This window comes from Hydra viridissima, unplaced genomic scaffold (assembly GCF_058129835.1).
Source record: "Hydra viridissima isolate aposymbiotic clone 2 unplaced genomic scaffold, HvirCarnegie_v1 scaffold_4, whole genome shotgun sequence".
Taxonomy (NCBI): Eukaryota; Metazoa; Cnidaria; class Hydrozoa; order Anthoathecata; family Hydridae; genus Hydra; species Hydra viridissima.
Window position 1 is genome coordinate 12,144,134 of NW_028324303.1, and position 68,426 is coordinate 12,212,559.

Sequence of the window (68,426 nt, forward strand, 5' to 3'; positions counted from 1 at the left end):
TAGGTTTTCATCAAAAATGGTGTGTCTTTTATATCGAGGGCTTTTGGATAATTTTAGAGCTTCTTTTCTCGTGGTAATGAGTTTAACATCGACGCGTTTTAGAATATTCTCCATTGTTTTTCCAAAGACGGAGTTGTTCATAAGCTTGAAAAATTCCTTATCAGATTCGTTTGTAGCTTTTGCTCTCTCTTTAGTATTGAGGTCAATATAACCTTCCATAAAAGGTTCTTCTTCAAAGGTGATACCACGATGAATTTTTGTGATGATCAATCCCATTCGTTCATACAGTTTTAAGTTTTCATGATGAACGACATATTTTTCTTTGTTGTTTAAATTGGGTACAAGCTTTTCCACTTTTACAATGGTCAGTCTTTCAGGAGCTAAAGGGTAATCGTTATGTGTATCGTGTAGTCTTTCAGGATAATCAAAGTCTACTTCGAGAATGCAAGGCATGGATTTCCAATTTAAAAGTTCCTCTTCAGTCATCCATCTAAATCCTCTAACAGGAAGAGGTTCGCACATAGCCCATCCATAAAGATTATTGGCGTCTAAATACTGAAGAAATTTTGAAGGCTCTGAAGGTTTATAATCTTTAGCCATGTATTTGTTATTAGCAGTTCCATATCTATTGGAGATCATGCTGATTCCACCACGTACACCTTTTTTTATCATATTGAGCATATCAATATCGGTTAACAATTCCAATTTAATTTTAGTTATCTTTAGCATAGCATCCCAAGCCAAACCAGGAGAGGTGTAATACCAAGCAGGATGAAGGCCGTAATGACTGAGACATGTGTCTCTAAAATTTTCAAAGACATCTGCAAGTATCAAGACGTCAGACACGTTGTATAGCTCGTGATATTCTTTAAACCTTATACATCCAAATTCGTTCCAAACGTTTTGCGCATGTGCATAGTCTTCAACTTTTGCTAGTTCATCTTTCAGTTTAGAGTAAAAGGCTTCAATAGGAGGCAATTGTGTTTCAGAGAATTTTTCAATGGAGTCGACCCAATCGTAGGGGTAAATGCCTTTTTTTCTTAATAAGTTAAACTGCTTTTCTTTGTAATATTCGACCACGTTTCTGCATTGATCATCGTTTAGATTTTTAGATAGTTTTTCTAAACTATCACTCATGAATCTGATACTGTCAATAAACCTTATCTCTTTCTTTACTTCTCGAAGTATACCCTTTTTATCAGTGAATTCTCTCACTTTGATTTGTTTAGAGAAGCTGATGTATCTTTCTTCATTGTTGGGTATACAATTGAGCTCCCCACCTAATATTTTGATGAACAAATGAGCGTCGTAACCAGACAAGTTATGAAAGACAACGGGAATAAATTTTGGAAGTTTATAATCCAAGTTGCATTTGTTATGCGCGGCTCCACGGTACTTTCCGGTCAAATGGCAATGGTCTAAGACTTTATCACCGTTAAGATCTTTTTCGAAAATATGACATTGAGTAGCCTCTTCAAAATTCTTTTCATCCTCATCAGTCATGACTTTCTTTTTTATTAAATCAATCTTGTAGAAAATCTTTATAAGGTCTGCTTCAAGCATATTTATGAACTTTTGAGCTACATCGTCATCATCACTTTCAGCTGTGTACATGACTGGTTTTTCTTTGTATAGTTTGTCGTCAAAGCATTTGATATAATAGCAGAAGGAGCTTGGAACGTGCTTTTGATATTGTTTGGTGTATGACTCTTTATTATTATATTCAGTGTTGTCCTCGATAGGTTTGATGAAACTTTCAAAGTCTGCATATACAAAATAGGGAACCCTCATGGACCTGTTATAGTTTTTAAATTCAGCAGTTGCTCATTCTTTAGGAAGCTCGATTCTCATTGGCGCATTATCATAGCAGTTTTCTCGATGTTTTTGGAGCTTTTCTTCTTGGTCATAATCTTGAAGACACCTTCTGCAAAAATATCTTTTGTGTTGATGATTAGATGTTGTGGAGCCAGCAAACCGACTGAAATTTTTAATGAGGCAATAATGTTCTGTGTCTTCGTTTTTAATATACAGCAAATCAACACAGTGATTTCGATCAACAAATTTAGATATTCGCAAAGGGTAAGGTTTTTTATTTTCATATCCAAAGACGTTAATGCTCATAGTTGGATTATCCACTTCAAACTCGTTAATTTTATGATAATCCACAGGAAATGTTACACCTTCCCAATTCAGCTCTTCTGATTTTAGAATCAAGTCTTCATCAATTCTTTCGTTGTCTCTATTTTTAAGATTCAACGCTCGAGTGACCGACCATTTAAAGCATTGGTTGTCCTCGTTTTCCATGTTGATGATGGCCTTTTTGTCTTTCAGCTCTTTAGGCAGCTCAATATAGGATCCACCGCTGAGAGGCACGTAATCAATAAAGTTGATATCCATTCTTAAAATCTTAGATATGGTGCTATTGGAGCCTAAAGCATTGTATTTAACACTATTCTCTAAGACTTTCTCTTCCATTTCGCTCATTAACTCTCTTACATCTTTAGCCTCTAGAATAATCTCTGATCTTGGTGAAAAGGTTGCTTCCCGAGTCACTTCTTCACCAGTCATGATACTTACGGATTTCATTTCACACGTTAAAACAATCCTTACCTTTGTATTCCTTTCTCCTTTCATGGTTTGAATGGCAGACTCTCTCACCAAATTAAAAAACGATGCAATGTCTTGGTATTGAGAAGAAGGTGTGTAAGAAAATAGTCTAGCAGTACGCTCTGCAGAATGTTCAGTCAACTTGAATTCTATTTTATAAGGTTTTTGCACTGGCTGTTTATACACTGTTTTTAATACAAGTGATTTGATAGACTTTACCTTTTCATTGATTTGATCCACTGATTCGTTTACCTTATTCTTAACTACTTCAGGAACGTAAGGATCTATCCATTCTTTAATATCATTAAACTTATTTGCAACATAGGACGTCACACTTTTTGCAACTGCCGTCAGTCTTGAAAATAAAGGTCTTGGTGCAGGAACCGGTCTAGGTGTAATGACGTTTGTTGAATCGATAACTGGTGTGTTAAGAATAGAGGGTTCATCACCTGTCATCTTATTTTGCAAGAGAGCAGAAGGTTCGAATGAAATCAAGTCGTTAGTCCTTGGTCTTGGAGCAGGTACAGGTCTATCAACAACGGGACGAGGAGCAGGTACAGGTCTTTCAGAACCAACAACAAGCCTTACTTTTGTCGGCTTTACAGAAACTTTTACAGCTGGTCGAACAAACCTAACCACGGTAGGTCTTTCATTAACAGACAACGGTCTTGCCTCAGTCGTTCGTCTACGAAGAGAAGCAGGAGCAGAGACAACTCTAGGGGAAACAGAAGGCTGCAAAGCCATTATAAGTTCCCCCTTTCTCATTTTAGAATACCCTTTTATTTTTTGCCCTTTAGCAATTTCTTTTAATTCTTTCACCGTTTTGTTTTCCATTTTAATAACGCAAGATTTTTTATTTATATCATTTTCAAATTTTTAAATTCAATATATAAGAATTTAAAAACTTCTCACGCTAAAAAAAAAAGTTCAAGCAGCAGAAGCACACACTCTATATTTATCCTTATGAAAACCTTTACTCAATGCTTCAATCTTTAATCTATTTCTTTTCTCCTCCTCCTCATCAATGTATTCTACGCTTTCATCATCTTCGCTTTCATCATCTTCGCTTTCATCATCTTCGCTTTCATCATCTTCGCTTTCATCATCTTCGCTTTCATCATCTTCGCTTTCATCATCTTCGCTTTCATCATCTTCGCTTTCATCATCTTCGCTTTCATCATCTTCGCTTTCATCATCTTCGCTTTCATCATCTTCGCTTTCATAACGATTAAGCCTAAAAGTATATCTATAATCATCTCTTAAATCTTCAAACATTTCAACCATATCATCTCTTCCTTCTAATTTAAACAGATCTGATTCAAGACTATCCAGTTCTCTTTCAATACTATGCAGATCTTTCCACGGTATGTTTACTCCCATTGATTCCATTAGTTCTCCAATTGCATTCATTCGTTCTATTATTGCACTCTGTCTGTCATTCATTTTTATATCATAAGATTTTTTATTTATATCATTTTCAATTTTTTTAAATTCAGCAGTTAAAAGAATTTAAAAAATCTCATATTTGTATCCATCTACTACTTTTCCATTTCGTCTCGTAAAGTACTGCCAGCCATGCCCTGTCTTTTTCTTCGATTCATAAACAGACTTGTATTTCACCACCTCACCAGTATCAACATGAGTTATTCTTAAACCTAAAGGATTATTTCTAATTAAACAAAGTCTCGCATATTTAGGATCAAGAGGCTTCTTTTCTTTTTTCTCATTTTTTCTAGGTCTTCCAACAGGTCTCACCTCTTTCGAGTTTTCCAAAAATGCATCTTTACTAATCAAGTTGTTTTCAACCGCAAGCATCATGAGCGACATTTTATTGTCAGACGTTTTGGAAACACCATTTTCTTTCAGTAATTTTTTCAAAAGCTTTCTTGTGTAAGTCATCTTTTATTATGCTAAGATTTTATTTAAATCAAATTCGATTTTTTTTATTTCTAACATCTAAAGAATTTTCATGGATACAAAGTATTCTAAAGTTTTCATACACAATGTCTTTGGAAGCGAGTGAATGATTTAAAATTGCGCTTTTTAGATTTCCAGAAATCTTTTTTTTCTCCTCGAAATCGCAATCCAAAACAAGCACATACTTGTCAATCATTCTTAGCTTTTCTTCTTTAGACAAGCCTTTCCAAGTACTGAGATGCTCTTTGATTTTCTTTTCCATTCGTGAATATTCCGTCTCGCCACTCCATACAAGTCGGTAAAGCTTGTCTCTCTCTTCCTCACTGTACTCTTTTGGAATATTAAAATCTCCGTTTTCAGTGATGTAAACAGATTCGCAAAACACACCTGTTTTTCCAAAAGCAAGAAGCTCAAGATGTCTTTTTTTATTTGCGTCAGTCTCTTTTATACTGCATTCTAGAAAAAACGGAAAAAACTGTATCATTTTATTCTTCTTTTAACAGATTTAGATCCTTTTTGGATTAATGAAAATCTAAAGATTTTTAAGATCCTTTCTCGGTCTACCCACAGGTCGCTCTTCCTTCACGTCTTTAATCCATTCGTTTTTATCAATCAAGTTGTTTTCAACCGCAAGCATCATTAACGACATTTTATTGTTTGACGTTTTAGAAATTCCGTTTTCTTTCAGTAATTTTTTCAAATCCTTTTTCGTATATCTCATTTTTTTTATTAAAAAAATATTATTTTGAAGGACACCTAATAAACAATATTCATTCTGCTTCCATCTGATTTAAGCCTAAGCAATTTATCGGAAATGAGGACAGCAAAGGCTTGAGTGTTTGCAGGAACGTTTGCATTGAATGTAGCTTTTATTTGTACATCTATCACTGAAGTTTTTAACCTCTCAGCCTGCTTGCTTACATCAAAAACAAAAAGAGGACAAATGAATCTATAATTTAAGGCGGACAAATTGGGTTGAGCTATAATTTCGTTTGTTCCATAAAGTCTATTGTCAAACTTAGAGGCGTCTCTATAAGCTCTTGAGTATTTGTTGTTATTAAAGTCTAAATTGTAATCAACAGCGGGATACCTTTCACTGTTTAAGGTGACATATATGTTTTTCAAATCGCAGTGATCAAAGACTGAAGGATTTAATTCTTGACTTCCAGATTTATTGGTTTGGAATCCAACAATGACATACCTAGGTCTTTCACTAGCAGATCTTGCGCTTAACCTCCAACTAAAGTTGTTTGATACAGGAACAGCGATGGTATCGCATTGTCTAGATCTGAACGAAAATGGAACATCTACTTTTGATTCAATGATTTTGTAAAGGTTGTTACTACTCGCGACAGAGGGTGTGACATGAGGCATAAACAAAGACAATTTAGTTAGATCTACTTTTCCTGCAGCTGTTGCAGCTGTTCTAAAAATAGCATCACTGTCACCCTTTCTCACAAGAGCAAGTGTATGCTTAAATCCATAGAGCACTTTATCGTAATCATCGCAAAATCCAAAAATGTGCTTTAAAGGAATGCAGAACGAAAACGTTCCTTTTTCTTCACTTTTTGTAATGATGTAATCTTGTCTTTGCTTAAATCCAGTGTTGTTAACAAGATCTGCTAAAGCTGTTACGTCTCTTTGCCACAGCTGATTCATTCCTTCAGACACTTGGAACTCTACTGGATATTTGAGGTAACCAATCATGGTGGTAGCTTGTCCAGGTTCGTAAATGGTTTCTACCTCTTGATTCGACAACTGATAAGAAATCTGACTGAACAAATGCATGATACCGTTGTTAGCAAGAGCAACGACGTCTGTATCAGCGTAGGAAGTTCCATCTGCTTTTAAAAGTCTTCCTTCAACCAAAAGGTACGCCTCAGATGGAAGCGTGAACAAATCTTGCTGCTCAATATTGATTCTTATTTCTCCATCCACGTTTAGATTCTTATTCACTGGTTCGTATTCATGAAACTCAAATCTCTCAATTTCTTCATCAACAATAATCTCTTCTGTAAAATTTAAAACATCGGAATTTGCCATTTTTATACGTCAAAGAAAAAAAATTTTTAGATTTCATAAGTGAAATACTCATGCAATCAATAACCCATTTCCCTTTTTTACCAGGTCTTGTATTCTAATCGCTTTGTTCTTCGGCAATCCTGATCCAAACATAGAATATTCATCTATAACCGGTGCTGCTCTGTTAACAATGCTTGAAATAATTTCTTTGCTTTTAAGGTTGAGATCATTCTTTGCAGCTTCATGTGGTTTTGGAGTTCCAGTCTTGGAATACAATTTCTCAATGGTCTTTTTACCTTTGTCAATAGCCACATCTCTAGCAGTGGAAATGGCTGTTGAAGCTAGCTCTTTTCCTGCAGATTTAGTAGCCATGATTGCTTCTCTTCCCAGTTCGGTTTTTGCAATTTTATTAGCCAAAGTAGATGCTGCTCTTGAAGCGCTTGAAGATGCTGCTCTTCTCAAGAAATTCTTAAGCGTGTCAATTATCCCACTTCCACCCACAATATGCTTCTTAACATATCTATTTCTATAAACGATCATTTTTATTTCCATAGATTTTTTTTTATTTCATATCGATATACGCAATCATAGCCTTGTACTCGTCTTTATTAATCCTATTTTGTCTCAACAGCTCATCGCAAATGGAAACAGCCTCATTTCTTGACCCTTTATTTCCAGCATGCCCTGCAGCTACGCTCAATGTAAACCTTTGAACTAATGCGTTCGGATCGCTTGGAAGAATAATGACGCCATTACCTTTTTTAACTTTAGTTTCACTTTTAAATTTATCCCAAAGAGGCTTTATAATTTGTCGGTATTTTTCGCTTCTAGAGGCTTTTGGCTTGTTTGGATTTGATTCCGAGTAAATAGCACCAGTGTTGAAAATAATTTTTGAATAGTTTTCCAAATCTTCATCGTTAACGTCGCTCCATAATTTGCCTGGAGGATCAGATTCTGTCATAAGCTCCTAAAGACCCTTTGTTCCTTTATACCTTTCTCCTCCAACAACGATATCATTTCCATCCACCTCCACCTCCATTTTTCCAAAGAACAATTTATCACTAATTTTACTAATTTCGAAATTTCTTCTAACATCGTTTACGAAACGTGAATTATACCTATTTAAAAAGACGGATGAAATGTCTCCTAAATGATTTGTCTCATCAAAACTGGGAGGCACTTGTTCATTGCGTCTTTCTTCGATGCTCTTGAGCATCTTTTCATTGCTTTCAATCAGAGGCTTGTAAAGCTTGCTCAAATCAGTCTGAAGATTAGCATCATAAATATTTTCATTCAAACTATCTTGATATATTCTTTTTCTTCTTTCAACAAATTCTCTCACAATTTCATCCCTCTTGTTCGGGTCTAGTATTTTAAAAAAGGACATTTTTAAAACACAAGAAAAAAAACTTAAACACAGACTTATCTGTGTTTTTAAATTAGATTTTTTAGATTCTTTGAATCCGTGGAAAAATCTAATTTTTCTTAAACATATTATTAAACGCTTTTATCGCGTCTTCTCTTCCTTTTTGGATCAACGACTCTTTGGTTATCTCGTCAATGTTGATTTTTGTTTTAGTTCTTATTTCTTTCATCAAGCTCTTAAACTTTTGAAGCTCGTCTAAAATCAATTCATACTCTGAATCGCTCACAACGTTGTCTACTAAAGCCTTTGAAATGTGACTGTTGATGGTGTTCAATTTCGACTCTGCTAACACTTTGATCTTCTCATGCTTTTCCGCTTTTAATGCTAGTTTTTTGTTTACTTGTCCTCCTACAATGGATAAAAACCCCATTCCAATAGCCACACCTTCACACGCAATCGCAACAGGGGCAGCAGCGATGGTGCTCAAAGTTCCAATTCCAACAACTCCATGTGCAACACCACCTGCTTGCAACGTAGTGTCTACAAAAGAAATGATTCTGAAAGCGCGATGGTACTTTTTGCTCATATGTACTCTCTTTTTCCTCTCGTTGTCCATCTCTTTCTGAATCTCGCTTATTTTCTGAAGACGGTAATTGTGTCCTTCATCTGCAGGAGCTGTTGGAAGAACTGGATAAAGTTTAGATTTAGCATCGTAATTGTATTCCATTTTTTATTAAACGAAAAAAAATATTTTTTTTACTCATTGATGAAATTGACAAAGCATAAACTTTCCCCTTTTTTAATAATGACATCTGACTTGCTGTTATTGTGAATTTCCATGATCACATTATCCACCGACTCTGATAGTATAATGCTGTGGTTGAAATAATCCAGTTTTGATTTTATGCTTTCCCTCAAATTCACTAAAGCTAATCCGCTTTTAAGTTTTATTCCAAACATAAAAATTATTTTCTGATGGCTCAGTTTATTTAGTGTGATGTCTTTTTGAGCAAATATTTCATATCTAGCTCCTACTTTTGAGGGAGGATGCTTCAAATACTTGTCGAAAAAAAGAAATGATTTATTACACACCTTTCGATCATAATGAAAAAATTTTTTATATACATTAGTTTCCATTTTTATTATTACAAAAAAATTATTTTTTAATACATCATTTTATTCCGTACATGTATAGAATAAAATGACTATTGTCTACATCCATTAATTGTTACTGTTGGTCCTCTTTCAAGTATTTCATATCGTTTTTGTTTTTTAAGAGTTAATTTTTCTTCTAATGTAATTTCAACTACAGATGGTCTCCTTATAATAAGTTTAACTTTAATTTTTCCACCAGGTTCAGTGGGTTCTGTTATAATTATTTCAGACGGAGGTCTTTCAATTATTCGACGTCGTTCAATAATATCATGTTCTTGGTTTCTTTCTCTCTCATCGCGTATTCTGTTTGCTCTCGTTTCATAATTTTCTCGTCGGTTAAAACTTAAAAGCTCATATCGCCGTTCTATCATTTCATCGTAATAATAAAAATAACGTAAATCTTCAGGATCGATTTCTTCAATTTCAACATCTTCTGTAAAGTTTCTTCTAATTATTATTTCTTGTCGAGAATTCATTATTTTATAACAAGAAAAAATTTATTTAAGTCATTTTCAAAAATTTTTTTCATCTGTGCATTAGATCCTTTAGATCCATGGAACTTCACAAGTGAAATTTTTAAGCGTAGTAATAGGCTTGACCAAGAAGAAGGTAAAAGCTTCCAGATTGACCGACTTGTGCATCACCAGAGTTGAGCGTGACGACGAGTCTTCTACCAGCTGCAACAGTAGGCATGGAGTCAGCTTCTCCGAAATTTCTGTAAAAGGAGATGGTGGTTGTAGAACCGATGGATGAAGTGGATTGGTAAAGAAGTCCCGTCGATTTGTTGTTGAAGGAAGTCACATTTGACCCGTTCCACGACGACAAGTAAAAATCTTCCAGTCCAGAGGAGGAAAAGAAGCATGTGCTGTCACCGTCGTAACCGGGAAAGTAGGTGTAATTGTTGGTGTTGTACGGTGTCCAAGGAGTGAGTACAGTGCCGTTACCTGGAGGTAAATTTCCGTCGTACATTCGGACTCTAGACTCCCACCAGTTTCCAGAAGCGCCAATGATGTGCATCCTGATGTATTTCAACGACAAACCATTTCCTTTCCCGTTGGTGTTCAGCAAAGCGTATTCGCTACCGTAAGTGGTGTTCAAATATCGAAACGTTCTGCAGTACAGCTTGTAAAGAGGGATGGTTGCAGGAATAGAAGCAAGTGTGGAAATGAACGGTTGAATCCAATACGTGATGGCTGTGGTATTTCTGTTCACGAGTTGAATGGAGACGTCGTTTCTGAAAGGCATGTCCAACGTGAAATATCCTCCCAAGGAAGTGGTGCTAAACATGTTGCATCCTTGCAAAGAATTGACGTAAAAAGCTCCTCCCAAAGGAGAAAAAAGCAAATCAGTGGCGAGACCAGTTTGATCCACTCCGATTCCTTCAGTGGTTTCTGCATAATTCCCTACATTGATCTCTCCATCTGTGAAGATTCGAATGAAAACTTGGCCAGGAATATTCGTACCAGAGGTGCTGTATAAAGCCAGCCACAATCTTCTCAGCACACCAGATTTTCCAGAAAACGCAAACACAGGAGAAGTCGTTAACGCTGCTACCGTCTGAGACTTTAATCCCAAACTGGTAAAGCTAGAGCTTGGAACGACACTTGTCAAACTCGATTTTTGCAACAACAAGTCCACATAATTTTTTGTCGCTCCATCTTGATCGTTTGAAGGATTGAGCACGTTGATTAATTTGTGCGAATTCAAATCCAAATCTGTAGTTCCCACAGTCGTTCCACCTGACGCATGCGTGTCTACGTAATTTTTCGTAGCTGAATCTGAGGCTGATGTAGGTTCAGCTAAATTAGTTAGTTTATGAGCTGTCATGTTAATGTCTACGTAAGAAATAGTGTTGTAAGAGACTTTGGTGTCTACATACCCTTTTGTTGCAGCGTCTTTTAAATTGGTAGGATCGCTCACATTAATCAGTTTGTGAGAGTTCATGTCGATGATTCCCGTGATTGTGCTGGATCCGTCGGTTTTAACACACAGGCTCGAGCTGACGTCTACGTAATTTTTTGTGGCGGCGTCGTGAAGATTGATCGGTTCATTCAAGTTGATCGCCTTGTGAAAATTCAAATCCAAATCTGTAGTTCCCACTACAGCACCACCTGACGCATGCGTGTCTACGTAATTTTTCGTAGCAGCATCGTGTACGTTGGTGGGTTCACCCATATTGATGATTTTATGAGAGTTGTAATCTAAATCTGCAGTGATGGTGCTGTTTCCATCTGTTCTGACATAGAGATCACCTGTTACAGCTGATGATGAGTAAGGATCATAAAAATACCTCCCCAATTCAGTTCTTCCAAATTTGTCAATCATTTTATATAGACACGACTTTTTTTTTACCACAAGGTGTTGATAACTTCTTGAAAGTTATCCCCTTCCTGTAATTTTTTCAAGACGTAAAGACACAAGTGACCACAATAAGAAGTATTACCAAATTTCACTCTTTCACTGTTGTAAAAGACTGGACTTTTCAAGTAGTCAACCAGTTCAACAAGAGGAGGTTGAGCATAAGAGTCAAAACTATACTTTTTATCCCCGTCTTTATACCAACAGACCCAATGAAATCCATCTGTGCTAGAATCCCCCGTGTTAACAATTCCACATTCTTTTTTTCTTGTCTTTTCTGGTAATTCATCCCTCACAAAAACACCTCTAAAGTTTTTAATTTTGAGCTTTTTAACAGCGTCTATTAATTGAAAGTTGGTTAGAGGTTTGTTCGGTAGTTTAATTCCTTCAACGTTGATCATTTTTTAAAATTCAGAAAAATTTTAAAAAAAAATTCACAAGTGATTTACATTTCATCATCCTGTTCTATTTCATCTTCCAATTCTTTTACCTCTAAATTCAAGTCTTCACACATCATGATGCTATTAGAAAAAGTTGCATTTTTTACGATGACGGCTTCGACCAGTTTAACTTGAATAGACACAATCGAAGGGCCAATATACACCCCCTCAATTCTAAGTCCTCCAATAGCATAACATCTTTGATTGATAAAATCATGTCCAGAAGATCTAACCAAATTTTTATTACTACGTTCCCCTTTGACTCCATTTTGTATATCAAGATCTGTTTTCTTTCTATGAAATACAGAAGTAATAAGTATTTCGTCTTTCTCATTTTTAGTAAACGTCTTTGCATAAAAGACTGGTGCTGATTCAGGATGCTCAGCTTTATATTTTAAAATAGTCAATTCGTTAGAGTTAATTTGCTTTCTTCTTCCTCCTTTTTTAAGTTTGGCTGACAATTTATCTACTTCACCTCTAATAAACAAAGTAATCTTTTCCATTGTGCTAATGAACTTTTCTTCTTGTTCTGTCTTTCCCTTTTTAGCATCAAAGCAAACGAAGGACATGGAATATCCAGTTAATTTTTGTGTTGCTGGATCTTTATTCTCGCATACACCATACGAAAATAATATAGGTGATCGTAATACAAGAGGACCATCTCCAGTTGGATAAGAATATTTTACTGGCACTTTTTGATACACGACTGGTTTGGTTGCCGCGTAAATTTCTCCAACTGATAATTTGCTCTCATCAAAACTTTCAATTGTAATAAAATTCATTTCTTTTCTATATACAAGATTTTTATTTAACTCAAAATCAAAAATTTTTTTTTCACTGTATTATTTTTTAGATTTTTGGAAATTCTTTTTAACACCTAATCCGAATTTAGCTTTGGCTTTGATGATGGGTTCGATGATTTTTCGCTCGCTTATTTCTCTCTGAGTTGGATTTTGTATAGAATCCATTTCTTCAAGCATCATTTGATCTGCTAAATTTCTGTTTTTCTTGTCGTTAAAATACTTGTAAGCTAAATCGTGGTGATATGCAGCATTGTCCACTCTATCCACCGGTTTGCTCCACTCTTGATACATGTCTGTGGAAGTGAGTCTTTTGTCTTAATTGGTTCCAGGACCTGCAAAATTCATTCCTGGAACGTGCATTTCTCCTGGAAACTTTGCCCATGGAAGTTTTATTTTGTTAGAGAGCTTGTTGATCGATTCCACCAAGTCTCCTCCGCTAAGCGCATGCGTAGAAACAAATTTGTTCTTTGTGATTCCACAGATGACGCAAGTTCCTTTAAGCATATTTCTATTGCTTTTGCTTATAGCATGGTGCAAGTTGTCCGTTTCTGTTATTCTTTTGCATTTGACGCATACATTTTTTATATTCAACATAATAAAAAATGGAAGTGATTGATTTGTCATGGAATGTAAATAAAAGCAAAAGGAAAAACAACAAACTTTTACCTAGAAGTATACGTGGAATCATTATTGGAAAATCAGGTTGTGGTAAAACGACGCTGCTACTCAATTTACTTTTAAGACCTGGATGGCTAGACTATAATCATTTACAAGTTTTTGGAAAATCTCTTTTTCAGCCAGAATATAAAATATTAAAAAACTCGTTCGAGAAGAAATTACCGAAAGAGGTTATTCTTGATTTGTTTAACATTCAAAGCAAAATAGAGCAATTAAACGTGAGTCCTGAATGTGTTATTGATGAAATTTCAAAAAAATGGAATAACACAGAGGATATGGAATGTCAATTTTTTGAAACTGCAGACGATGTGCCAGAACCAGAAGATCTTGATTCATCCAAAAACAATTTAATGATCTTTGATGATTTGCAATTGACCAAACAAAACAAGTGTGAAAAATACTATATCCGAGGAAGACACTCTAACGTCGACTGCTTTTACCTCGCTCAAAACTATTTTATGCTGCCTAGACAAACCATCCGAGAAAACGCCAATTTTATCTGCCTGTTTCCACAAGACTCGAAAAACATTAACCACATTTACCAAGATCATGTTTCAGGCGATATGAAAATAGAAGAGTTTAAAAAGTTTTGTAAATATTGCTGGTCTCAACCTCACGGATTTACCGTCATTGACTTATCCTCAAAAAAGGATTGTGGAAAATATCGAAGCGGATTTGACAATTTTTATTTTCCCAGCTCTATATAAAAAGATGAGCGGATTTTATCTCCTTGCAAAAGCAAAAAAAGAAACTCCAACCGTAAGAAACAGCGTCATCCAAACCGAGTTTGACAACCCTATCGAAATTGAACCTAATAAAAAGTATGAAATGGCTCTTGTCGGCTTTGACACTGTTCACAGTTACACCAACATCAATTCGACAAATAATGTTTTCAGATACAGTCCCAACGCCGATTCAAACAGCTACACCATTAACATCGAAGAAGGAGCGTATGAAATTAGCGAGATTAATGTTTATCTTCAGAATGAAATGAAAAAACAAGTTGGAAACTTGTATAGAGCAGATGGTGTTGTTATCGGTGCAAACCTAACCACTTTAAGAGCTACTCTGAAATTTGGAAAACCTGGATCTACAACAAAATATTGGGTGGATTTCAACGTGAATAACAGTTTAGCTACTGTTCTTGGATTTAATAAAGCAGAATATACCTATGTAGAGAAAAAAGAAGATCCGACAGATCCAAATAAAGTCACAAGTTATATTGACTATTACAAGTCTGAATCACTTTCGAGAATAGACGATATGGCCATCATCAGAATCACAAACGATGTTATCGGATCATCTTATGATAACGGAAAAAGAACATCTGACATTTACTCTTTTCATCCTGACTCTCCTCCAGGCTACAAAATTAGCGAAAAACCTTTCCACTTGATATACTTGCCCATCATGGTGGGTAGAATTTCAAGAATGGAAACAAGAATTGTAGATCAAAACGGTAACTTGATCGACTTTAGAGGTGAAGACATTATCCTTAGATTTCACGTTAGAGAAAGAATAACCTCTGTGCTCCAAGACCTTTTTACGAGCAGCGCAGTTCAGCGATAATTTTTTTCTTTTATTTAAAAAATGAACAGTTACCAAAAAGTAAAAATAAACATTTCGCAAAGTCAATCTGACAAAATTAAAAAAGCTATCCAAGAAAAGACTGATGTCATTATAAGACTATCTCATTCAGATCTAGAAGGCGAACATGTTCTAGCAGTGACAAAATCTCAACTCAATAGAATCACAAAAGCATATGAAGCTGGTAAAGGAGTCACACTCAAACTGAGCAGAAAACAATTATCATACAACTCAACCATTGAAGGCGGATTCATCGGAGCTCTTTTACCGTTATTAGGTATGTTAGGCAGCACTCTTGCAACAAGAGTAGTTCCTGCTCTAGCCACTGGATTGTTAGCAGGTGTAGGTTCTTCTGCTGGCTCTGCTATGGTTGATAAAATTGCTGGAAGAGGCGTCGTTTACTTGAAAAAGAATGGAAATGGAATGAAAATGACTGCTGCAGGATCAGGAATCTTTTTAAGACCTTGGGTAAAACCTACTATTGGTGAAGGACTCTTTGTTAAAAATGGAAAAGGATATCAATCTGTTGGAGCTGGATTATTGCTCGGACCAAACTCACCCTTTAATAGCATACCCTTTTTAGGTGCTATTCTATGAAAAGCTACTGTAAAATTGTACAAAGAAAAAACTTTTTAAAATGATATAAATAAATTTTTTCTTGCTATATAAAAATGACATACTCCTTTAAAATTTTTGATAAAGAATCAAACAGGTACTATAAATACGTATTCATAGATTACGATCAATATATCAGTACACGTAATCTCCTAGATAAAGATTTCAAAGAAAACAGTAGAGAGATTGAAGCAAATCAACAATGTAAAAAATTGTTAGAAGAAATAGAAAAATTAAATGAACTAAAAAAAGGGAAAATAGAGTCATGGAAATATGATCAGATGCGCATAATGAGAATTGAAGAAAAAGAACAAAAAATAAATTATCAAAAACAAAGACTAGCAAGATATTATAAATATATAATTAAAAAACCTGTCCCATCTGAACTCTTAGATTCTAACCAAACTCCACATTAAAAACCTATTTTATATATTTTTCAGATATATAAAATTTGCCGATCCCATGATCATGACATATACACCGAAGAAATCAACAAAGTAGCACTCAGCGCTAACGACGACAAAAGACACATCTTGGAAGACGGTATTCACACACTTGCCATCGGTCACTACAAACTAAAACCTTGTTTTAAATTTATGGATTATGATCAAGTCTTTGGGCTAGAATAGCTTACGACTAAATATATCAATGTCCTGGAATTAGAGAAACGCGAAGAGAAAATTATTAACACCTTTTTTTTAATAATGACAACATATTATTAAAAAAGTAACAATTCACATTTTTAAAAAAACACACAACGCCATCTTGATTTCATTAAGTATAGAAAAGTATCAATGCGTCAGAATCCTTAAGTATAGGAAAAGTATCAATGCGTCAGAATCCTTAAGTATAGGAAAAGTATCAATGCGTCAGAACCGGCATATCATAGTAGTTACGTAAATAGTTAAGTTTCTGTATTGGGGAAAGATCTTCATTATGTTGAATGGCACATTCAAAATTTTCATAAAACGTCTGCCATTCCTCAGGCTTCCATCAAAGGTAATTAATTTTAAAGGTGGAAGTCTAATATTATTCTTTCCAAAAGTAGATGTAGAACCTTGTTTACTCCCAGATTATTACTCATTATTACTCTTACAATTATCATCATATAATTTTTCAATTATTTTAATATTTTTCTTAAAAAATAAAGAAAATTCATTTGCTAAGTTCTCTGGATTTTGCAACTCATCATTATTTTCAATTAAATTAATCAAAACATAATTAATAGCTTTAACTTTCTTATATTTTTCAAGCAAAACTTTCTTGAAACTAGATAGTTCTTCAAATGAGTTACTACCTTGGCTAAAATTAATCATGCAACCGCTAGCTCTTTCAAAGATATTTTTAATAGCAGTGAACGTAATGGTGCGAATACGTCCTTTCTCAGCAATACTTGATATTATATATAAGCCTAAGAATGGTAACAGTAACAAATGATGTTTACTCAAAAAACTATAGTCAATTCTGCACGGTTATCATGGATGATAATGCCAACCTAGTTGACCCAAGAATGCCACTTACATGGGGTGATATCCATCAAGGTACCCTGTGATGCAAACTTTGAAATCTATTTTGTCCGCGGAAAAAATTTAATTCGAACGTTCAAGTTGAGTGAAATTTGACTTCATTAAGCGCTAATAAAAAAACTTTATCTATTTAAAGCGTGGTTTGACCTGGCTTACGCATAGCGTGAAAATCTCAGCATTTCCTAAGTTATAAACCACTGCCAATATGCATAAAAATGCTAAAAAATGATTGAAAAGCTTTTCAGCAGATGACCATTCGCGTTAAATTCAAGCTTGAAGTCAGAGACTGGAGCATCGCGCGCGTTCACTACAGACATGGTATTTATAATCACTCTAACAAGATAGTCTAAATGGTTGACATTTTAGAAAGGTTGGACACTACTAATTGGAATGGTGAACCTGATAAAAGGTCATCTTCTTTGTGTCGGTGCGACGAACACAGGTAAAACAGAACTCTACATCCGCCTGCTTGATCGCCGGTCGGACGCCATAAAAATGTCCTACGCTGGACTGGAACAAGGCTTACCTCAAATCCAAGCTAAACCTCAAAACCAAAAATTTCATTGAGCACATTGGCGTCCAGAAAACTCTCAAAGTTCTTTCTGAAAGAATGGCTGGAGAAGTGTGCATCTTCATAAGTAACGACTGCATCACCAAAAAGGAAATAGACTTCCGAAAGTTCACGCTCTGCAAGATTGACATAAGCGGGCGCCACATCAAGCGCAGCCTTTAGATCATCGCGCAGAGATACACAACACTCCCTAGGCTCGTGAGAGGCCAGCTGAGTGGCGTGGCGATCCTCTCCTTGAAAGACAGAGGCTTCTTCATTCAGATAACCGATGAGAATGGGGGTGGTATAGACCCGTCTAAAGTTAATTAGATCGCACCTCTATTCGAGACGATATGCTGCTACACTAATAATGGTGATAGGGGTGTTGAGCTGCTATAAATTTGTGTTTCATCCCATGGGTTTTGCTGGTGATCTGCATATCAACTCTGACTTGCGTAATAGTTTAGAGGAAGACCCTGTACAGACATATCTTAAAGTCAATAAAAGGGGTAGATCCTTCGCCAATTAGATCAGTGGTGCCCAACATTATATCATTCAAACCATGAGAAACCATCAGGTACACACTATTTATCGGTATGGTACTGCACCATCTAACGTCACTTGCACATTAGCTGCACAAATAAAGCCGATTAGCTGGGCAGATTGCTCACGGATAAGGCTATCCAAAATTACATCAGCGCCTCCAGGGACTATGTATCTTGTGACGCTATTGACTCGAGTGGTTCGAGTTTCCAGGGTAGTTCTAGCACAGTTCTTGATGCTATTGCCCGCAATAGCTCAGCCCACTTCGCGTTGTAGGAATGGAACAATATTTCTTAGCGGAAAATGCGGCCAGAAAACTGCATAGACCAGATAAACTTCAAATTCTATGATGCAGATAACACTCCGATTGTCCTCACAAAAGCTAAACTCGTCTCAAAGACATGAGAGTTTTAGGTCCACTCTTGACGATGGACAAAAATATTTTTGCTTATTCAGTTCGCGACATACCAAGAAGCAAGACCTAGCAAGGCAGCTATCGAACTTCCCATGATTAAGGCGTTGAGTTCTGCATGATGTTCATCTAATGACTTACCTGTGGGTTTCTTAACGTCAGGCTTTTTAATGTCAGTATCGGTCTATTTATCTCCTATTATGGGCTTGATTGATTTTTGTCCTTAGTGTCGGGCTTAATCGGATTTATATCCCCTGTGTTGGGTGTTACCGGATCCATAGACTTGTTTATAGACCTTTTCTTCACCCCCGTTGATCCCCTTGCAAGACCAAAAGCAAACGGTGGTGCTCAGAGTAGCTCATTGTTGTACTCTCTTATTGGGTCGGTCTTTAATCTAAGGTCACTCGAAATCAGATAAAGACCAGGGATAAGAGCGAAACTTTGAGTACTTATGGTCTCATAGCGTGCGATGTCGACACCAGAGTCTTTTGGGCGTAATATACAAGCTTCTAAAGCGTTTACAAACTCAGTCTGAAGATCCAAGGGACTTGCTGAAGAGCCGACGATGCTCCCACGAGCCGCAAGCTGAGCTGATAAGATACACACGGTGTAACCTCTTATACTTTCTGAGGTAACTTTAAAACCTGCTTGGTTAGCCCTTCTTTGATTTCTGGGATTTGACCAGCGGCCATATTTATGGCGAAATACTCACCAGTTCTTCCGTCATGCACAAGTCTGAGCTTGTCATATCGCCAAGACCATGATTGTAGCCCCAACCCCACTGGGAAGCCTAGTCTTTCCCAGTTGAGCTCAACAATCATTTTTTTTGCTCTCCCACAGGCACAGTAATGTCGAATTCTTTTCGACATTACTATGGTTTGTCATTCGTTAGTTTCACGCTGTCTATTTACTACTATCACACTAGGTATTTACTACTATCACATTAGGAAATGGACTTGCCGGGGTGTAAGCGAATTTTTCATCCAAATTGCAGCTGGAGTAGTTGCATTTCATGCCAATATATGTACCGTCACTTCCGTTTGCTCGCATATCTGTCAACCCAGGTGTTCCTTATGCAGTCTTCTTTTGGAACGAACTTTGACGGGTCCTAGATCACGCCAGAATCTATACCGCTCAGGAATAGCCCACCAGGAAAACCTGTATCTCTAACGACTATAACTATCTCTTCCTTCTTTTTTCTTCATGCCTAACTTTTCTTCATAACAAACTCACTTGCTACCTCAGAAACTACCTCAGATACCTCAGAGGCTAGCCCCAGAGGATCCCCCCAGAGGCTGCCTCATAAGCCTCAGAGGTGTAACTCTGAGATACCTCAGAGGTACTCACTCTGAGGTACCTCTGAGAGTTGATAAGAAAGTTAACATGCTGGAGAGGGCTTACCCTCCTTAGGTCAACTTTATCAAACTGTGAGGTACCCATCAGAGGTACCTTAGAGGGTATCCCTAAGGATACCTCAGAGTCTATTCCCCTGAGCTCTCAGGTGAGTCAACGCATCTATCTTACATCTTCTCAGAGGGCTATCTCAGAGGGCTATCTCAGAGGGCTATCTCAGATGGTCTCCGGACCTACCGCAGAGGGTCTAAAAAGCCTGGCTGAGGGCTGAACTAGGACTACCTCAGAGTCTATTCCCTTAAGCTTTCAGGTGAGTCAACGCATCTATCTTGCTACTACTAATATAGGAAAGTGATATGCTCATGCTGCCTTCTGAATTTACAAAAGACTGTATCTATCTCCTCATGTCAGGAAGAACTAATTAACTAGTTTAATGATATTTTGCTGAAACTTGTCCGAATTGTACAAATGAATCTTACAATCTGAAAATAATATTCAGAAGTAAAACCAATATAAGAATCAAGTAAATTAGATTTTTTATTAATGTCAGGTGCTTAATACAAAGGGATAGGGGTGTTGAGACTGAAAGGGTGAGTTGGAATTTTCCTTCAGATCTAAAAAAGGAAGAAACGGAAGGAAAGAAGTTTTAAATACGCCTCATATAGTACGACGAGATAGCTCTGTTTAAAATTTGTAAGATGTGAATTAAATTGTGGATGTTTCTGCGTTAACTAAAATTTTTCCTAGTTCATCAATGAAAACATCTTTCCTAAAATCATCATTACCCTCCACATTTAATAAATTTTGGAAGAGCTAACGTTAGCTCTTCCAAAACTTTATTAGATAACTTTTATTGGAAAATTTTATTAGATGACAAGCTAAAAAAAAGAAAAAGATTATCTTAATAATATACGAGATTAAGATAATCTTTTCCGTTTTCAGCTTGATGCTCAACAGCACTTGCTTCCCCATATCCATTATCTTCCTCTTCTGACAGGTACTCATCATTATGCTAATTGTAGCTAACCTCAAAATCACAGTCACCCTCACAATCAAATAACTCAATAAGTCTTCCTCATTTAACGGGTCTGTTTCACTAGTAGAGAGCTTTCAAAATCCGTAACATAACATCATGCTAAAGATTTTGGAATACAACCTGAATGGAATTTCTTTAAGACATTACTTGAAAAGTCACCTTGTGATGGCATTGGTGAGACAGTTAAAAGACTTGCTTCCAATGCTAGTCTTTGGCGGTTTTAATCAAATAAAAAACTTTGTCTCTAAGGGTTAAAACAAAATGACAAGGCATTCAATGTATCTAAATTTTTCCTTTTTGATACATTTCAAGTTTCAAAAAGTTTATTACAATAAAATAATCACACAACTGCTTTAAATGTTCAAAAGCAATAATATTTTGAAGGTAATTTATACTTTTTTTTCCATCGTGTTTTGCAACATAACCTGTTATATCTTCAATTGTTATTTATTAACGGAAGGTAATAAGCTGAACATGTTCAGCATTCAAAATCTTTTCAAATTTGGATAAAAAGTCTTATTATTTTGGTTGGAAGTGTATGATTACTATAAGAGCCAGAATCAGCGTTCTTTATGTATCTGCGGGATTTTTTATTACCAGGCCACAAAGATATAGAAAACGCTAAGGAATTTGAGCAATTTTCAAAAAGGTACAATTTCGGCAATACCAAAAAAATAATCAAGAAAATTTAGATTAATTTCTTAAATAATTCTGTAAATTAAAATTGTATTTCTGAAAAAAATTAAGTTAATTAATTTTCTCGTGCCCCCTTCTCCCCCCCCCCCCCTCCAAGACATCCTTACGTTTTTGAACAGAACTATAACAAGCATTACAGTATTATACTTTTTTGTCTTTATTTTTATTTAAGTTATCAGTCACAAAATTGTACCGCATTTCGTAATCACCGTATTAATCCCTTGGTGGCGAGTGGTTAAGTTGCAATTGTTTTATTTTGTTTATCCCCCTGTTTCTATTGACCGTTTTTTATCCCAACCACTTACACATTAAAAAATTTATCTTGCTTTTACAATAATTGTCCCAAATTGAATAATTAAAAATGGAAAAAATCCAGTGCCAGATTATAAGAAATAATACAAATGTGAATAAAAAGTATACGGTATACAAATTCCTCTTTTTAAAAAGAATGTCATGAACTCCTATACAAAAAAGTAGTGCACACATGGGAGATTGATAAAATTAGGTCCAAGTTGTAACTTTTCACATTTACTATCCTTTACTTTGTTTAATAAAATATTTTCAAGTTTTTATTGTTACAAATATCGTTTTACAAAATTCTGTAAATCAAATATTTTTTTTAGAAACACAATTCCACCATTAACTTACATTTTTATTACCTGAAAACAACAGAAAAATGAAAAAGAAATTGAATTAAAGAAATCTTGCAAGGAATAATTTTTTGGCTATGCTAACAAAATCCTTCATTACAGAAGAGTTTAAAAACGAGGAAAAGTGCTTGCAAAACATTTGCTATATTGCTTTTAATTTATATCATTTTCGACAGTAATAGCTTAATTGGTTGATCTCGATAAGCACACAAACTTACAAAACAGAATCATTTAAACGAAAATCCTCCATACCTATCCTAGTTTTCGCAGTCTAAACATTCGCAAGATGAAATGATTTCTTTTTGTACGAAACGAGTTTTTGTCTTTTTTGCGCTTGAACAATCCAACGCAAACATTTTTGTTTTAACTGTTTTGGCTCGGCATTGTAAACAACTTCGAAACATGTTTTTACCTGGTATATGTAGAGAATTACATTGACCCCAGCAATAATTGGTTTCAACGATTCTGTCAACACATTTTGGATGACTCAAAGTAATATTGACTTTTTTTTCCACACACCATCCATCTGTAAACTCTCCTTTTGCCATTAAAGGTGTTCCAGGGTTTTTTTCAAGTTCTGTTTTTATAGCTATCTTAATAGTGTCAATAAGTGCTTTTGAGTCAGAGTCTTCCTTCGTCTGCTGCCGATTCATAAAAACGGCTCTCAAAAATATTAACAAAAGGATTGGAATAACCATTGCACCAATTGTTTTAGAAATAAATTGTCTATCTAATCTAAACAAAAACAGAAAAGTTATTTTTTATAAATATTTATCATTTACATTTACATATAAAATTTCATTTACAACATTTATGTTGTAAATGAAATTTTATATGTAAATAAAATAAATTACTTGCATGACATATTTCAACAGTAACTAAATTGTAACTTTAATGGATTGTTTTTAGATAACTAACGGTTTCTATTTTTCAAATGCAGTTTAGAAATCTTCTAACAAATTGAAGCACAGTTGTATTAATGATCAAGTAATTATTGGATTGCCATAATTAGTTGTAGTTCAATCTGGATAATTTTCCTTTTTTTTTTTATTGACCTTTTACGTCATATGAAAAATCCGACAAGCTCACTTAAAAAATTTATTATATTGGATGTCTATGAGAACTTTACTCATTGTTATGCAATTGCGTTTAAATAATTAGCGCCGGTGTAACTAGAAGGTTGCGTTGTGACGGATGAAATATTGCATTGAAGGTTAAAAGACGCAATAAAATTAATTACTTAATATAAAAATATCGAACAAAGAAGATCCGACTTGCGATATGGTGTACTCTAAAAGATTTCATTCATTATCGCCGAAGATTATCAAGAAGAATTTTAAATCTATTTTTTAAATATTTTTCAGTTTTTAGTTATTTACTAGTAAAAAAAATTTTTTTCAGCTCTTAATTGACATGGTTTTTAAAGTCACAATCTTATATTATACGATGATTCACAACATCTGTGGAAAGTTGTAATATATGTTAATATATGTTTAAAAAGAGACTTTTTTTTAAATTTTATTGCTCAACATAAATGGCAGCATATCAAAACTTATCATTTTACAACATTTAAAATCTTTTCAATGAATAGAATAAAAGTACACAAATCCAGAAAATGTCAGAAAAATCTAATAAAATATTTTTTCACTGCAAACCTAATGAATCGAAAAAAAAAAAAAAAAAACATGACAGTAGATGAAAAACAGCTAAAAGTATTTACAGCTAAAGTACAAAAGCAAATATTTAAATAATTTTTTTTTTTTAGAGAAAAAGCAAAAACTTTATAAATTCAAAATTATTAAATGGAAGATTTTTAAAACATATTTTCTCAATTTTACATTTAATCTTTCTAAACTTTAAAATGGCATCAGGAAAAGCGTTTTTAATTGTTGTCTTGTGAACACGCAAACTGACTGCTTTTCATGCTAGTTAAAGATTTTTCAAATCTATCAACAAATTTTGAGTTTTTTTCTATCATAGTTATGGTATCAGTTGAGATTTTTTAAGTTTTTTTATATTTTAAGTACAGCTTTTCCTAATTCCTCCTTTTATAGTTTAGTTCAACCAATTGCTTTGCAATGGGTTACAAACCTCTTAATGAGGTATAATGACGTTATATCTTTTAAAAGTTCCGTTGATGTCATATCCTTCATAAGATTGCGCGAGTTAAATGTCTTTTCTTCTTTTGTATATTTTTACAGGTACATATTAGGTCCAAAGTAACCTTCGAGCAAAATTTGAACGGCTTTTCTCAAATTATCTTCAGGTCAAATTATCCTCAGGTGCAAATGATGAATCTTGGAATCACCTGCAACCAATACCGAGTTAATGTATTTTCTTTTTAGCTGTCTTAAATCAGGAATCCAAAAAATATTTTTGACAAATGTTCGTTCCCCAATAGTCCGTTTGTGATCAAATACTACAAATTTTAGGCCAAGAAGAAATTTCTAAGTTATATAAATAGGGACAATCACTTTGGATTCTTTATTTTGTGTTAGTCGCTATCATTTTGTTAATGCATCACGTGCCAAATAGTGGTTTAAACATTGCAGACTTTTGAAACATCCAGGCTAAAAAACCTTAATTTGATACTATGGAAAAATTAGTTTGTTTGAAGCTTGACATTGTATTGCAAATTCATTGGTATCAGTTTGCAGAAATTCAATGAGGGAAAAATAAATTTGAGTTGTTAGGATGTGTGTCCAGATAGTCTTACTGGCGAGTGGTTGACAGATCAAGTCAAAAACTTGCATTTCATGAGTAATCCATCGAGCAAATATACATTTGTTCAATGGACAACAGTAGAAATGATCAAAATAGAAAGGATTTCAAACAAATAAGTTTCTGATTTTTTTAATATAACAATTAGGAGAAGACACTGCCAAGGAAGAAAAGTTTGATGCGAAAGTAATACAGATTAAGTTAAAGGTTTAAAAAATCTTATTTAGCATAAAAATTCAAAAACATTCTTCTCCAAAATTCCTTTTAGGAGCAGAATGTTTTGAAAAAAAAAAAAAAAAAATACGGTTAGGTAGCCCACTAGTTTAAAATAAAACTAGCTGGCACTGAAGTCAGCCAGCTAGTTTCATCGTATACAACTAGGGAACCGGTAGCTGGTAAGGGTAAACCTAAAGCAGTTAAACATATACAATTAAATTGCAATCGATAAAAAAAAAATACAAAAAGTAAAAATAACTAGACACCAAGTCCAGAACATCCCCTCGCACTTCCTTGGCGTTTCCATGGAAATGCATGCTGCTGGTGTTATCAGAGCATAATAAGCATTTAAAATTTGGTGTTAAAGTATTAATTGAAAATGTTTACGGATTGTCTTATTTAAATCGTTTTATAGTTAATTATGGTCGGTGCAATATCAGTTTGAAATTGAAAAATGAAATTTTCTCTTGTTGTTGTTTTTTGTAAGTAACTTTTTAACTAAATATCAAAGCCTAAAAAGTTGTGTTATTTTAACACTGGGGTGGGAGTTGAGGTTAGTTTTAGTCTAACTAAAATTAGTCGACTAGTTTTTTAGCTTAACTAAAATTAGTCGACTAACTTTTCAGTCTAACTAAATTTAGTCGACTAACTTTTTAGTCTAACTAAAATTAGTCTACTAAATTTATAGTCTAATTAAAATTAGTCGACTAACTTTTAAATCTAACTAAAATTAGTTGACTAAAACAAGATTTAGTGCTAAAAAAAACCTGAACAACCTACACCATGAAATTATATGAACATAATATGAATTATGACAAATAAATCAATTTAAAGACATTCATCAAAGTTTATTGTTTTTAAGAAATTTAAAGTACTTAATATAATTTGTGACAATTAGGTAATAAAAATGTTTTGTTTGTACCTAGTATTGCCCCAACTTTTCTTTTATTGAATTAAATAAAAATTGGTTAGTTAGCAGAACAACTCCGTCAAAAACAGCTGATATTTTATGCCGAAAACATTATTAGTCATTAGCCTTTTAGTAATAATTTTTAAAAGAAAAACAAAGTTGAGAGTTGAATAAGATATATGTTCAATTACACAATATAGAAATAATAAAAAACATTAATTGCCTAAATCTTATTGTTGTCATTGTAAATATCTGCGTTTTTATGAGTGTAGGACGAAATAAATTAGGTATTATTTACCTCAAAAAATCATAGCAGATATTATGTAAAGGAAATCCGAAAATGCTACTGCACATAACACACCTTTCAAAAACATGGCACCATTTTTTTTTTATGAATTTATTTCACATGCGTTTTATACTTTATAATTCACTTTAATTATAAATTGAAAAATCCGGATCTGAACCGCTTTTCATTGAAATTTAAAACAAGTACTTAATAATAACGGGGAAGTAATTAGATAAGTTTTATTACAAAATTCCAAGTGTTTATGTCGCAAACCTTTCTCCAAAAACCTGAAAAACGCTGAAAAACGAACCTTGAAACAAATGCCCTGCAGATGTAAATTGTAACTTACAGTAATTTTTAATTAAAAACATAGCCCTCAAACCACTTCACAACTAACGCATAACAAGATTTAAAAAAAAAAATTACGGGTAATAGTAACAATATATTTTTGGCAAATTAAAAATTTAGTAGACTAAATTTAGTTAAACTAAAAAGTTTTTTTAATTGTTATTGAGTTCCCTTGCAATATTCCCTGCAATATGATGCTGAATTTTTTGGCAATCTGATATTGAAGTTTTTATAATTCAAACAAATATCTACTGCGAAATTCTGGCTAAATATAGTGTCAAAGGTTTCTCTTAATTCTATATGCATCTTATTTCATAAGGTGTAGTAAAACATCTTGTTTGTTTATATAAGGAATATAACTTTGTTTCCGCCATTTTTTGATAAATGTTGTTAAAAACACGTGGTGAATAAAACTGTCGGATCTAAAGTGTCATTTGGTAACTTTATATGCCAGTAAAAGCACCATTTCCAAACATTTTTAATCGCTTTAAAATGTCAGTTTACGAGCCAAATTCTTATCATTTGCAAGAGATTTTACTTTACGCGTTCAATTCAAAGAAATGTGCGGCTGAGGCTCATTGAATGCTCACGGATACGTATGTTGAGGCAGCTATTAGTGAAAAAACCTGTTCTTAATGGTTTCAACGCTTCAAGAACGGTGATTTCAAAGTCGAAAACCGGCATTTCGGTGGGAGGAAAAAGTGTTTAAAGATGACGAGTTGACAACTTTACTCAACAAAGACTAGTGCCAAACCCAAGAGGAGTTGGCAGAATCATTGCATGTGACTCAACCAGACATTTCCAAGCGCCTCAAAGCCCTCGGAATGGCTCAAAAGCAAGGAAAATAGGTGCTATACGAGTTGAAGCCGAGGGATGTTGAACGGCGTTTGTTTGTTTGTAAACAGCAGCTTCAAAGGTGACGACTAAAGGAATTTCTACACCGTATTGTGATAGGGGGAAAAAAAATGGGTTCACTACGATAATTCCAAGCGTAGAAAATTATGAGGCTTTCCCGTCGACACATCGGCACATTTCCACATTTCCACATCGACAACCAGACCCAATATTCATGGCTGCAAGGTTATGCTCTGTCTTAGTGGGACCAGTTCGATGAAGTGTACTAAGAGCAGCTAAAACCGAGTGAAATCATTACTGGCGAATGATATCAATCTCAACTGATGCGTTTGAGACTGACACTAAAGGAAAAATGACCGCAATTCTAGAAAAGGCACGACAAAGTGATATTGCTGCATGATAATACTAGTCCCCACGTGGCGCGACCAATAAAAACGTACTTGGATACGCTGAAATGGGAAGTTCTACCAAACCCGCCGTATTCTCTTGACATTGTTCCATCTGATTATCATGTTTTGAAAAATTGGATTGATTCGTGGATCGCCTCAAAGGATGATGAGTTCTTTCGACGCGGGATTCGATTGCAGCCGGATTGATGGGAAAAAGTTGTGGTGAGCGATGGACAATAATTTGGAGCATAAATGCACTTTCAATTTTTGAAAGTAAAGCCTTAAATTATACGAAAGCAAAGTTATACACCTAATATATCTAAAATGTAGCCCAAATGTTGCAACCTTTTATTTTTTTTAAATAAAATTTATTTTAAAAAATGAAAATTAAATTTGGTAGTGCATTCTAATGTTAGTTTTTAAGATAAGGAAGGCAAATGATTGAGTTAAAATTTTGAAAGGCTAACAAAGTTGATGAACTTTTCTTAGCTGCTGTTGGTTATGTTAACAAAAATGACTTTTTGCTTTTTATATTGAAAATTATTTGAAAAGTTTTGTTTTTATAACTCACAGTCCGAGTTCTCAAGTTCTTAAGTGGATCAAAGAATTAGAATACAATACTGGAAATTTATTTTCTGAGTCAACAAAGATTGTTTCAAAAAGCAAATTTAAAGACAATTTATGGCTGTTTACAGAAGTTTTTGTTGATAATGGCTGACTTATTTATTGAATGATCTTCAAAGGATTAGTTATTTCATTTTTTTGGGACTAACTATTAAATTATGTAAACGTGCTTTTAAACAACAAGGAAATTTGATAACTTCATTTTTCTTGTGTAAACTTCACAAGAAGTTGTGTCAGGCTGAAGTGTTGCTCAAAAATTTTAAATTCTTTTTCTTTTTTAAAAAAGTGTTTTTCTTTTTAAGACCTTAATTCCTTTAATAAAAAACGTTATTTTTGTTAGACTTTCCATTAAACTGTGAAGAAAATTCTACATATTAGCATGAGGTGATACAGCTGCAGGTAATGTTTCTTCTCAAGGTACCACTGAAATTAAGGCTCATATCAGCCAGATATTAACATCTCCGTTAAGGGAAAACTTAAAACTGGTTGCTCAAGAAATTACAATTAAAATTAGAAATGCCTGCGACGCTAAGCTACTAACAATAAAGTTCAGGGATGACACAACAAGAATTAATTGTGAAAGTAAGGAAGCAAGACACTCATGGTGTTTTAGAAAAACAACAAGTAATCTGCTTTTACATAGCTGCTTAAAATTCTGAGTGTATCCAGGGTCTAAACCGTGTTGTTTAATTTTGTGGAGAATCCAGTTCATTTTCTGGCTCGCAGACACCAACATCTAAACAATCGGTATCTTAGTAGATGTGAGATTTAAGAAAAACGGCTGAATTGCAAACAACTACTCTAGCTTGGATTCACTTATTGAATTGTCTTTAACCCAGCAAGCATAACCATACGGGAATTCCAAACGGGATTTGGCCGCGGGATCTACTCGGGAACCATATGGGTGGGATATAAAAAAAGAACGAAAAATCTTTCGGCTGTTTTTTCCTCATATTGATGTATTTTAAATCATTTTAATTTATAGATTTTTTTTTTAATTAGATCATTATGTATATATACATATATATATATATGTATATATATATATATATATTTGGTCTAGGAATTAATTCGTGCGGCTTGACAAGGGATTACGAAACTAGCTTATTGTCTCAGCGTTTCGTTTCACTGTTATTGATCACTGTTATTGCGCATCATTTTCATTATAAATCATTTGATTTAAGCGTAAACAACACTCTTTTTAATTTAAATGATAATGTCGATTTTTATTCCTGATAAAGTGTTTTTGCGGGGGATTCTTCTTCATTACTTTAACATGAAGAAAAGTGCTACAGAAAGTCATCGTATTTTGGTTGAAGTTTATGGTGACCATGCTCTAGCTGAGCGAACGTGTCAGAAGTGGTTTGCACGGTTTAAAAGTGGTGATTTTTGTTTGGAAGACTAAGAGCGACCAGGACAGCCGAAAAAATTTGAAGATGCAAAATTGGCAGCATTGCTCAATCAGGATTCTTGTCAAACGCAAGAGGACCTTGCAAAATCATTAGGAGTTGAACAATCAACATTTTCCAGACGCTTCAAAGCCATGGGTATGATTCAAAAAATGTCTCATTGGGTTCCACATGAAATGAAAGACAGAGACGCGGAAAGAAGAAAGACCATTTGTGAATTGCTGCTTGAAAGACAGAAAAGAAAAGGATTTTTGCATCGAATTGTTACTGGTGATGAGAAATGGATTTATTACGAGAATCCTAAACGAAAAAAGGCCTGGGTAAAGCCAGGTGAACCAGGTCCATCACAACCCAAACGGAATATTCACTGTGCAAAGGTTATGCTGTGTATATGGTGGGATATGAAAGGTGTGGTGTACCATGAGCTTCTGACACCTGGTGAAACTATTAATGGAGAACGTTATCGACGACAATTTATGCATTTGAAGCAAGCTCTGGTCATAAAACGACCAGATTGGGGTAACAGACATGATAAACTCATTTTTCAGCATGATTACGCTCGACCACATGTCGCAAAACCTGTCAAAAACTATTTGGAAAATGTCGGATGGGAAGTGTTACCCCACCCGCCGTATTCTCCGGACATTGCTCCTTCTGACTACTACTTGTTCGATTGCATAACGATTTGATTGGACAGCGCTTCAATTCTTCAGAAAATATCGAAATATGGGTCTCTGATTGGATCACTTCTAAGGATGAAGCATTTTTTCGACACGGAATTCGTAAATTGCCGGAAAGATGGGCAAAAGTAGTGACTAGCGATGGACACTATTTTCATTAATGTATTTATCCATTTTGTATAAACCTTCAATTTTCAAATAAAAACCGCACGAAATTATTCATAGACCAAATATATATATATATATATATATATATATATATATATATATATATATATATATATATATATATATATATATATATATATTTATCTTAAAAGTTATTTAGAATGACCAGAATTCGCGTGTGCGACTTTAACAAAGTTCTGTTGCTTTTATAAAATTAGCTTTTGACCAATGTTCGCTTCTATTTTGCGGAATTGTAGAAAACATAAGAGTAAAAAATCAAGCTTCAAGTTTGAAATTGATTTGCATTCTTTTTTTTCTCAAACCAACTGCTAATTCATAACTATTTTAATAAATAACGTTAATTTGATCATTTTGTATAAAAGAGTGCATAAAGTTGCTTATGATAACTAAAATTATTTAAAATGTCAGGTGGCTTTCAATGTCATCGAGGATCATGAAGATCAAATAAAAACTACAAAGCGCGAGAACAGTGTTATATTTTGTCACGATGAATAGAAAACCAATGATGAGGCTCACAAAGTTTAGTGTTAGTATAGAATTTACGTAATATCTACACAGGTCTAATCAACCAACTCAATTAAATAGAGATGTTAAAGAACTTCATAATTCAATTAGCTAATATGTTGATTGGCTAAAGAGATTGTTTTTGTCTCTAAAAAAAATTGAGTTCTGCCCGCTTAGCTTTCACAGTCAAAGCTTGAAGGAAGAGATTACATTAGGTCCAAATAAGTTTAATAAGTAGCCTAGTTCTAGGTACCATTTAAAAAAAGAGTTGCATCGAAATTTCCAATATTCTTGTTTAATCAACTCAAATTCGATGCTTAGTTTACAAAAAAAACATGGGGGATATTTTAACACGGGGGAAGTTCATATACATTTTAGTCCCAAGATACGTTGGTATTTTTTAGTCTCCGATGTTGAATTTATTGAAATACATATAAATATATATACATATATATATATATATATATATATATATATATATATATATATATATATATATATATATATATATATATATATATATATATATATATATATATATATATATATATATATATATATATATATATATATATATATATATATATATATATATATATATATATAAGGTATCAACATATCTTCAGCAAATATCAAAGATACCAACTTCCTCTCTTCTTTTTTCATAATACTTGTCAAAAGTATTCTGATATTCAAAAGTATTCTGATATGAAATCTTCTGATATGAAATCTTGTTATCATGGTATAAAATCTATCTATAATGGTATAAAGTCTAATTATAATAATAAAAAATCTAATTGTAAAATGAAAACGGTAAAAAAGTGTTTCTGAAAAATAATTTATAACACTTTCTTGTTGTTTAGTGGTAAAGTTGTTTAAAAGACAGAAAACTTAAAAAGCTGTATGGAGTACTAAAGTTTTGAATTTAGATTAAAACTAACGTTATGTAGAATATTAGCACTGAAAAATATTTAACAAAACTAAAAGAATCCTTTTGTTTAGATTATGATAAATAACTTAATTAAATCAGTTGTGCTGAATCTAAAAATCTTTAAAAATCTTTAAAACTAATTCCTATTATTGAAAAAATCTTTTCATTATTTTTATTATGGCAAGGAAACCCATGCCATAAATTATTTCTATGAAATTGCTTCATGTGAGTTCAGTTAACTGTAAGTTCTAAACAAAAAAAGATTGATATAATTAAAGTATTTTTAGATATTAGATATGTTTTGTAAAAAACCCTAAAGAAAAAACAAATGCATTTTTTCCGGACCTTTCAAGTTTTCTCTTTATCCTGTTTAGCATAGCGTTACCCTGTCGACTAATTTATATAAAGCTTAAAAGTAAGATATCTTTGTGTTTTTAACGTTATATAATCCAAAGATAATTAAGTTCAAAAATGTAGCTCAGCCACTGCAGATACCAGTAATTAAGGCATAAAAATCAAGATATTAACCCAATCAAAAAAAAAAGCGAAGTTGTGTAGATATATAATTTACAAAAGCAATCCAATTCTATCATTTTTTATTTAACGATTAGGCGTTAGCGAGAGGTTTACGAAACACGAGGTTTTAAACAGCCACGATTCTCATAAAAGTTTTTTTTGCAGGTGAAAAAACGTTGTAAATGATTAGGAAAAAAGTATTAAAAAAAAATTTAAAAAATGAGCCTTTCAAACAACATCTTTTTAAAAAAATAATATGTTAGATATTTGTTTATGGGTTGAGTACTCTACATAATATAAATTATTCGCGACTTTGAGTAAAATGAAGTCTTTTTTTTAAAAGACGTTTGAAGATGGATTGTAGAATGTATCAAATGATTCATTTGAATGAACCATTAGAATAAAATCTTAAGTGAAAGTCACCCGATATAACATTAATCTATTATAGTATTCTAACGAATTCAAATTCAAAAAGCTGTTATTAGCAAAGCTTCAATATTGAATTTTATAGCTACTAAAAAAAAAAACCCTGATTTTCTTTATGTCCTTGTGCAGTCCGGTTTTTTAAAAAAATGTTTTTATTTTAATGTATTTAAGTAATATCAGGATTGATTTACTGATTTAGCAGCTTTGAAGTTTGTTTTGATGTTTTTGAAGAAATTTTCGATGAAAAAACATGTACAGATCTTAGATTTTTTTATTTTAAAAGATTAAATTAATTTAAAAGCACAATTTGAATTGTTAGCTGGTTAATTGCCACAAAATGTTCGTCTACCTATTACTAACCCCAATGTGAAGTATCTTTTAAAAGTAATAAAAAAAGCCAGCCCTTTTTTTCATTTTCTGATCAGAAAGCTTTTTGAGTATAACCGTAAACATTAAAAACAACTTACTTTAGACAACTGATGCCCACGATTTGCTTCAACTGAAAATATTTATTATTAAAAAGATTTCTTTAGAAATTTCAATGTTTTATATTTATTTGCATAACTCAAAAATTCTGGGTTGTAATTATATAATTAGCACAAGTGTATCTACGAATGAATTCTGAAATGAGTTCAAGAGATAATAGGGGAGTTAAAATCCGACATATGACGTCATAAATCTCTCTAAATAAAACTACAAAGAAATGCCGTTTTATTTCAAGTTATGAAATGGCGTATCTTAAAGTAAATCAAAAATAAAATGACAAATGTTAGAATTAAACCCTACCGTGAGTACCAATATACTTATTGACCAACGAGCTCGTTGTCGCCACTCCACTTGAAAAAAAGTTTTTGAGAGAGCTTATATCTGTCAATTGCGGGATGTAAATTCAATGAGGTAGCCTGCAAAAGTAAAGGCTTTACTTTTTAATTCTTTCTAAAAAATAAAATCACTTATTAAAATTGCTGCAAATGACGTCATTAAAAAAACTATTAAAATTGCTGGAAAGTTTTTTAAATGATCTTTTTATCGGCAGTAGCTTAATATTAATTGTAAAAATTTCATAATAATCTTTAAATAAAGCGGATTAAACAAAATAGATTCATTGAAGCCTACTGTCGACGGATAGGAATAACCGGGAAAAGAGAAAAAATTTCAGTTATTTGTTTAAACCAAACACAGCAATCAACAACAAAAACTTAATAATAAAACTATTTAGATAAATTAAAGCAAATTGTTCACTCACTGTCTCTAGTTTCGTTGTTATAATCGAGAAGTAATTGTAACTGTGAGAAAACCCTAGTAAGAAATACTGAACACTTAATGCTATAACGCTTAAGTTGAGTGTTATGGTATTAAGTGCTAACTCTGTTATTGTATTAAGTGTTTAGTGACTTAAAACTGTAACACTTAATGCTATAACACTACAGAAAATGTCAATCTTTAGGTGAGTTTATCGTGCAACTGAATAAACTCCTTGCTGGTTTTCTTTCAAAAAGTTACTTTGTTAACGCTTTATCTAAAAAAAAATAAGAACATAACTATTTTTTCGCCTTTTATAATAGTTATAAAAAGGAAGATACTAACCGCGTGCCTAAATGAGCCAAGCCAAAAACAAAAATGTCGATTAATTTCAATCGGTGAACTGTGTTAAGCACAATGAGCATAATACAGCTCACTAAATCTTCCGTTTTTTAATTTTTGCATAAGTGACTGTGTGCTCGGAGCATCTCGTTTAACCTCGCAGTGAAACTCTGTTCTGAAAATCTTAATTCCAAGTTTAAAGATACCTGTAATATACCTGTAATAAATAACCCTCGTTAATTTTGTTAAAGATATTTTCTTTATTAAATTTTTTTAATTAACTTTAAACTTATAATTGGATTTTTATTTATCTGTATTCTTTTTTTATACCTGGAAATTCTTTTAGAAATATTTCCAGACACGTAAATCATCTGCTTAAGATACTCAATAACAACAAATTGTAATATTACTTTTTGATTTAAATTTATGACAATCGTGACTTTAAACTAACCCTCCTCTAAGGGAAGATATGGAAGATGTAATAGGCACACAATTAACAAAAAACTTTCTCAAGTTTTTAACAAGTTTATATTCCCTATTTATTTATAGGTTTCGACAAAATTCAGATAGACAAAATACAAATAAAGCTTAGCAACTAACTTTTCAACATGTACTTAATTGTGGATATTTTTATAAGAAATACAAAAACAAAGACATCTAAAGAAATAGAACTCTTTGTGTGGTACTTAATCTTTTATGTCTAACGGCAATCTTCAGCTGTAATGTAAATAACAAAAATCTACGGCAGTTAAAAGAGTTATATTGAGTTAAAGCCTAATGAAAAATATAAAAAGAAGGGTTTATCAAACCGCAAAAAGCAAAATAGAGCTATCAATTCATTTATGCAACCCTTGTTAAATAGATCTTTAGGCTCCCATTAATTAAAGTTTAAAACGAAATCATGTGTTTATGTAATCTTTACAAACAAGAATAAGAAACCAAAGCGCTCTACCGGTCCCTACAGTTTGACAGCTATGAGCATTGTAAAGTTTTCCCAGTTAACCCTGCGCAACTAAAGATAGTTACCCCATATAAAAAAAAACAACAGTTGGTTGTTAGGAAACCTCATAGTGTGAATAATGTATTAGTATTTGAAATAGGTGTCCTTTAGAATAATTTTCATTGTTAAAATAAGAAAAAATATTTTTGATTAAATTTCATTGACTTGCACCATCATTTGATTTATAGTTTATGAACAATAATATAATTTATAACTTGATAACTGGGGGCTAGACCACTCGCTAACTTTTCTTAAATCACCCCATGATCACTCTCATACACCCTTTTCAACTTAATTGGTTAAAAACAATAAAATCAAGGAAACAGAATATATAATCTTTAAAATAGATTTTGCCGAACTATTGGAAACCATTATAGACCCAGCAAGTTGGTTTAAGCAATTTTATGCACTTCAGCTACTGCTGAATTCAGTAACGGCTTTAGTTTTGTTGAACTAGCATTAGTTTTTTAGAGTATTCCGAAGCTACGAGTACTAAGCCTTTTGTACTTTGCTAATTTTTGTGTTAAATACTATCTTCAGAAAAGTGTAAAAAACTTTGTTCAAATTTCAAATCAATTTCTACTAATCTCTTTTATGACAATTTCTGCTAAACTCTTTTAATGATTTAACTTAATCTCTTTCGATGACGGACTTTTTGATTGCTAATTAAAACTTTTCGATCTAAATGATTTTTCACGTGTTCAATTAGATTATGATCTAGAGTTTGAGCCGGCTATTCCATTAATTCCATGATGTTTTCTCACAACCATTGCACAACATTTCGAGCGGTATGCTATGGGTTCTCAAGATTTTTTACAGGAAAACGAAACTTTATTTAATGTTTAATTATTGAGCAATTGAAAGTAAGTTTTGTTCGAAGATATCGTTTTAAACAATGGTCCATTGTTTATTAAAAAAAACTATAAGTAAACCACTAGCACCTACATGACCACTCAACATCAAGGAATCTCCTTTATAGTTAACTATTACCCTTAAATTTTTTAGTTTTAGCTTAATGCCAGACTAGCCCCTACTTATTTGTATGAATTTTAACATAACTCAATCCTTTAGCTTTATTAATCTAATTGACAAAGGGTTTTTCCGTGATAACCTTTTGTTTTCAGGCCATGTCGAACACTTTATGTTGATAATTTAGCATCAAGATATGATTTATGTTCACTGAAACTTTCTTTGTAGAAATTAAGGATTTGATTATCTTCAGTCTTTAAGATTTGGGAGTTGATTTGACCACAAAACTGTCAATTCTGCTCAAATCAGCTTTAAAAAAAATATAAAAAGGAACATTTAAGGGGTGTAAATAGGCACGACAACTGTGCAGCAGAAAAGTATAGTCATCTTTGTCTCAAAAATAATCAAAACCTTGTTTGTTATACTGAGGACGTCTGGTTGAATGCTCAACGCTTGGTATGCTCAACATACCAACACTTTTTTGCTAATTTTAACAGTGCACTTATTTAAGCTGACTTAAAGTAATTCTATTGACCTGACTTGTATTCCCAAGCTGTAATTGCAAAACCAAATATCAACTTTAATTGAGCGGCTGCTTTATATTTCATGCAATTGCAAAGGTCTTTCATCATGAATTTTAGTTGTCTCGCACTTATCATAAATCATTGAATATTACTTTTACAATAGTGAGCACAGATATAGCACACCTAACGTTTTGTTTATTAGAGCAATATAATTTCTTTCTTTATAAAGGAAATTAAAAAAAGATAATATTAATTAATTAATTTCCATTTATTAGCTATAAATCATTAAAAAATTTGAATGTTTATTTCTAGACTTTTTTTAGTTTGTTTCTAGTCCGAGAACGAACGATGCATGGAGGTGCAATATTCGTAAATTGCACGTCCTTGTGCCCGCTTGGGTCGTTGGTTTTACAAAGAGGAATGTTTCCAACTAAATCAAACTGGAGCAGTAAACCTTTCTTTAAACAAGCGATAAAAAAACTTGCAATGAATTATTGCAACAAGATAATTTTGAAGAAATTCATGAACAAGTTGTTAGGGCTCTAAACGCAGATTTTGACTCTTCAAAGATAGTTAAAACTTTTAATGTACCCAAAAAGACTTGTAACATGAATGTTTATTTCTAACTGCTCCCGTCTCAATTAACTTTTTCATAACCAAATGTAATATGTAAATTAGCCTAATGTAAATTAGCTTGCCATAAGCGATAAGCAAACACCGAGATCTCACAGCAGATTGTGCAAAATGAAACCAAATTCTGTCTGTTTTAATATTTTTATTGGTTTATACATTAATAAGGCTATTCCCTTTCAGCAATTGTGTCTGCTGTTCCTATTCAAAATTGTTTACTGTTTACCATCACATATTTTAAAATATTTCCGGTTATTCGCAAGATAATCTCATTAGCTGTTGTTAGAAATCTCATCAGTTGTTGGCATCAGTAATCTGCGGCATTAATGAAAGCATTAACATCAGCTGTATTCAGTATGTATGAGCAGAATTTATCTTTCTCTTAAAGATATGCGCTAAAGAATAACATCGCTCTAACATAGATAAACATCACCAGCCCTGTGTGCCCCTTATTTCTACAAACGTGTTGCCGTCAATGAAACCAGTTATACTGCACATATCACACTTAACGTACCTTTTTATCATTCCTGAAGCAATACTGGTTAAAACAATTGCCAAAGACTTATTTCAAATCCACTTCCTTTATCTTTTTGTATACACTGCTTGTTTAACAAAGTACTTATTACAATAAACATAAAAATGAATTAAGTAGCTTATATCTCTTGCATTAATTTTTTTGTCATACAGCTAATAACCTTTTAAACACCTACCCTGACCCAAATAATTGTTGTCCGGCTTGGTCTTGGTTAGCATTCATAGCAATTGTATATAGGAGGGCGAGCCTCATCTAGATCAGGTTTGCATTATCGTTACATAAAAACGTCTTTCCCGACAATTGATTACATGGCTACATATATTGCGCTTTTATCTCTTTTATTTAGTTAGGCTCGATTTTTGAATTATAACTTTTGATTGTATATATGCTCTTCATTTTTTTTTTTTGTGATATACGCTAATGAAAAGATTTCACTTGTGTTTTCCACTCATGCGGTTTCTCAGTTGTTTTTTTCCCTACTTGTTACTTATGCTCCCAGTATATCTCAATAAATGCATTTGTTACTTACACTCCCAGTATATCTCTATAAGTGCATTTTTAGCCCTTTAAAAGGTTATCTTTTTTTTAAAAAAAACTCTATTCTGTAACATATTTGCAATAAGAAATTATTTACATCAATAGTTGTGATTTTAAATATTTGTTGAGCAACGTTAATAGTGGATCTATATTACCTTCGGATTTCCTGCTCAATCCAAATATATGAGTTCATAACATTTCGTAAACTATGCATCAAAAGAAAAAAAACCTGATTGCTAAAATTTCTTATAATAGACTAAAAAGAAATTTGTTTCGACTTATCTACAAAAAGCTAAGGTAATTAAAACCTTTTTGGGCTTTGTTGGGATAAGTTCATATTCCTGACTGTATTTAATTTATATATTGTTAGTTTTAATGGAATAATATATTGGTGAACAAAAGTGCTTAATTTAATTTTTCACACTCTTCAGCTTTAGAAGACAAATTTTTGATTTTCGTTTTCGAAACGTTGTGGCTTAAGGATAAAAAGTAAAAATTAAAAGTTAAAAAATAACAGCGTCGCTAAAAAATAAAAACATTCAAAACTAATTACCATCATTTTTTACTTTTTAAGAATTTTGAAACTAGTATAAATATAATTCATTTTTTAACAATAATAAAAAATCTATAAGAATTTCACTCAAAGTTTACTACTGTATACCAGCTACTTTAATACTACTGTATATCAGCTACTTTAACATGTGATCTTGAAATCAAAACATACAAACTGGACGAAAAGTTTAATCATTCAAACGATGCTTTCTTAGAAGCATTATACCATAAATCTAACAATAATCAGAAAATACGTAAACAACAAAACCTTAATCTTATTTCAATTTGTCCGCACGCATCAAGAAAAAGACATCAAGGAAGAACAAATTTTCAAAATGGAAAACAGTAACAGATATCCAGTATCCTCATTTAATTTTTTTTTCCATTGTATATTTTAAAGCTACAAAAATTGAAGAAATAAAACCATTAACCTAGTTTTTCGCTCGGAGCATGAAAAACTACAGCGAAAACAATATCATTAAGATTACTGGATACGAATTGACGTCTTATAACACATGGTGTAGCATTTCTAATCTTTAAGAAAACCGATTTCATATTTAATGTTGCTATTTGAAAGAAATTACTCATAGATGATATGTCAAAGTTGTCAATAAAAATTTCATTAAAAAAATTTCAAATTTATTCCAAGATTATAATCTTTTGCTAACGAAATATACATTTACACGGGGGTTTTACTCAAAAAAAAAAAGCACTAAAGCCTTACTATGTTTTCAAATAATGTTCTGTAACAACATGTATTTATATATATGTACACATATAAATGGTTGATCAGTTATTTGACATCCTATAATTCACATATTAACCATTAGACGTTGACTAAGACTTTTTTCAAGTACTCTCCCTTTTCATTTTTACAATGGTAATGGTTAATTCAGAATCTATCATCAATAAGAGTGAAAGATTTATTCCAGTAAAAGTTCATTGACATACAATTTAAAAATGAAAATGGAGCAAACTGCATCTTCATGGAAAATCTAATATTAATCTGTTTTTTGTTTGTTAAACTTCCTGCTGAGGGAAAAAAGAGCGAAGATAACAGAAAACTTGCAACTCTCTGTTTTTAAATTTTACTGTCCTCCACAGTACGACTGATTAATGCAAAAATACCTCCACAAAAATACCAGGGAGTATTTAAAATCACTAATTTTCATCTTATTAGTTTTCGTCAGAAGATTGTGAGTTAAAGAAAGTGCTTTGTGGTCTTTCTTCTGATTCACACTCTAAACACTCGCAACTTAAAATGATTTCTTGAGCAACGTATCGAACTTTTTTATTGTTTTTTGTACCCAAACAGTCCAATGCAAACATTTTTGTTTTCATAGTTTTGGCACGGCATTGTGTACAAGTACGGAACATTACTTTACCTGGTATGTACAAAGAATTGCACTGACCCCAGCAGTAATTGGTTTCGATGATTCTGTCTGTACATTTCGGATGACTTAAAGTAATGTTGATTTTTTTTTCCAAACACCATCCTTCGGAAAACTCTTCCTTTCCCATCACACGCGTTCCAGGATCTCTTTCGATTTCAGTTAAAATAACAGACTTGAGACGGTCGATAATTACTTTAGATAAAGAAGCGTCTTCCCACTGCTGCAATTGCGAATGAGTAACTTTGAAAAATGTTATCGTAATCAATAAGTACAGCATTTTTTCTACCTATAAGCAAAAATGTAATAACTATTTAAAAATATATATATTACTAAAAGAAAAAGGTAATTTTTTTAAATAGTTTTGTAAATGTACGCGACAAAATGTAAATACCTTGAGTTGATTTTTTTAATTTATTTATACACTTCTAAAGAGTTCTATTTTTATAATTTATCCGTAAAGAATGTGACTCGACATTAAAATATTTTTATGTACACATAAGAATTTCTTAATAATAAGCTTGTTTTGAGTATTCACAGCTTTTCTTTCTGCTTCCGGGGGCTCGTTCACTTGCGCTAAGTTGTAACTATACTCCTTTAAGTTAAATTTACCTTTCAGAACTAATGTCTCGAATATGTGTCTTACTAAAAGAAATCATCGTTCATCTCATTCTGATAAACATTTTAAGTGACTTCTGATGAACATTACAACTGGCTAAACCCTTAATAAAGAACTTGAACTTATCATGTAAGAGTTCGTTTATTTCTGATTTCTTGATTGTTATATATGAAAATCTGTATGCACGCATAGACAGATATACAAACACACACACATACATATATGCTTATATGCCCGTGTATATCTGTATATATGCTCATTTACATTTACATACATATAATATATATATATATATATATATATATATATATATATATATATATATACATATATATATATGTATAAAGAAACCCTTTTTTTACTACTAACAGGTTTTTAAAGTCTAACATTAACAATAAAAAATTTGTTAAAAATAGTTATAGTTTTATAAATAAAAAGTTTAAATAATGATGCATGTCATACTTTAAATCGCAACTGTAAAAAAAAAAAAAAAAAAAAAAAGATTTCTTAGATAAAAAAAAAAAAGCCATTTAGAAACGAGAACTTTATTCAGCAACTAACTTTTTTTTTAAACACTCTTAATGTTTTTTCTTATAAATACTGGACGTTTTTCCGTTTACTCTATTTAGTAGGCATTTATGAAAACAATAATATAAATAAAAGAAATTATAAGGGTCTAGTCAGATGTAATTATAGGAAGGCTATTATAAGATGTCCCATGGCTGACAATAAAAGATTTTAAAAAATACCATGGAATACAAGATCAATATAAATAAACAAATAAACATATCAGAAAAAAATTTAACGCGATCAAAGCAGCTAAACCAAAGAAATTTTATTTTATTAGGACCACTTCTGGTCCGTTCTTTTGTGTGGTTAAAAGATTTTAAGAATATTTTAACACGGAAGTCTGGGAGCTGTTACATTTTCATTGGTTTAATAAAAGCTTTTCTATGCCTCTGATGTTCATTCTCGTAATTCATTTTTTTCACTATTTCTGCTATATATTAAAGGAAAATTATAAGTTGATGTTTACATTCTGTTTAAACATATAAATAGTGATTAAAATAAACTGATTAGTGACACTAACCCTAGATGAGTAAATTACACCGCAAAAGCTGCTTTATTTTTGAGCTCTTTCGGTTATAACTCACTCAGTGTCTCAACTCTCTGTAAGTCTCTGTAAGTCAGTCGGTAAGTTTAAGATTAAAACAAATGCAAAAAATAAACGCTTGTGTTTGACTTAAATTCAATGGTACTCGAAAGTTTTTCTTTCTCCCATGTGTAAATTTTAAACGCGGGAAAGTTGAAAGTGGTTGTTTGCCTTTGTAATAAAACAATCAGCAAACAGTGCAGAGAATTTGATAAAATACCGCTATCACGCATTTATTCAAAATAATTATAAGATGACTGCATCTAAAGATAGATACTTAGCACAATTTATACTTAACTATGATATATATATATATATATATATATATATATATATATATATATATATATATATATATATATATATATATATATATATATATATATAATAGTTAATAATTATGTATAAGAGAAATATAAAGACATAATATCAAAATATTTTTTAATCTAACTTTTAAATAATTAGTGCAAACAGGTGTGCTTCATCCTTAAAAAATAGAGATTTAAAAAAGGAGTTCCTTTAATCTTCAAGGATCACTTTTAATTGTCAAAAATATTCTAGTCGAAAAAAGTTCTGATTAAAGCAGATCTAAGAGATTTCAAACTGCCGTCACTAACTTTTATTCAGACACGCACAAGATCACTTTGCGACAGAAATGTTTACTAAGCCAATAAAGTGAAAAATATTTTCTTATATTCAAAAAAAATTTTTTTGATTTTTTTTTTGAATAATAATAATATAATACTTTCAGTATAAAGTATTCTTTTTATTTTGGTTATCAAATAATTTTAAAAAAATTCAATCAATCAGAAAAATATAAATTTATCACCTTCTAATTTGCTACTATTATAACACAGGTTTATTTAGCATTATAGTGTTGATATGATATCATAAAGAAATGGTACCAGCGAAACACTCTTTAGTATTTGTATCTTTATTCCTCTGCAAAATATTTAATATAGTCTTCATTCTTCATATAGATTATCTGAAAAATTAATTTTTCAGATAATCCATTTGAAGAATGAAGACTATATTAAATATACAGAGCGCTTTACAATACTAAAATAAAACTCATAGCATAAAATATAAACGCCACCTACCTTTCAAACCAAGCTTTAGTAAGTAATCAGGATCACCACGTTAAAATCAGATGTTCAGACGGTTACTTATACCTGCAATTCTAGACAATGACGTAGTGTCTATTTTTTTTTTAATTGCATGTTTTGTGTCAATTCAATCAGTAGCTCTTCCGACTGAAGACAAAAGGGATGCGGTTGCCATTAGATATATGTTCATTCATTCCAATGAAACCCACTCTAGCAAATTTTTGCTTATCAATAACAGTAAGATTCTTAACGTCACTCATTAAATACTTAGCTGCAAATTTATTACTTTATAGATTTTACACATGCTGACAAATTAGCTACCACTTAATTACCGAACCATTGTGAGAGCTCTTGACATCGTCTGTCCCGGGAAAACAAAAAAATATGGTTGTTTCAAAAAATAATCTTTAAAATTTCCAATATTTTTTAAATTGCAAAACATTCCTTTTAACAAAAACAAGTATCTGTGCATGTCTGAGTAATCTCTTTAAAAAAGATAATAAAATTCATAACAGCATTCAGTCGAGGGAAAGGGAGTTACCGGAAAAGTAAAAGCATAGTTGCTTGTTTACTCAAAAAATATAGCAACCACCAATGGTCTTTCGAAGCAAATATTTTATCGATTAAACCAATTGTTTGTGTCTTGCTGTACACATTAACTTGCATTATTCTACCATTTTGTATTTGTTTTGCTTGTTTTGTTGATAATCTTTTCACCCAAAAGATTGAAATTCTCATTAACAAACTAATCTGTCCAATTACACAAGTTTGAGTACTTTGTAAAACGAGAAATTTGACAGTTTATAAAAAGCAATTGGTTTTCAAACAAAATTATGAAAATTATTTATAACATAGCTCACATCACTACAAAGTTATAATTTTCTGTAAAAATCATTTCAAGTATTTTACTTGGATTCTATTTAATTTATCTCGTTTCTTTAGACAAAAAAATAGCTCGATGATTTCGCTATATTATATTCCACTGTATTCAATATTGCAGCAAAACTAAAATAAATAGAGATAAACCAAAAATACCAGCAAAACTCAAACAAGGAAGCTTAAAAATAGAGCAATAAACCTTTATAGTTACCACAACTCTAAAAAAATTTCTCAGCTGCGAATCAGCTATAAAAGTTAAAAAGAAAAGAGTTACATAATGGTTTTTATAAAAAGACAACAGTTTCCATGACTAGTACGTTCTTGTGAGGTTTCCAGTAAACATTTTGACAACTATGTATCAACCTTAGCTCATGAAATTGTAGTCTTTAAAAACTTTAAAGAAACCGATGGATTACGAGAATTCTAAGGTGGAATTTTTTAAAATAAAAATACGTTACTTAAATTTCTGATATATTTTTATGGAGCCATTCGCCATGAATTTCTAGTGGTAATTTGTTAACTTTATACTTATAAAGAACATCTATAAGAAGCTCGTTTTTATAAAAGTGTTTTATTCAAGTTGACTTTTACAATAAAATATATCTTCTCAACAGCTTCTCATTCAGTATAACTGGATTCCTACCGTTAAAAAAAACTTTTTACACAGTTAACAATTTAATTGTTACTGTTCAAGAATTTTAGCAAACAAACAAGTTGTAATAATAAATGATCCAATCAAATAAAGTTATTTGATATTTAATTTCATACAGCTAGAAAAATTAACAAAATGAAAATCTTCTTTGTTTTTGACATTTCATGAAATACTCGATATTTTTAAAATACTCATTATTTTTATAATAAACAATAGTTTTAGGACTTTGCCTATAATGGACACTTATGCTGGGAATTATTCCCATATTCTATTTCTTCTCTACTAACTCCCTCCTCTGCATTTGTCGGTCAATTTCTTAATCCGGATGTTTTTCAAACATATGCAATAATCCTCATTGTGTATATTCGTTTCGTATTCTGATTTCGGCATCTATATCGCAATTTTGTAAGCAGGTCTGTCATTTAAATTTGTTTGAGCTGTTAATTAATCTCTAACATATGTAAAGTTGTTTGTGTCTCCACTGATATTGAAGTCGAAAATAAGACTATAATCAAACTTTTGCTATTTTATCGATGTAAATATTAGTACATTTCAAATCTTATTTCATAATAAGATTCCAAAATTAGGTAAAATTTTTTAACATCTTGTAGGTGTAGAGGTGTGTGCCTAATAAGTTGTCTCTAAAACTTCGTGACTTTCGTTGTTTTAAATATTTTTTGTATTTGTAAGTTTTTTCTTTTTTCCTTTCTTCACAATAAATGCAAATTTGTACACATCAAGTACATTAACTGAATATTTCACAACTTCACATGTAGAGGACCTCCAGAAAATTCCAGAATTCCATTTCTTTTCCTCCAGAAAATCAATTATACGTTAGATAAAAGAATTAAATCGTGTTCGCGACAAACAAGCATACTCTAGAACTTCATAATTTTCCAATTTTCATAATATTTTTATATTTATGTCACAAATAATTCATTCGTGAAATGTTTAGTATAGTTATTGCTTAGAAAAAATTTTCTTATTCATTTTAAAGTGTTTTGATTTTAAAGAGATGCGTATTGCAATATTTTTAAAATAATACTTTGTACTCTTACTTATTTTGTTAATCTTAACTTTAAAAAGTTTTCAAATATACATTTTTAAAAAACTCTACGGACCTCCAATGAAAAAGAAAAAAATAACTCAGATAAGCAATTGAACTGGATTCGGATAATAGAGCCAGTCTGTCGACAGGGTAGCTAAATATTTAAAGATTACTATCATATACATTTATTTATAAATAAACGTTGTTTTCATTGTTTTAGAATCATTTGAGTTTATAAATTTTTAGAGCGATGAATAATTTGCTTTCCTTGAAACTATGTGAAGGTATTCTCTTTTTAACAGCTTTATCGTTGATAAATCAAAACGAAGCAAGAAAATAGGTTCATTGATTTAGAAATGGAAAGTTAAAAGAGAAGTATAATAAAATATCAGGTAGTTGCTTTACATTAGAGGTTAACATGACGTTTTATTAGTAGACTGGTGCAAATGCAACCGACTGTTGAATTCCGCAAAGGTACAACCTTAAGATTATAGCTAAGTAATTATAGCAGAAGGAAAAACCAGTAGATATGCATATTCTGTTATCTTTTGATTTAATATTTCATCCGTGTTTTAGTTACATAATATAATGCAAAACGAAAGAACAAGTGATTATAAAAGGATGCATGAGTTAATAAAGAAATTACGTCGAAAACCAGATTAAAAATCATTGTGAATTGAAATCATTTGTTTCAAACGAAATAACGAAAATGTAATGTTTATGTATTTTTCTTAATAGCACATTAGTAACTTTAATAAAAATCCTTTCGAACTTTTTAAAACACTTTAAAAAAAACCCTTCCATTACAAATAACTTAAGAGTATTCTGTTTAGCTCACCTAAGAGAAGAACAAAATTTGGAAAAAAGAGATTTTATTTAAAAATGGAAGTTGCAATTCATCGACGAAACACTTAAATGAAGAATACTCAAATTTGAATTGTATCATTAATAATTTTTAAAGTTCTTTTTTCTAAACATCCAATAACCAAGTTAAATACAGTACGATTAGAAGCCGTCCTATGGACGGAGGTTACATCCGGATGGTAGCTCAATATTTAGTAGACGTCTTTAGAACGTCCTACGCCAACTGGGAAGGAACAGTTGCAAAAAGTTATGTAAAAAACATAATTATAACTTCCCTTGTTTCGATTGGAAATCTCGTGGGATTTAAGATTTTTTTTATTAGTTAATTGTTTTGAAAAATATTTTAAATAAAATTTCTCATTAAAAATGTTTCTTGTCATTGACCATCACCATCTAAATATCCTTTAAGAATTTTTTTTTTATATAAAAACTAGAGCATGAAACCAACAATTTCTGTTCAAAGTCCTAACAGTAATCTTGCATTTTTTAGTAGACAGATTGGCATAAAAATGAAGTCATGTAAATTTAAGTTTAAAGTAAGTTGATATGTTATAATTTGCATATGCTTCATACATTAAAAGAAAAAAACACGGGAATATTAAAAAAACCTCTTTTAAAGTTTATGTTGGTATTGTGAAACGTTTCAATATATGATTTATTTACATTACGCAAGTTTACACTTGATTTTGAGTTACGTACTTTTTTAAGTTTTAAGATTTTTATATATCATGCTTTTCCATATCATGATAAGTTTTTTTTTGTTAAATCCTTTGGAATTTCATTTTAAATTGCAGAAACAATAAAAACATCATAACGATTAAAGGCTTTTCACGCTTGACATTACTGAATTAAAAAGAATTCCTTGTGTAATTAAAGAAATACTGATTCTATTCTACTTTAAACCAAAACAAAGATATTTTGTTGACAGTCCACCAAATGAGAAAAACGATTACTTACATAGTTATTTGTTTGATTTTCCCCTGAAATAATTTTTTACCATATTCTCCTTTTCAATTTGATTAAAAAGAGCTCTCAAAGATCACCATCAAACGTTATTAAACTTCGTCGATCATCATTTCTATAAAGATTCATAGAACTTTTCTCCTTCTCATATCAATGTTTATTTTAAAAGTATTTGCTCCATAGAATCTCTTATAAAAAAGAACTAAAAATAGTCAAATATTTAATATTTCTTTTTAAGCAAGTAACCATAGCTTTAATAAGCTTTGAAGAAACCCATAACCGTAAAACGAAATTTAAAAGCACTACTTCGCACTACCATCCTAATATTTATATTGGTTAAAAGAAGCTTCAGCAATTTTTATATGGAAACTCGAAGTGAGATAATCTCTCACTTGTTGATTGACTAATTGTTTTATAACTCTCTGATTTCTTATTAAGCCGAATGAGGTTAACAGAGAGTTTTTTTTTGTTGCTTTGAGATTTAAATCTGTAATTGTAGATTGGAAAAATATCGGTGACCAAAATAAGGATTTTCCACGAAAAGATTATTTGAGTGCAATTAAAAAATAAGGAAATGTTCTCAAATACAATGAAAATGTCACAAAGATGATAAAAATGTTGCTCTCTAATGAGATGAAAATGTTGCGCCGAAATATGAAGAAAACCAACAAGATAAAATTTTAAAGAACAAAACTCATGACATACCATTTCAAAGAATATTGATTTTATTGACTATTTCTACAATGAATAAGAAGAAAATAAATTAAGTAAAATTAGTAAAACCATCGATAAAAGATTTTATTAACTGTGTCAGTTCTGGAATTTTTTTTTTTGATATTAATCAAATTAATTAACATAAATCATGCAATAAACTCCTTTTCCAGAACAATATTTTGTAAATCGATGTTTAAGATAATGAAAATGTTGGTCCCAAATATGAGGATGCTATTACTCTTTGATATGATAAAAAGATACCATCGTTAAAACTAAAGAATGATTAACAAGCTGGATGATTAAGAAGGTTGGTAAAAATATAGGGTCAAACTGATCATTTTTTTTAAGCTGCTGCAATCAAAAATAAATGCAATAAAAGTTTAGAAATGAATGTGTAAATTTGTTCCTATGAAGTGAAACTTCAATTCGATTCAAAAAAGTGAAGAGTTGGCAAAAAATGTTGAATGACTTTATTGATGATGTTATTAAAACAATTTATTTCCTTATAAGCAAAATGATAATAGTATACTTTCAAAATTTGTTAACGGACTTTGATGTATTGAACAAAAAAAAAAAAAAAAAAAAAACAGAATTCGATGAGAATTCACCATTTAGGAAATTTTAAATAAAGTTATAAAAGCGAAAAAATCGCAGGGGTGTAAGTTCAAAAAAGTACAAAATATTAGAAAAAAACTCACACATTTTTTTATTTTAAAAGACTAAGAACTGGAAGTGTATTATGTGTTAAAAATAAACCGTTAAAAAATCTTTCCCTCAGGCCAAGAGTGATCTTTACATATCCGCTATACTTATGCTATATGGTATTCACTGAATACATTTTTGTTATAAGTTGCTATAAACAACTCAGCTTTAAAGCCAACATGGTATTTTCTAGAAAGAAATAGAAGCTATGCTTTATCTACGGACCCAACCCTTAAATAAATTACTATGTAATTATTGAAATACTTGATTTAGCGATTACTTCAGGAACTTTGTAGCCTTTTTTAGTTAAGGAAAAGTTATATCGAATTTCTGAATGAGAAGAAGAAAAAAAAACTTAGTTAGAAGCCAGATCTCCGAAAAATTTTTTTGGGAACAATCAGTTATTAAACCAATAAAACATGGTCAACTTTGTATAAAAGCAACTAACGAAGGTGAAAAACAATCCCTAAGAAGAATAAAAAAACAGAAAATGTTAAATAAAGCTTTATCTTTGTAAACTTAGATTCAACTAACAATGCTTTATGATTAGCTATTTAAAAGTCTTCTTAAAATAAATTTTCTATTAAATCATTACGTTTATCACTGCTTAAAATATTGATTTTTATAACTGTATTCATTTTTTATGTGTTAACATTTGACTGGATATTACAAAAAATTCTTTAATGAAAAAATCACTAACAACCAATCTAATGGTTATTTGTACCTTACATCGATGGTACATACACTTTTTACTTACTGACCCAAGACATAAATAGACAGCATAAAAATTAAAGCTGCAATGACATTTATGGGTTATTGAATCCTCGTAAAGAGATTTGTTTTGTGAGGTAAAAATTTTTTTGTATTTGATGTTTCTCTTCACCCTTCCCTACAAAAAAGATCGCTTGCTGCGATCAATCTTAGAAAATCTCATTGATCATGCTATCACTTAACAGGAAAACGTAGTAAATGTAAAACAAGATCCAACAGAAATGTAACTACCATTTTAACTTTCCTATGACATTTATTTAACTTTCCTATGACAAACATAATTCGGTAGGAAAAATTACCTATAATAAGCTGTAACTTTCAGAATCATAATTTTAGAGTTATGAACATTTAGAATTATAAAATTTTAGATTACAATCAAAAAATTACACTCACTACCGAGGAGGAACTACATTAAATCAGTTTGAATACATATTAATAGCATGAAACACGGATACGGAAAGTAACACAGATAGTTTGTTGCTATAATTGTTCCTGGGTAGCGACAGGTATTTTCTAATAAGCTTATGCTTAAAATTTTTTTCAATTATTTTTAATTTAACGGCAGAATAGATGAACTTGTTGGTACTGTAAAATCCTTCCAATTAACTTTCAACAGGGAGAATATTTATTCCAGCAACTAAACCAATAAAAGTACTGTTGAGTTTTAATCAAAATAAACATATTTTCTCCTCTATACGGTATTTTCCCACTTCTCAATAAAAACTCGAAATGGCTCTATTAGAGTTGTGGGGAGGCACTCCATATCGACTAGCTTGATCTCATCTACTGTTTTGTTTGTTAATAAATTGTTATACCGTATTTTCAAGATGTAGATGAGCATTGTTATCTATACAAACTCGGGACTAATTCTAACAGTAAATGTAAATGAGATTTTACGAAAAACGATTGATTGTAATGTTTCATTAAGTTTGAATTGTTAAAGAACAGTTTCTGATAAAATTGATTGCAGTAAGGCCAAAGATAGTTATTCTAGCCCTTAACATCAGACTCTCACCTAAATATTGGGATCTTTATGTGCCAGAAGCTTATTGCAATATCAAAAACATTCTTAATCTTTTTTAAGCTCAGGAAATTCAATTTGTTGTTTCTTGTGAAATAAAAATGTCCAAAATTATTTGTGGCTTTCAGTCATTCTTGTTTGCATACATGCTGCTGGTGTGATATCAGTGCCAAAGAACTGGAAAAATCAGGATCTTTACCAGACTTAAAAAAGGTCAATGAAGCCTTTTTTAAGTCTGGTAAAGATATTAAAAGAGCCAGAGATTTTTCTAATGCGTGCAAGCTCCGATTTTATTCAAAAATTTTGACAGTCTCACTATCATTGATGCTGTCCTTCCCACGGAGCTCCACCTAATGATGGGTTTAGTTAACCATATCTTCAAGGCCTTGAAAGAAAAATGGCCTGAAATTATTGAATGGTTGACTTCTATTTATATTTCACCCCAACCATTTTATGGAGATCAGCTTGCAGGTCTTGATTGCAGAATAATTCTCAAGAGGGCTGATCACCTTCAACTTTATGCTAAGAAGAAAAATGCTTTTGAAGCTATTCCACTCATTGAGCTGATGAGAAAATTCAACAATGTGGTTGAGGCATGATTTGGAAACGTATTGAGCAAGGGTTGCAACCAAAGAGTTTTAAATACAAAAATTGCCTTGTTGAGTTTAATTCAAAGTAATTATTGTGATACGAATATTGTTCAACTTGATTTTTAAAATCTAGAACTATTGTGATTCATTATTTATCTTTAGAAATTTAGAAATTATCTTTAGAAGTTTAGAAATTATCTATTAGTTCATCATTGTAGCTGACATGAGTGTGTATAACAAGCATTAATGATGCAACGTTTAATTTATTCTTAAATATTTCAAAATGTTGGTTAAAGAATAAAAATTTTTTCCAAAGATGCATATTAGTCTTGATTTTTATACCTCCTCACTTATTATGAGAAAAATTCATGTTGTAAAAATGCTGAAAATGGCTGTCATCTATAATCAAACATTGCAAAAGTTTTACCAAATTTTGAACTCTATTTTCTCTGGCATCACCCAATACCTGATTTTGGGAGTTAGATTTTTAAAGCCAGGGGGTTATACCTTATCACCCCGCCAAAGGGTATTCTCAGGACTGCCAGGTAAGGTCAACTTCAATAATTAGGAACTGTGTTACAATATTTTGTTCCTTCTCATAAAAAATATTTATTACTGTTGGAAAAAAGTGAAAGTCCCCACTCAAAATGATAATCACAAATAAAGTAACAAGTAGCATGACTTGCAATTAATTTCGAGGGAGTTAAGAGATCTCCTGTCAATGTCAATGGCATCAATTTTTAACAATAACATGCATAATTCACATTTCAATTTCTTACGTAACTTTCTGCATCCACTTAACTGTCTTAAACTCAAATTCCTGAATATCATTTTTAAAAAGTTCTGAAAGTGAATTTAGATTCATATCTGAATTAAAAAGTTTTAAATCCAGTTTCCAAAAGTCAAAGTTCTATTTTAAAAATGATCTCATTTGCAAAATTTTCTCAGAAGTAATTACTCCACGTAATCCAACTAGAAAACAGACATTCTCATATTAAAACCGGAATCAGTGAACTAAAATGGTGGGAAAGTGAACTTTTTGGTACTAACTAGATTATTTCTTCAGTTTTTTAACAAATGTTCACTATCTTACATCAGATAAATTTTATGATCAGTATAAGTGATAAAGAAGTTTTCTTCCAACTTGTATGACTCATAATTGTATTGAATAAGCTGAGACATTTGTCGGATGGTTATCAGCAATCAATCATCTTATGCTGAAACCTGTAGATCTTGATGTAATTAAATTTTCCTCTATTTCATCTTTAATGAAATTTCTACGCTAGCAGCAATAGTCTCTGGGATTGTTTTAATTACATAAGGTATTGATTTCTTGAGGCCAACAGTCATAAGGACAATTTCTCCTTTGTAGAGATTACCCTCTTTATCTTGTCCAGTTAATCTACCACTGTGATTATCACAAGATTGCTCCAGATACATTTCATCAATAAGGATAACACAATCATTGCACATTTTGTTCTCATTTGACAATATTTGTAATGATTTCATTGAATCAATTCCACCTGATACTAACTTATTTAATAGTGACTTTGCACTAATGCAAAGATATTCATCGTCTCAGACTTATTTGCATCAAACAGATGCAAATATGTTTGTGATGATGAATATTTTTTATATAGTGTGATATTTATTCATACATGATACAAGAACACTTGAAGTTAGCTGATCCTAATATTTTAGATGCAGTTGTAAATGGCATGAATTTAACTACAAATAATAACTCGTCTACTTTCATGCAGCATCTTCGAAAAAGGTAGCGTATATGCAAAAGCTCTAAAGTTCGTTTCGAAGAGAAAAAACAAGAACTAAAATAAGGACAAGGTTTCAGTTAAATTAAAAAAGAAAACAATACAAGAACAGCTTGGACTTGTTATTGATGTTCCTAAGTCGGTTGGTTCAGGTACATCAAACGATGGAAATATTGGGATAAAGTTTTTTGAGAATGCTCAAATAGTATCTAGCATTACTGGATTTGATTTATGCTTAATGAAAAAGATTTCTGTAGTGTTACAAACATTATCTTCAGGATTACAAATTGATCCAAATGCTTCCCAAGTATATTGTGTTAATGTTGCATATAGATTGTTTTTATGGTATTAAATGCCACAAAGTTTAAATCGTATTTTATTACATGGGCATGAAGTTGTACGACAATTTTAATTAGCTATTGGGTTACTTTCTAAAGAAGTTCAAGAATCACGCAGTAAGGATTTTAAGAAATTTTGAGAGCATTTTTCTCGCAAATGTTCTCAAAAAAAAACTAACATGGATATTTTAAGAAGGCTTCTTTGTTTCTTAGATCCACTTATCAGTAGTTATAAAAAAAAAAGTTCTAGCAAAAAGAAACCATTCGACCCAAAAGTGATTCAACTTTAAAACCCCCTTTATTTTCTGTTACATCAAAATCAATGCCCTCTTGAATATTTAAGAAAATTGGTTTTTGTAAAAAATGTAAAAAAAAGAATTTTTAACCACAACTTTTATATTATTATAAACACAAAAAAGCTTTAAGTTCTTCATTTATATTGAGTAGGTTGTTTAATATAAAAGTGAGCCCTGGAACTGTGTAACAAACCCTAAAATTAGTAATTGGCTATTTATTTAATCATTTAAATACATAAATAAGTTATCAATCAGATTGTCATATTAATGCTAGTCTAATTTATAACTTCGTTGTTATAAAAAAGTCACTTAAGCTAGCAACTATGCAACATGAACGGTTGCTAAATATCTCAGATGACCGTATCAACCAAATAAAAAATCCAAGAGTGCCACTACATTCGTAATATGAAAAATATTCAATATGGTAGTGATGGGGTAATAGAAAAAATATTTTAAAAATTATTACTATTGTATTGCAAGAATTTAAACTAATGTCACCGTTGAAACCGCAATCCTCAAACTTGTAAAAAGTGAAAAAAAAGCTCTTAAATCTTTTTTTTATAACAAGTTATTAGTTTTTTCCAGTAAAAGTGAATCTGGCCCATTGTGTAGTGGTTTGAACCGAAATTTTGGCCGAAACAGAATAAGTGAAAGGTTGTTGAAGCAGAAATTTTGGATTTGGTTTCGGCCGAAACCGATACCGAAGTTGAAATTTTCCATTACTTCAATTAGCGGCAATATTTTAGCTAGATGATATTTTAACTATAAAACAAGTTACAAGATTATATCGAAACATATCGGATCATATCAAATCATATCGAAGCACATATTCTTATCTTGAAAAGTATTGGTAAGTTTCAATATTTCGATAACGATACGCGAATGCTTATAAGCATTATGTATACACTATTTGGCATTCATGATGTATGCACTATAGTGTATACATCATGTATACACTATATATATATATACAGCATTATGTATACACTATTTGGCATTCATGAATGCCAAGGTTCTATACTGCCAGCTACCTAAAGGTGTTTTTGTCTTATCCCAGTTACAGGGAGAGGTATACTTTTTTGACATTCGATTGTGATGTTAACTCACGTTCTACCTTACTGATCAGAAGCTCAGTAAGGAAGAATGTGAGTTAATAGGATTGATATCAGAAGAGTTGTCGAACTCTGGAATTACAATGTTTTGATCAAGATCCCTGCCAGTATATGTGATATAAACATAATAATCATCATGGAATGAAGCACCTCTGTTACTGCTGCTTGCATGTATTCTCAACAAAGGACATTTAGGAAGAACATCGCAAGGATTGCCTTGGTATTGGGGGAAAACCTCAAAGGACTTTGATACCGGAGGAAGGAAAAAATATCCTAAATTTTGTGAATAAATACAAGCAGACATCAGTGCCTTTCATAATATATGTAGACTTCGAGTGTCCAAATAAGCCAGTTGAAGGTGCCTCAGCCAATCCTGAAAAGAGCTCGACGCGTATCATATCGAAGCAGGTCCCGTGTAGCAATTGTTATGTAAGAGTTACCTGCGATGGGCAAATTAAGAGACCGTTCTTACACCGTGAGGAGGGTGCGGTAGAGCACCTTATGCGCAGCCTACGGACGGAGATGGATAAGATTACAAAATTTTTTGAGAGTTTAGATGATTGGATGAGCCCTCTAGATCATCATTCTATAAACCTCTGGTGGATGCCAAGATAAACCTCTGGTGAATGACAAGGTTACTTGCTACACCTACATCAGTGATTTAGAACGAGCGTAATAAAGCAAAGCTTCTTATTGTATTCCACAACCTGAGAAGCTAAGACGGGAATGTCATCATGTAGGCACTAGGTAAAGATACGTTAAATTATAAATTACCTGCATCCCTAACAACTTTTAAAAAAAATGTCCTTCTCTCTGGGCAGCTAAAATTTATTGACTCTATGCAGTTCCTTAACTAATCACTCAATTCATTATCGAAGAAACTGGGGTTTAGGGAGCTGAGGATTACAAGAAAAGGCCTTACAAAAACTGGGTTAAGTTTTCTACGGCAAAAAGGGGTTGAAGAACGCTAGGATGTAAAAACTTAGATGACTATCACAATGTCTGCCTGAAGACTCATGTAACACTAATGGCCGATGTTTTTGAGAAATTCAGGAAGACATCGATGAGCAACTATGGTCTTGATCCGGCACACTATCTCAGATCACCGGCTTTGTCATGGGAAGCCTTGCTTATAAAGTCTGGAGTTGAGCTGGGGCTCCTCACCGATGTCAATATGCATCTGTTCATCGAGTAGGGTCTCAGAGGTGGCATCTCCATGTTATCTAAGAGGTTTGCCAGGGGGAACAATCTAGGTTGTCGCGACTATAACGCCTCAAAGCCTAACAGTTACATAGCATATATGGACGCCAACAACCTCTATGAGTGGGCTATGATGCAACCGCTACCCGTTGGTCGATTCGAGTGGGTCCAACTATAGCTTGTGGATATCCTAGGAACAGCTGACGATGCGCCGGAAGGATATATGCTAAAGGTAGACATCCACTACCCTGAAGAGCTATATAATATACATGACGTCTATCCTCTAACCCCTGAGAAAATGATAGTACCAGAAGAATGGCTGAGCATAGAAAGCCAAACGAGAGGAGTAATCATAAATATAAGGGGTTTTAGATTCTAGTACCAAACCTTCGGTATAAGGAGCGCTACGTTGTGCACTATCGCAACCTAAAGCTCTACCAATTTCATGGTATCGTGGTAACAAAGGTCCACAGGGCTAAAAAGTTTAGGCAGGAGCCTTAGATGGCTGATTACATCAGTATGAACACCGAATTATGGAAAAAAGCTAGCTCTAAATTTTAAAAGGACTTCTTCAAGTGAATGAACAACAGCGTGTGCGGAAAAACTATGGAGAATATCAGGAAGCGTGTGCGTGTTGATATTGTTCGCAGCAGAGAGATGGAAAGGCACACCAATCGCACAAGATATTTATTTATGATCTGGCGTCTTTTCACAGCATAAAAACAGTTCTGAAGCTTAACAGACCATTCTATGTAGGACATGCCATAAAAAACCTGTCGAAAAGTCTAATGTATGACTTCTGGTTGAACCAGAGAAAGGCTAGGTATGGCTTGAAGTCACAGCTGCTGCACACTGATACGGACAGCTTAATGTTTGAGGTCGAGACAGTTGATATCTATGAAGATAGGCGGAATAGCTCAGATCTACACAACTTTAGTGAATACCCTATGAACCATTTCTGCTACAACCAACAAAACAAAATGCTTGCAGGTAAGTCCAAGGATAAGTGTAAGGACCGACGCATTTATCAATTCGTAAGACTAAGACCGAAAGTGTATTCAGGGACATCAGATTAGTGTATACGAACAGGTGAAGACATCTCTTAACCCGAATGACACCAAAGATGGATAGAGTCTAACGGGATTATAACCCATCCCTATGACCACCCACTCTGTATTGAGTGAGCCGTTCATGTGGTAACTCTATCCCATCAGGAACTATGTATAATTCTTCTTAGACAAGTTGGCCAGATAGAGTCGGTAGTGCGACAACACACACCTTCCAGTTCGCTTAGCACGTATAGATAACGCACGAGAGAGCTAGAAGATCTTATAAGCTCTTTGAGACCAACAACTCTCCGAGCTGGTTGTGAGGGTGCATGAGAGACCTTCACAGTCTTGATGGCGTCTTTAGGTTTCACAACTAACAATCTGGTTGGCTCGTCGTTGAGGGAGACTAACACTGATGGCATTTACCTCACCCACTCGGTCAATTTTTCCGATGATCCATGTGCCGTTAACAGCATCTCCTTAGCGTACAGCGCGCTAAGTCTGCTTAGTGGACCACATTATGTTTGCTCTCACTAACAATAGGCCAAGGTATGTAGCAAGGGGTTGGCAAGTAGATCTGCGAATTGGCCTGCTTCATTAACCATTCCCCTACAACCTTTTCAGAAACTTTCGCTGCTGCTGCGAGTTTCTTAATGACAGGCATCCTGCGCCAGTACCTTTTTGGGCTGTAATATACTGAATATAGTCTTTTATCCATTGAGAGCATATAATTAGCCAGATGAGACTCTAACTAGAAGTGGTAAAAAGAAACTCAGGATAAAGGAGGCGCGCTTAGATCACATGGACAAACTAAATACTCTGGCGACCTCCCGATAGGCTGTTAGCGGCGCTCGCAAGCAAACGAGCTGAATTGATCTAACCGCGGCAATTGCTATAGTCAAAGCTATCACTGCTAGTGCAGCAATCGTTATGATCAAAGCAATAGCAATTACCGTTATCGCAGCTAACACTACCACTATCATTTCTATCGCAGGATATAGAAGCGTCTTTTGTTGATTTCTTCTAACTTGATTTGCTCTTCTGCTCTTGTTTATGATTGCGAACCAGATCATTCCTCTTGTGAGCATCAAGAATTTCCTGACTAGCAGCAAGCTCAGCTCGGTGTCTGCGAAACTGATGCAGCGCGTTAGTGCTGGTGTACACATTATCATAACGAGAAACTAGCGCCTCACTCACAACTCAAGCTTTACCGATATCCTATTCAGTATCAACATCTAGGTCTATGCCTATCGTTTTCTTTATATAACCGATTGTTTTCAACGGGATAGATGAGGAATTATGAACTTCAGACCTCGCAACTCTAACTTTTAAAGGCACATACTCTATTATGTGTCCAGCTGGTACGACGTTAATTTTTTAATAGGCTTCGCTTCAATCCCCGTAATCTAGTGACAAATTGGTCAAATTCCTCTCTATTTTCACAGATCAGGTTTTTCGCAGAATATTTGTTCGCAGAAACTATGTTCTTCAGGGCTTGGGTTAGTCGCTCGTGTGGACTTGACATTCTATTAGAAGTCCGCGAAGCCTATATATAAACCGAAGAAAATTTCTCAGGAAAAAAATAATGACAACAGCTTTGATAAATTTTCAGAACCGCTTTTTGAACAATGTGGAAGCTGTGTTTCAGCGCCGCGACAATCTCAAGGCAGTATGCGACCAATCCCATGCACAATTGCAGTCAGCCGTAACCACGCGCCCAGGGCAGATCAACACAGTCCTCGTATCAGTAGGAGAGCCCAAAAATCATGTAGACCTAGCTATCGCAATCCAGACATACAGAAATGCTCTAGGTACAAGTGCTGATGCAAACCTGATATCACTGCTCCCTGAGCCCGTGCTCACCTATGTCGTGCCAGAAGAGATCATCCTGATCTGCGACTATGCGCTAGTCTCATCATTTCTAGGAATTTGTGAACTAGCAGCTTCAATGATCCAATAATCGACTGACTTAAAGGGGTAAAAAAAATTCCAAAATAGGGTTTAACGGACCAATCGCGAGGGCTCTGCACCTATGTAGAAATTCTGTTTCTGTTCTTATTTTTTTTTTTTTTTTTATGTTTTGCGCCAGAAGTGAAGTACCATCCAGCGAGTTCCCCGGTGGCTGCGGCTGCGGCTGCGGCTGCGGCGACGTAACCGTTGTCCAGCATCCTACCGTCATCGCTAACCGTATAACAATCTTAGAACTCGGGTATTTTAGGAAGACTGAGAATTTTTTGGTCAGGCTCCTCTCTTCTTGCACTCATCATCTCACGATAGAGACGCTCGCCATTACTTAGCCGTCGAGTCGAGAATTAGATGCACCCTCAGCTGTGAAGCGAGTGTTGATTTTATTTAGGCTCTTGGCGTGCTTCTTTTGCGTAGTCTTGCTGCGTCTTAGTGAGAGCCTCCATGATTTTGTTGTGTAGTTTGATCTCATCTTTGATCTCGTTCTCTAAAATTTTTTGTGTTGCAATTTAGCTGCAAGTGAAAGCAGCCACGCCGGTGATGGCGCTGAACTGGAACCCAGTGGCTTACAAAGACCAGCTAGACCTATCTTGACGCGCACCTCAGCTTTCTTACCCAATAACGCTCCAAGTTCCAAGTATTGTCTAATCGAGATGCCTGACTGTTCTTTAAAGAACTCCTCTTCAATCAAGTGTTCCATCATAAGAGTGTTGTCCTTGATAAACTTTCACCATTAGAGTTATAATCTCTCAACATTTCAGCCAAGAGACACAGGACAATAATGCTGGGGATAGAGGCATCGCGCGTGTTTGCATCAACCACAATTTTTATACTCTAACAAAGTAGGCTAGTTAGTGGTCATCGTTTTAGAAAGGTTGGGCACCACTAATTGGAATGGTGAACCCGATAGAAGGTCGTCTTCTTTGCGTCGGCGCGATGAACACAAGAAGGACAGAACTATGCATCTGTCTGCTTGATCGCCAGCCAGACGCCACAAAAATTTTTATGCGTCTGGCCGGCGTTGGAGTAAAACAAGGCTTACCTTACATTGGAGTGAAAAAAGACTTACCTTACCTCCAAGCTAATGGGCGACAAAAAATTTCTCGTCGTAAAGCCAAATATCGTTGAGCACATCGGCGTCCAGAAATCCCTTAAGGTTCTTTGCGAGATAATGGCTCGAGAAGAGTGCATCTTTATAATCAGCGACTGCATTACCAAAAAGGAAATAAACTCCCAAAATTCTACGCTCTTCAAGATTGCCATAAGCGGGCACCACATCAAGCACAGCCTGTGGATCATCGCACAGAGATACACAGTTTTTCCCAGCTTCGGAAGAGACCAGCGGAATGTCGTGGCAATCCTCCCCTTAAATAACAGGAGCTCCTTCATCCAGATGATCAATGAGAATGTGGGTGGTATAAACTCGTCTAAAGTTGATGAGATTCGATTGCACCTCAATTTGAGACGATATGCCGCTACACTAATATCCGCCTATGGCGTTAATGGTGTCGAACTGCTATGATGTTGTATTTCATCTTATAGTTTTTGATGGCTTTGTTTATATTCATCCCTGACTTGTGCAATAGTTTGGAGGAAAACTCTGCACAAACATTTCTTAAAGCCAATAAAGGTGGAGATCCTAGAAGATTTTATTGATGATGACTCGGACTCATTAATTGAGGTTAGCCCAGAGCCACGCAAAGACAGCTCGGTAGAGCTCTATCGTAGTCGGTTAGCTGCTGCTACGAGCAGTGGAAACAGTAAAAAGCTAATTGGGAGGAAACTAATGAATGACGATATTAGCAACTTATACCGCAAAAATGGCCAGGAGCGTGGGCGCCGGTCGTAGTCAAATGACAACGTCAGCATACACAGGACTCCTTAAAAGATTCTTTCCCGTAGGTGATCATATTGCCCTGAAAAATGATCTCGATAATAACCCGGTGCTGTAGAAGTTCTCTATGTATTCAGGAAAAGTATATCATTGTTTTGATTTAGGTATAGCTCCGTTGACCTTGATGTTGAGCACCGTTCAGCATATTAACTTAACTCATCCAGCTTAGTCCGTTCAGTGTGATCAGCAGTTTGTTGAAAAAATTAACTCAGATGAGCCTGATTTGTCAATTGAAGCTGTAGATTCGATAAAATATGATGGAGGAACCGAGAGTCAACGTAAAACATAAAGAAGAGAGAGCTGTTAAGGCTGGAAAAGCATCGGTGGTTGCGTGAAAAGAAAAGAATCTTCTGGTTTTCGAGACTTTGGATAAACAGAAGTTGGAGATCGCCGCTACTGCAAAAAATGTAGATGATTAGGATGAGAGACAAGAGCGACCCGAACTAGAAAAAGAAAGTGAGAGAGTGGAACGAATAAAAAGTCGATGTCGCGGGGCTTATCATGGAACCTAGCTATATTGTGCTTGTTATCGGGGCGGCAGCTCTAATCTTTTTAATCTTGCAGACGCGAAATTGTCAGAACAAAAAAACCACCCTCACACCGAAGTATTTGAGATGATGAGACCATCGCACATAACACAAGTGTCAGCCCCAGTCCTGACCTAGTCACGAATAATAACAAACAACGTGGAGAAAGCGCCTTGTGTTAGCAACCTGCGCGTACTGCAACCCAAAAGGGGCAATCTCTTCGAAATCAACTGCTGTAAGTAAGGATTCCTAATATCGAGGTATCGCTTCATGTCTTCGAGAGTTTCGGGTTTTCCATCTATCTCGTATCAACAGTGTAGAGAATGGCCCGATAAATAATAAAAAATTGTGTATATTACATACTTTTGAATTTTTGAATGATGTAGAAATGGAAAATAAACTAAATGCTCTCATTTACTTTCAACGATGTGGGAGAAAACTTTCAAATTAAATTTTCTTTCTTAGACATATACAAAGGATTTCAAGTTTTACAGTTTTTTAATCAGCAATAATATCACTATCAACTCCTCAAACGATTTTTATAGAGGGCTTCAAAGTAGTTTTCAGCAATTCTCGACACTTGTGTCCTCAAATGTCTCTTTCTTCTAATCTTGAACACTGGCACAAAGCCTAATTAATGAAGCCATTTCTGTTATGATACTCTGCCTTATCAAATTTATGTCCCTGGCTTACATTTGTAAACCCACTATTTTAGAAATCTCCATAAGAAATAATCCAGTTGACTCAGATCTGGACTACGTGGTGATCAGTAACATCCTTATTTCGTGAAAACAACTTATTGTGGAATAATTCCTTTACGCCTTTAACTGAATCATTAAATGTGTTAAATGTAGCGCCATTTTGTTGAAACCATGTTCTTGTATTGAAGCCTTGAAATTGTTGCAAAGACGGAGCGGAAAAAGTTGAAAACATCTCGCAGTATCGCTCCGTATTCACAGTTAGTGCTTGATCTCTATGAATGATGTTTTGATGAGGTGGAGTTCGGATCTCATAAAAAATACAAAATAAACGTGGCACTATAACGTTAGAATAATTGCTCTGGGAATTATTTTGAAAAAAAAAGCCCGTTGTTGATCAGTAAGCTACTAAATTTTCATGAACCCAGCTGTTTTGTATTGCTTGTCCCCCACATCTCTTCCCACGCATCTCTCAGTAGCTTCAAAAGGAAATAGCAATCACTCCTTAGAACCACTTACATAAAAGCCTTAACATATATTGTAACTAGATTCATTTTGATAATGGTTCAACATTAATGGGAACGGAGTAGGGCGGCTCGTTGAGGCCAATTACTCTCTTTTCTTTTTTGTAAAAAAGCAAATATTTCAGAATAATCTGTACAGTGTAAGAAAAACTATTAAGTGGAAGTACTAAAGGAAAGAAAAGAAAAATTAATGATTAAAAAAGTTGCAATGCAAAAAAACATCAAGAAATCTATAGGTGGAGGTGATCGACATTTAAAAATAAATTCGTTAAAACAATAATCAAAGATTGAACTGTTGTTAAAGGTTCTCACAATGGTAACTTATTCTGTTTTATCTTTTGTAAGGATAAAATTATGTACCAATTTTAAAACTTTATCAACGAGCAAAGACCAAGATAATTATTTTATTGTATAAAAGATAACCGGTAAAACCTATGCAAAAAACCATGACTCAAAGTTCAAAGTCAAAACATTGTCACATATGTACAATAAAAGATATCTGTGCTGGAACAAGACCTGATTTAAAAAATATCTGGGTGCAGAGAAAAAAAAGAGTTGAGAAAACTATGAGGAAAACGAATTGAGGTTTTTTAGCGATGAGAATACTTAGGAAGAAAAAAGGGAGACTTTGTAAGGGAGAGTAAATTTTAAAACAAGTTTGAAGAACAAGATGAAGGATAGTTTTAGATATAAACAATTCAAGCGTGGGTTCCAAAGACAACATTTTAAATAAAATTTAATTGCGTGTTACTATTTGTATTTGTAAAGTGTTAAAAGAGTATGAGTTAAAGATTTAGAAAAGTTGTTTAGTACAACAAAAGAAATGATAAACTGGCAATTAGCATTAATGTTATATAGAATTCTAGTCAGAAATATTGCTATTTATTGCATTAGGATTTTATTGTTAAAGTTTTAGATTAATCTAAAGTACAAAATCAAATAGTATTAGATAAGACACTGTGACAGGTAAAAAGTAGTTATACACACTAGGGTTGGGCGATAATAATATCATACGTGGGCATGATGAGCAAAAAACGCTCCATTTTAGGCTACAGTTAAATGTAAAAAAATAGAATTTTTAAAAAAGTTTTATGGGTCCCAACTTTGATCTTAATTTTTGCGTAACTTGGAAATTTAGCATATATCACAAGTTTCCTTATTGTTGCCTCTTTGAACACCATTTACATGGATGTATGATATGTAATAGTTCACTTTATGTTACTTACTAATAAAATGTAGATTTCTGAAAATATTTACTTTTACTTAATTCACTTCCTCTTGTAATAATGGCGTCAGCTGAAAAATTTGTAACGAGAAGTAGTTTTAAACACTTAGCTTTTGGCTTTCCTGTGCTGCTGTCAAAATTATAGCTCCTAAGTAAAAAAGGTGTTTCGAAAGCATTACCTCTAGCACAGAAATGCTCCACGTTCGAAACAAATTTTTGAAAAGAAAATTGTCGTTGAATATTATCAACAATAGTTCTCGCGTTTCTTCCATCCACCTTGATTTGAATGACCACAAGTGCGCTTAATCCACAGGTATTCAGAGCTAGCTAATGTACACCACTCACCCTTCTCTTAGTTTTCCTGCTACTTTGTGCATTTCGCCGCTACCTATTTTATCTCTTCGCATTTGAAACACCGGAAATACTACTTTGGCGCTGTTATAGCATATTACAGACTCAGGTGGCTTTTTTCTAACAATGTTATGGCGAGTGGTGGCAGCAGTTAAATTCTACTCATTTTCACTCTTTCGATTCAAAGTGCCCCTTACTTTCGGCAACATCACGTCAATATTCTCTCTAGCAACCCTAAATTTTGAAGAAACTGCTTCAGGCAATCCAACAACAAACGCTAGTCAGACCGCCTCGTCTGACAACCTCGCTAGACACGCAAAGCGTTGCAGATCCTAACGTTGTGCTTTTGAAACTTCTTTACTGATTGAAAAATTTGCTCTACAAAAATTTCGCCTTCAATTTATACTTTACAAATGACCTTTAACACGCTCATAAAAAAAAACCGCTTAAACTACATTTTCAATATTTCAAGGAAACTTCGTCAATATCATCTTTACATAATTTCTTCCACGCAATTCAATTACAAAGGCTGAAGGTGGATAAATATTAAATTCCATTATTGAGAAGCTACTCTTTTGAAAGGTATTTACTCGGTCATAACTTTACTGGACCTGGTATAAAGCTAGCTGAAAGATTGAATGAGGATCTTACACCAAAAGAATGGAGAAAACCGATAAATATTGTATGCTATCTACCGAATAAAGACACATCCACTTGCAATAACTCGTATGTGAGAAACAAATTTTGGATAAAATGTGAAATATTGATAATGCTTCGTTTCAGAAAAATTAGACAAGTCTATTGTTGAAAAGATTATCGGAACAAAGATAAGGTTTGGGATGAAACTGACTATTTCTGATTTTTCGAGAATAGAAAAAAAAAAAAAGAAAAACAAGAAAATTCAAGGAATGACATCAGTGCAAGCTCCCATGTCTCAAATTGCTGATGAATTACATAAACAAGTAAAGCAAAAATCCAAAAAGAAAGGTTATTGTTAACAGTATGGATAAAATATGGGTTGCTGATCTTGTTGATATGCAAGCATTCTAAAAATATAACAAAGGTATAAAATATTTATTGGCAGCCATTGATATTTTCTCTAAATATGGCTGGTTGATTCGTATAAAAGATAATACTGGTAAGATTGTAGAAAAAGCATTCAAGACTTCATTCAATGAAAGAAAGCCAAGTAAAATTTTGGTTTTTAAGGGTAAATAATTTTAAAATAGAGATGTACAAAGTATTGCTGAGGAGATGTACAAAGTATTGCTGAGGTTTACTCTACCGAAAATAAAGAAAAATTAAGTGTAGTTGAAAGATGGAAACTTAGTATGAAGGAAAAAGTGTGGAAGTACTTTAGCGCTAATTCAATTATGTAAACGTTTTAGATGACCTGATTAAAGAATATAACAATACTATTTATAGAAGAATGAAAGCATAAGGTAGAAAAGTTTATACCCAGAAAAATTTAAGATAAATGAACCAAGACCAAAATCAAAGTTTTCAGTTGATGATATAGTAGGAATGTGCAAGAAAAAGTTCTTCGAATTGGGTTAAACAACAAGATGGGCTGAAGAATTTCTTACAGTATCTGTAACACAAAATACTGATCCAGTTTCATATAAGATTAAAGATTTAAATGGCGAAGATATAGCTGGAACATTTTTTTGAAGAAGAAATGCAAAAGACAATACAACATGTAATTATGAGTGAAAAGATATTGAGAAAAACCAAAATAAAGTCTTTAGTAAAATGGTTTGATTATCCAGATTTAACTCAACTCATGGATAGGCAACAAAAGATTTGTTCAACATTCCACGCTAATTACTGATATGTTATTTAGTAAAAAGTAATATATCACATTACAATTACGTTGTTTAAAAGTTTACTACTCGTTGAGATTTGCTTAAATGTTATCGTTTAAAATGAACTCACGATAGAAATGTTTATGCCACATAGAAAAGTTAAATTTTATCTGAGTTTATCTGTAGATGATTGGCATTGCTTAGATTGTTGCTTTTCTCTCAGCAAATTGTTGAAAATAATCATGTTTTTTTAGGGTTTCCTGACGTTCTGAACCTTCAAGCTTTCCACAATGACAAGGTAGTGAAACAACTTTTATCTCAGCAAACCATTTTGAGACAACTAGCCATGTTCCATTGAGAAACTTTAAAAGGTGATTTACAACCCCTCCCCCCCCCCCCCTCCTATTATCAAATGAAATTCCATTGAAGGTATCAAGTCAACAATAAATAATTTTTAAGAGGTATTGTGGGTAAAGGTGGTATTCCATATTGATTCTTTTGATAAAACACCAAAACTAACTTTGAGAAAACACCTCCATCCTCTATAGCTGCTTGAGGTGACTAAGTTCTCTGTTAGCTTTTTTCAAACATAACACAGACAGCTTTTCTGTTTTGTTCATGATCTCTTGCAGGTGCCAATTTTAAAATTATATAATGTCACAAAAAATTTAAAGTGTTTTGATATTGAAAGTAAATAAAATCAAATTTTGCTCGCAACTCGAGTTCCACAAAATGCATAAAAATCAGTTAACTCCATTTTCACAAGCTCCTTAACTTTTTAGTAGTAATCTAATGAAAACCCATATTTATAAGGTTTTTAACTTTTTTGATGTTTCAAATAATGATGTAAAATCACAATTTGTTGATATATCTTAATATATTTGTTTTGTCTAAAAATATATACTTGAAAAGTGGTACTTGATATACTCTGAAAATGCAAAATACAGTTGAAATTAGTGGTTGTTACCATAATTATAAAATAATAATTTTTAAAACCAAGTATCTAATTCCTTCTTTAAGATTAGATTTTGGCGACTATATATTATTGTTCGACTGGGTTTACTCTATCATACCCCGAAAGGTTTTTCTCGGCTCAGCCATATTTAGAAAATCTAAAAGAAATTTAGGGGTATAAGAACCCTATTTCCGTTAATAATTTGTCATTAACATATTTTTTATTTATTAACATTCTTTTTAGTTTCACAGTCAAGAGCTTGCCATTTCGTGGTCAAACAAGATTACAAGATTTTCATTCACAATGAGTTTCATAACGTTTCCCAAGTTGTTAAAACTTCAACAAATACCACAAAGTTAGCGATGATCCCTCACTATAATTACATCGTAGTCAAATTTAACATATCTTTAGTAAATATATGTTGTTACATGCTATTTTGCAGTGTTGAGTATTTTAAAAAGTATTTTAAATGAAAGTATTTAAAATACTATTTAAAATACTTTTGTATTATTTTTATTTTTATTTGAAATGGTTTTATTCATTAGTATTTTCAATTTTATTTCAAATACTTTTCAAGGCTATTTTTTATTTTGTTT

The 68,426-nt window shown here is 32.8% G+C and overlaps 4 protein-coding genes and 2 long non-coding RNA genes across 9 annotated transcripts; 1 reads left to right on the plus strand and 5 right to left on the minus strand.

The window, feature by feature from the left end:
- Positions 1-3,534: 3,534 nt before the first annotated feature.
- LOC149889939 (uncharacterized) lies at positions 3,535-4,050 on the minus strand. The gene has a single exon (XM_090085196.1). The coding sequence runs from the start codon at positions 4,048-4,050 to the stop codon at positions 3,535-3,537; it is 516 nt and encodes a 171-aa protein (XP_089941322.1).
- A 185-nt stretch (positions 4,051-4,235) lies between these two features.
- On the minus strand, positions 4,236-6,480 carry LOC149889940 (uncharacterized). Its single transcript, XM_090086280.1, has one exon. The coding sequence runs from the start codon at positions 6,310-6,312 to the stop codon at positions 5,281-5,283; it is 1,032 nt and encodes a 343-aa protein (XP_089942406.1). The 5' UTR covers positions 6,313-6,480; the 3' UTR covers positions 4,236-5,280.
- A 6,790-nt stretch (positions 6,481-13,270) lies between these two features.
- Positions 13,271-14,075, plus strand: LOC149889941 (uncharacterized). The gene has a single exon (XM_090085820.1). It carries the CDS (start codon positions 13,271-13,273, stop codon positions 14,051-14,053), a length of 783 nt encoding a protein of 260 aa, XP_089941946.1. The 3' UTR covers positions 14,054-14,075.
- Positions 14,076-22,571: 8,496 nt separating this feature from the next.
- On the minus strand, positions 22,572-23,012 carry LOC149889942 (gremlin-1-like). Its single transcript, XM_090085197.1, has one exon. It carries the CDS (start codon positions 23,010-23,012, stop codon positions 22,572-22,574), a length of 441 nt encoding a protein of 146 aa, XP_089941323.1.
- A 5-nt stretch (positions 23,013-23,017) lies between these two features.
- LOC149889943 (uncharacterized) lies at positions 23,018-35,069 on the minus strand. Of its 4 annotated transcripts, none has more exons than XR_016452180.1 (5): positions 34,906-35,069; positions 34,565-34,617; positions 34,105-34,220; positions 33,786-33,817; positions 24,349-24,622 (listed from the first exon to the last, which is right to left on the minus strand). It is a non-coding gene; the product is annotated as an uncharacterized LOC149889943 (long non-coding RNA). The 4 variants fall into 4 exon arrangements; XR_016452177.1 differs by having other exon boundaries at positions 34,105-34,254; XR_016452178.1 differs by lacking the exons at positions 24,349-24,622; positions 33,786-33,817 and adding an exon at positions 23,018-23,049 and having other exon boundaries at positions 34,105-34,254.
- Positions 35,070-40,274: 5,205 nt separating this feature from the next.
- LOC149889944 (uncharacterized) lies at positions 40,275-45,484 on the minus strand. Its single transcript, XR_016451856.1, has 4 exons — positions 44,828-45,484; positions 44,460-44,693; positions 43,909-44,279; positions 40,275-41,325 (listed from the first exon to the last, which is right to left on the minus strand). It is a non-coding gene; the product is annotated as an uncharacterized LOC149889944 (long non-coding RNA).
- Positions 45,485-68,426: the final 22,942 nt, after the last annotated feature.

Bases quoted from the DNA above. Each gene is read 5' to 3' on its own strand.
- LOC149889939 (XM_090085196.1), bottom strand. From the start codon at position 4,050: ATGAATGACAGACAGAGTGCAATAATAGAACGAATGAATGCAATTGGA.
- LOC149889940 (XM_090086280.1), bottom strand. From the start codon at position 6,312: ATGCATTTGTTCAGTCAGATTTCTTATCAGTTGTCGAATCAAGAGGTA.
- LOC149889941 (XM_090085820.1), top strand. From the start codon at position 13,271: ATGGAAGTGATTGATTTGTCATGGAATGTAAATAAAAGCAAAAGGAAA.
- LOC149889942 (XM_090085197.1), bottom strand. From the start codon at position 23,012: ATGGTTATTCCAATCCTTTTGTTAATATTTTTGAGAGCCGTTTTTATG.